This window comes from Poromitra crassiceps (assembly GCF_964638095.1).
Source record: "Poromitra crassiceps genome assembly, chromosome: 12".
NCBI classification, from domain to species: domain Eukaryota; kingdom Metazoa; phylum Chordata; class Actinopteri; order Beryciformes; family Melamphaidae; genus Poromitra; species Poromitra crassiceps.
The window spans coordinates 15,704,899-15,776,987 of record NC_139632.1 but is presented as its reverse complement, the minus strand read 5'-3'; the positions used below and the strand labels follow the sequence as shown (position 1 = coordinate 15,776,987).

Genomic DNA, 72,089 nt, shown 5'->3' with positions numbered 1-72,089 from the left:
GTAACGTCTCTCCCGACAGGCCATGTTGGTGCTGGTGTGACGTATGTAGTTTCTTGACATGCTTTCTTTTTTTTTTAATTATTTTATTTACGATTTTCAATTTTACAGCAGTGAATGCAACCAAAAGACATACAATGTGAAAACAGATTGACACGACACAACCTCAAGTGTCACCCAGACAAACAAAAAACAAAAACAAAACGACAGGACATTAACACTTTAAGTGCCACGGCCCTTGGGCAAAAGGTTGCCTGCTGTGCCACATAGGCCGCAATGCATTTTAAAACAGTCATATAATTTCTTTAATAATTACTATGTAAACACTGAACACGCACAAATAACGATGAGACTCTCTTCTATCACCTGCAAAAAAAAGTTTATTGATCCCATTTTCCGTTCTTTAGTTATGAGCCGGAGAAGATAGCTTGATTGAACGAAAAACAGAGCTTTTTTTCTACGAGCTGAGATAATGAGCCTTTTGTGAAATTAAACATTTCAAGCACATCACTGACTCTGAAGCTAATTTTCTGATGTAGTCACACCTCAAAAATAATTTCCTTCAATAAAACAGTGAAGGCAAGGGAATTTTGTTTGGAAGAATAATATTTTTAGCTGAAACCAGCAGCGCTGGCGCCTGCATGCGCTGCTGGTTGCAGCTTCTTGCTGATCTTTTGCTGCTGGTGGGCATCGGATATTCTGGCTTGCGTTTGCCAACCCTGTCCTGCTGTCTGGGTCTGTGTTGTGTACTTGGCTCTGCGTGCCCACCTCCCCCCCTCCTCCTCCCCCCCCCCCCCGTTGTGGGAGGAGTGTCTCTCTGCTCTGCTGTTTTCTCTGCCTGTGCTCAGCACTGAAAAAGTCCGCTAGATCCTGCTTTTTTACAGCCGCGTGTACCAGCTCCCATGCTTCAAGTTGAGAATAATAACAAATCCACGGCTGATCATGCAAATGGGTGTTGCAGCGGACACGGAGGCTGTTGCAGCGGACACCGAGGTGCTCAATTGTGATAGCAGATTGGCTGCTGCAGGGGCACAGCTAAACGTTGCTTCAATGAAGCAGCTGCATACGGACGGATGCGATGCGATTTCCTGCTTTTCCCCAACGACATGGGGACTTCTTCTGTGTGTTTCACTCCACGTTCTCTCATCTGGAGAGCGCTGTCGCCACCTAAGGGTTCTGTAAAATAGGTTAGACACATTCAATACCTCTGATATTGTAAGAGGCGATGTAAGAGGCATAGATCGACACCCCCCCGTCAAAAAAAAAAATTCGAGTTATTGACGCCATTTGGCGTCGCTGGCACTCTACGGTAAATTTCTAATGACGCCATATGGCGTCGCTGGCACTGAATGTGTTAAAGCAGGACACATAGCTGGCTGGCTGCCAGTCTGTCAAGGTTATCCCAGTAGCGACATATTTAAACATACTCCATTAAATAAATAAATCCAATAACACAATATCACACCCACTCCACCATGTATTTAAACAGGAGACAGTCTATGAAAATTAAATGACTATATAAAAATAAAAAATAAACTTAAATATTACAGTATGTCAAAAAAGGCCCCCAAGTTTCTTGGAATCTGCTGTGTGTATTTGGTTTATAGAGGCGTAGCTTTTCCATTTGTATAATGTGCAACATCTCATTGAGCCATCGTTTAAAGCAGGGTGGAGTGGTAGACTTCCAGGTCAAGAGAATAAGTTGACATGCTTTCTTGACATGCTAAGTTCTCTTTTAAATTGAGGAGAAATCACGTCGAGGCCTAATTCATGGCACTCACTAACAAACGGGATCAAAAAAAATTTGTCTTTCGCCGTTCACCACTACTCTCTTTTTTGTTCCAAAGGTGGTGCGTAGCTGAAGCAGGAAGTAGGCGGTCACTTTGCCTCTCTACTGACGACATTCTGTGAAGTTTCGAGTAAAGTGAAAGTCTCAATTGGGTCATCATCAGAGGCAATGAACCCACAATAACCTCACAGGTCTGAGGGTTACTCTCACTCCAAAGGTACAACATGGCAGTGCCATGTAGAACGTCAATGGGTGAATAGGGCCACACGATACTATATGCATCACAGTACATGGGTCACGATACGATGGTATCACGATATACATTGTGATACGATACAGATTACAATGCTCTACACATTTTTTTTTTTTTTTTTTTAATAGAGTTGAAAATACAACTTGCTGTGTATACCACCCAGGTAGTGTAAATGTAGTAATAATATCTGCATCACATTATATTAATAACTCAGTGAACAAATTGAGTCAAACTATTTCAATCAAGACTTTCGTTCCAATTTATTAGAACCGTATTTGCAAATTTGCAATTTCACACTGTGTTACTGAACACACTGAAATAATAAAAAATAAGGTGAAAAAAAAAGCAATACATATATTGATATATTGCCCTATCGATATTATTGCACACAGCCCTATGGAGGAAGTTGCAGTCACTAGTCCAGCGTTGAGGGTTTGAATCTGACTCATGACCGCTCTTGCACTTTATCCCCAGCTTATCTCTCTCTTCATCATAAAATATGTTTAGAACACACAGAATTCACAGTTATGGAAAAATAAATTATGTAATAAATCAAATGAGTGTTATGCAGTGTCAAAAGTGGATCATTTGAACTACTAAAATGGGCTAATAAATCATTATCAAATAGAAATAACAGCTGAAACACAGCCTAAAAAAACAACAGAGAAACTCATTTTAGTAAACCACTACTGACTATGTACCTCACACAGGTCAGAGGTGCTGGCTTTAAAAGAAGAGATCGACCCGTTAAAACAAGAGCAACAGACACTTGAGCTTGTGTTTTGGTGGGCGGGTGGGGAGGTAGTTGTGGGGTAGGGGGCATGGCCTTTTTAACCAGCTTCTGAATCTCTAAATGAATTTTGAATGAACCCCCCCCCCCCCTCGCCTCCTGACCGCTGCATGGCAAATGAGCTGCCTTCTTTCAGCAATAACAGTATTTTAAAATGTATTTTGCATGGAAACAAACACAAGGAGCAAAACAATTGTATTGGCTAATGACACATAAGTCCAGTAAACTTGCTTGCAGACCATTGCGTGTAAGAGGAGGAGGAGGGCTCTGCTGACATTAAGAAGAAAAACCCTTGAAAGCCTGTCAAAAGAAAGAAAAAAAAAAACACCAACAGAGCCTCGTAACAGAGGATCAACCAGTCAGACCAGTTCAGCAGTGAACCACTCATCTAGAGCAGGTGAGCCACCCTGTGTGTGTTCAAGGACAGTTGGGTTCCCAACCTTTTTTGGCTTGTGACCCGATTTTGACGTCACAAAAATCTAGGGACCCGAGACATTCAAATTCCGGGTACGCCATCGATAATATCATCAGTGACACATCGTCAGTGATGTCACATGTATGCTTCCTTCTTCCCTCAGAATTCTGACTTTAATCAGAGAATTCTGACTTTAATCTCAAAATTCCGACTTTATTTTCAGAATTCTGACTTTATTCTCAGAATCCTGATTTAAAGTTATAATCTCAAACATTTTCATCTGAAAAAATTATAATAATTAAAGTCACTATCTATCTGATAGCGACCCCATTGACAGTGTTACCTTATCCTGATCTGATCTACCTTATCTGATCTACTCTATAGAGCTCAACAGTCACATGACATTTCTTGCCCCAGAAGGGGAAATGAATGGGAAACTCACTTCTATTCTCAGAACAGTGGTACCTGTATATGATTCGGGGGGGAAGTTAAGATTCACTCTGTGAAGTTATAAGCATACAGAATAGAATAGAACAGAATAGAATAGAATAGGAGTGGTACGATGCATTAAAGTAGGCCAGCAGCTTTCCTAAATGCTTTCAGAGTGGGGCCATTCAAACTGCCAGCGACTCAGCATACAGCCAACAGTCAGAATCAAGCACCAGAAACACTGATCTCATCTCTTCAAAATGTGATCCGGGCCTGGAGAGGTCTCCTATAGCTTCAGGACAAGCACGCACGCACGCACACACACACACACACACACACACACACACACACACACCTCGCATTTTGTCCATTGTAATCTGATCAGTTTCCAGGATAAAACAACCAAATTATGTCTTGTCAAAAGTAAAGAAAATCCCTCCATTTCAATAGGCGTGTCTAAAAATAGCATTCCTTACCCCATTTATAATCCATTCACTGGAGGTAGGCTGAGGCTATTCATGGTGAGAGAAACTGCAGGGGACATCATTTCAGAGAGTTATTGCTTCCTCTGCAAAACATGTTTCATGTCAGCCATCTTGTGCGCTGCAAAAGCTGCCCGGTGTTTTCAAAAGATCTTTACAGGACCTTGTCCCATCACCAAACTAAATCCAACCAAACCAGGAGGATGCTCTATTACTCAGGAGGATGCTCTATTACTCAGGAGGATGCTCTATTACTCAGGAGGATGCTCTATTACTCAGGAGGATGCTCTATTACTCAGGAGGATGCTCTATTACTCAGGAGGATGCTCTATTACTCATAGCATGTAATGGCATGGACAAATGCAAGGGGACAAAAGGAATAGTCATCATGTATTCTGTAACTTTTGTGGGTAAAATGCCAGTTTTTTTTAAAGGGCAGTAATGGTGCTCGGGGGCCTGGTGTGGCCGCTTGGTAGCCAGGATGATGGACTGACTGACCGATGGACTGACTGACTGACTGATGGACTGACTGACTGATGGACTGACTAACTGGTCCCTAGTTGAAATCCCATCTCCACTTCCTCCACAGCGCAGGCCAGCAGCGCAGACCAAACCCGCCTCCCTGTCTGCCCCTGCAACCACAGCTCTGTACTGGCGTAACCCAGCGGCGGAGTGGCAGTGTGTCTGCCAAAAGGGGACCAGAAACTCTGCTGATGGAGGGGGAAAAATCCCTCAATACGTCAACCAAGCTTCTCCTCCTTCTCCTCCTCTGACATGAGTCCTCTCTGGAACCAACGTGTGTGACAGACTGACACACATCAAGGGACCAGCGCTGCACTCATCCAGCTGCCTTTCAAAGCGCAGCAGCTCTTCTCTGTGTGTGGAGGCTCTCTGCACAGAGTCAGTGGGTTTGAAGGACAATATGATTAAAGACATGACGCATGTGACAGATGATGAATGGATACTCCTCCCGGACCCAAAGTCATCACAGCTGCCCGTTCTGCAGACGTGGAGTTAATATTCAAGCTTGTTCCCTATTCTGATGACACCATCTTCTCGTTTCTGTTCTCACTTACACAGACCAGTGAGTTTTCAGCGCCATTTTTTTTTTTACTTCTAATCAACCACATTCCTCGTGGAGGCTTTGCTGGCTGAAGCTCTATTTATAGGCACATTACTGAGGAATAAAACAGAAAAATATGTCAGAGGGATTTATTACCAGATTAGGACTGAGAACTATTACTTCCCCCACACCGAGGAAAGTGCTGCTGAACACTGGATATTTCTGTTTTTTTGCCCACATGGTTTTGGGATGTTTGCACCGGAATATGTGCTTCCCAGTCCGCTAGTATCTACTGTAGTCTACAGAGGCAGGTACCAGTTCACTTCCTCTCCACTCTTCATCTCTAGTCCGTCCATACTCCTAATAACTCACATCCAGATCACATTTCAGACAGGAGGCACTTCTCAAACATCCCATGACCAGGGAGGTCTCACACACACACAGACACACACACACACACACACACACACACACACACACACACACACACACGAAAACAATTATGGACAGTGCAGCAGGGGTCAAAACTATAGGGCAGTCAAACAGTCCACAGTGTTGAAAACAATCACTGCTATGGAGTATCCTGGTATTACATTCATGACCACACTCACAATGAATGCACTATTGTATATGAGAGAGTGTGAGTGTGGGAGGTGATGTGCAGGCTGAAAATGACTTGACAATAATAACCCTGCTTTAGGTCTGACCCAGAGGTAAATTCTTCCATATGTGAAAGTGCAGGGATGGAATACAAAAACAAACAAAAGGAAGTCAACTTTGTTCTGAGCCACATATCATAGAAATAATACTGTACACCCTGACTCGCCTTACGTTGTCAAACCACCAGAAAGCTAACAGATGCTTGCTTGTTTGCATGTGTTTGTGCATGCATCAGTCTGTCTCCAAGTGCCGCCCGTTAGCATTCCAAAGTTATTGATTCGTATTCTCTTAACAGCTGACAGAAGAGACAGCCGGTCAAACAGCGTAAAAGTCGCCTTTGCTGACATCATGGCAGGCAAACGAAAATACAAATTAGATGATTTTAGTTGGTTCACTGACTAAAATTATGTATTTTGAATGGGAACGTTCAAGCAGGGGAAGAGTGTCTATGCTGGTTGTGTGTTTTTTTGCTGATTAGTAGTGCCTCAAGACAGTCACTCAGTCTAGCCAATCAGACGACTAACCAAGGGAGACACTGTGTCTGTGTCTGTTTAGAGTCCATATGACAGTCAGCAAGTCGAGCAAACACTCTGCTAGTTAGACCTGACTAATGATGCAATATTATCTACACGGATATATCCATATTGTCATATCGTGATGTAGTGTTAAAAAAAATGTATGCTGGTAAAAATGAGTTAAAATTGCACTTTTTCAATCAGAATTTGAAAGCAAAACAGCGCAGTTTGGATTTTTTTAAGGGTCTTCGTCACTTATGGTACAATATTTGCTATCCAGTAGCCTTCAATGTTTACTGTAAATATTGTCACTGTAATTATTATGTACTTCTAAGAACAAAGTTGTATTGGCAGATATAGCACGTTTTTTTTTTTTTTTGCAATTGAACCGACTATCGAAACTGATAACGGACACAAAACTTCCGTATTGGTCAGATATGGTCAGTCTGTCTCTCTTCCTATCGCCAGTCTGCAGAAGAGGAACAAAGTCACCGGACCAAAGTGTTGACACCAGTTAGTCAACAACCATTCCACATGACATCCACATCCGTGAACTCTGCTCCAAATAGACACCCAGAAAACGACGATGTTACACAATAGACACAGGTTAGCAGCATAGATAGATAGATGTAGAATGACATCGGTGTCCTTTCTAACACTAAAGGTTTACTCAGCAGTTCTTTCTAACACTAAAGGTTTACTCAGCAGTTCTAAGAAAGCAAAGCAAACAAACAGCCTTATCTCAGCTCTGGTGTCACTGAAGCATACGAAGGGTTAACAAAGGGCCCTGAATCTCAAACTTCCCATCCTCTTTTTCGTTTCTTCTTTCTGCTCCGACCGTCGTCGTCATAACAAAGTGCACACAGATCACTGCACGACACGTCCCCCTTAGCTCCGCCTACACATAACAAAGTGCACACAGATCACTGCACTTGGCTCCGCCTACACATACACTCAAACAGCAATGCCGTTACAGACTGAAAAGACATTAGGTCAATCTTCTGCAGAATTTGATACTTTCATGGGATATTACACTCGTATAACCACTGTGCCAGATGTGATTATGCTCCTTTAACTTATCTCAAAGGGAATTCTGTGTCTGTTACATCCTCTGTGTGTGTGTGTGCGTGTGCATGAGTCACTTCTGGGGGAAGCATCATTGCTGTCAATATTGGATGTGACTAATCAGTACAGTCATGCATTTCACACCTCATTAAAGTCCAGCTGAAATGGCATTTCCAGAGTATCTCACTTCCTTATTATTGTGACATTTTTGAGTAAAACGCGATAAGACAGGCGGGACATAACGATGGGAGGAATTTGCTTGGTTACGAGGTTTCAATAACAGTCTATGTTATAAACACAAATTTTATGTAAATCCAGGTTACAGCGCCGTGGTGGGCGCCAGGCTCACGGACAGGTTACTAAAGGTTCTCGCTGTTTTACCAACGATCTAGATTTTAAGAGTACAACACAACCTCCAGATGATGAATTGTTACCGGCCACAGTGGCTGGTGGAGTAGACACAAAAATCACAGGTAAAATCAACCAGGATTTGTCGTCGGGTGGTCATTTCCCATCCTTACCTCCAGGACCGGTCCAGCCCCCAGGATGGTCCTCTCCACCCCACTGGCGTAGCCCTTCTGGCTGAGTGCGGTCAGACAGTGGATCAGGAAGTTGGTGCTCTGGGTCTTCCCTGAGCCGCTCTCCCCAGAGATGACGATGCACTGGTTGACCCTCTTCCTGAGCATGGCGTAGTAAGCTACATCGGCAATGGCAAAGATATGAGGCTCCAGTTTGCCCAGCTGGTGGTTCTCGTACATCTTGACGTATTTAGGGTTGTAGATGGGCAGGAACTTGAAGGGGTTGATGGCGATGAGGATGCTGCCGGCATAGGTGTAGATCTTCTTCTTGTAGAAGCGTGTGCGCAGGTTGTCTAAGATGCTGTCCTCGTTGAGGGCGGGGACGGGGAGGTTGCAGAGGTCTGCGAAGTCGTCCTGCTGAGGAGGAAGGAAACCCCTGGCGGTGAGCCTCTGGGCCTGCTGCTCCTTAGACAGGGCTGGCAGGTGAACGTATTGGATGGAGCCATCGTGGTTCCCCTCCTGGAGCAGGGAAAAACAGCATACAAAGATCCTTATCCGGTTCCAACACTTCAAATCAATTTCAACAACTTTTCAATGACTGTCAAGGCCTTGTTTGGTGAAAATCAGGGCTGAAAATCGGCATGTTTTGGGGTAAGACACGACAATGGTCAAAATTAGATAATTAATTTCAAAACTACTGTACTGCTGTATCAACACAAATCGCATATCAAGGATTTCCAAGGCCTGTGGAAACATCATTACATCATTTGAAGTAGATTTTCAAAAAGCTAAAGCTGTACTGTGAACAGTCACAGTACAGCTGTGCTGTGAACAGTCACAGTACAGCTGTGCTGTGAACAGTCACAGTACAGCTGTGCTGTGAACAGTCACAGTACGGAGCCAACAGTCGACTCTACCTGTAGTAGGAAGTAAAATCCGAGGCTCTGCTGGTGCTGCTCCTGGGCTTTGCGGGGCCACAGCAGCACCCTCTGCACCGGCAGGTCCCCGGCCTCCAGGACCCACTCCTCCCCGCCACACTCCTTCACCTCTGCCAGCACGTACAGGCGGCTGGAGTCCAGCTCCAGAGCCCTGGCTGCCTCCTGGATCACGGAGGCTGCTGTCGCATCCTTCTGCACTCTGATGGGTGAATACAACTTATTCAATTCTAAATACAATCAATTCAATATTTCACTAGTCCCTCCCCTCCTAGAGGATGAGAGAAAACATGCCGATAGAGAGAGTTCAAAAAGAACTCTTCGTAAGCATAAAGTCTATAAATAATAAATAAAGTATATGGTCATTTTTACATTGTTCAAGGAATATATCGTGGCACACCAACCTGAGGCTGCAGCAGGCAGACGTTTCGGTAGTCAGCCGTGAGTAGATCTGGAGCACGTAGGAGCGGCCATCTTGGAGGTTAACTGCAGCCCCTCCCCCTCCTTCTCCGCCTGCGTTCGTTGCCATGGTGGCAGCGCCATCTCTGACACTCATTCTGAGCCAGGGGGAGTGGCCTCAGCATGCCGTACCCACCGCCTCGCTCTCACCGCCTAGCACCTGGAAATGACACGTATCGATTGGTTAAGTGACAATTATGATCACATTCACGAATTGCAAAAAAAAAAGGAATAAAAGTGCTCGCACCCTGCACCCTGCACCCTGCACCCTGCAGGGCTCCAGTTTGAGTGATTTATTGCACCAGAGTGACGTTTCGAGCGTGACGCTCTTCATCGGACTGATGATACGCAGATAGTGAAAGATACACAAGGAATAAGGAAATGTTCCAATACGGAGCACTACAGCTCGCTAAAAGCCTAAACAATGCGTCACTCGTGCGCTGAGCCTGCGTTTCAAAATGCAAACAAAATAGTTTGTTTTCAAACAAAGTCTAACAAACCACAGAGAAAGCTCATCATCTTTGTTTGGCCCCAGGACTTTCCCATTCTGAAGACATGTGGAATCTGCTAGAGATTAGCCTCGAAAGAGGCCCGGGGAAGCAAAATGTAACCAGCTTCATAAGACACAGGCCCGGATAAATAAGCAACAGATTTGTAATCAGTGGTTTATCAGAAAAATATGTTAAAACCACACGTTAAATTGAGCAATTTACTAGCAAAAAAGAAACCCGTTCCTTACCCCCAATGAAATGTCCTAGATATACGTATCAAGCTGCAAAATTATACCAACAACAGCACCTCATGTCATAAACCAGCTAGCCCATTAAAGCTAATCGCTACACTGAATAGATTCATGTACCATGCTAGGTTATAATCACATGACGGTTAACAGTCAACAGCTGTAAAAGGCCATGATTAGATTCTGCAGAGGGACTCCGGTTGATCTCAATCAGTCAATCTTTTCCTGGAAAGTTTCACGCATCAACAGACGTCTGGCCACAGGCCTACTTTCATTACAGAACAGAGCAGTTGATTATAGAAAACACAATAAGCTCGTGTTGATCTGTGATCTCACTGATCTGTAATCAAATGGCTGCAACGGCTACATGAAGATGTGAGTGGAGGAGATGACTGTGGGACTCGGTGGTGTCGTCAGTCAGGTGACCATTAGTCAGTTCTAGAGGAGGTCACTTTAATACTGGTGATGTAAAAGATGCTCTTCCCTGTGGCACTGGTGACCAATAAGGCAGACGTGGACATCACCATGGAAGCAACATCAACATAGCCTCTACAACATAACAACAAGGGGACAGTCACAAGGCGTATCAGAGACGGAGAATACCCAGTCTGTAGTTGGGTCTGGTCTTACACACATTTCTAAAGTCAAGAGATACGCAACACTAAAATGGATTGTTTATTTTTCCTTCACAAACCACTTGTCACAGCAAGTGGAAAGGTTTCAAGATTTGAAACTCCAGCTACCCTAAAACAGCATTATCAGCATTCCTGGTTGGAATAAATTGATATTTCTATGCCAACAAGAATGCCAAAAAAACATTTAGAAGCCTTGTTCTCGCAATGCGAGGAGGTCCCTGGTGAAGAAAACGGACTAAAATTCAAAATGTCAAACTCGTATACTCAATATATTGAAAAGGGTAGGCATGCACAATGTTACATATACAATGTAACACATTTCTGAATAGAGTCCACCTCATACAATGCGTAACGTATTAAAGCAAAAATCCTTTCACAGCTTTTATAAGTTGATTCCAATTCTGTAATATGTGCCTGTAGGGAAAGCCCAGGGCTAATTAGAGTGAATGAAACCCGTTTCTCTGGTTGTCCTCACATCTAAAAATACACTTGACTTAAGTCATGGCTGTAGGTGAAACTAGATTACAGTGCACCCGAATTTAATTAAACAAATTAACGAGCCCTATTTACATTTCCCTGGAAAGCAAGGCTATTTAATTAGGTATTGGGCCTTGGTATAGAAATCTTAGGCATGTCAGACATGCATCAATATGTGCATTCGCTCTTGGTGTTGGTCATCATAATAATGACTCATATTTAATAACGCTTGCATGCGTGGTTCGTTGTCACGTCATCTGCAAATAGCTCTGCCACTGAAACTCCACTGTGACATGCAGCTGTAGCTGCAGCACCGGAATTATGAGCCCTTCCGCTCAATGACAACACTTAGACAAAGACCGCAATGTCGTAATGAGAATGCACACACTCACTCTCATACACAAACACTCAGACGCTGACACATACAGTGAGTGATGTATGACTTACAACTCTCAGCCCAACAAGATGAAGAGCACCAGCCCCAAGCTCCACCACCACCACCACGCATCTCATCTCTCCATCCAAGGATAACTCAATATTCTCTCCCTGGCAAGGTCCCAACGCCCAAATCCCACTTCACAGAGCCCGAAAAAGACCATTAACTGAAGACAAAGGAGAGTCTTGTTCAGGCCTCACTAAGGAGGATATCGCCGATTTCCTGACCGATGGTGAAGCTAACTGCCTCAAACATCAAGCAGGCTCTTTTATGAGCGCAACCACAAAATAAGCAAGGAGAAACCTCCTGGTGAATCACATGATTGACATCTGCATCATAAAAAAAACTCATTGAAGTAAACAAGGAGCGAGGAGGAGGTACCAGACAGACAGTACCATCATGGCTTCAAGGCAGGGAAGGGCCATCATGCCATGGATGACAGAGCACCTGTTCATTCCAACCAGTGATTTCAGTGATTTGAGTTCCTCCTCTCTGGTTGACGACGGTGACTCAGTGAAATCACGAAATGAAATCAGTGAGATCAAGGTGTAGTCATTGGCTGAAAGGAAAACCTGCCTACTCGCTGCCTGTCCTCCATGGCACATGTGACTGCCCCTCCCTGCTTCAAAGCAGGGACAATCGCTACTGTATCAGCATTACCAAGCTTTTATTGCACATGGCCCAGTTTGAATCAAAGAGACGAGCTTATGACGGCCATTATCTATCTAGCAACAGAAGTTCAGTCAGAGTTCAACGCCCACTCTTCACGGCAAAAGGCGACTTCCGGTGGCGTCACATATAGTCATGCTATGGGCTCCCAAATTCTTCTCCCAACGAAATAAACCTATATGAAGCAAACACAGTACTAACTCTTCCCTTGGACATGAGAAAAACTGTAAGTTGCTTAAAGAAAGAGAACAGTTGGAGCAGTCTTGTTATTTTATAGGATAGTGGAAGAAGTTCCACGGGGCAGATATCACATTATGTGAGAGAGTGGCGGCTTTACTGTGCAGCAGTTAGCATCATTAGTCGTTAGCCTAATACTGCACTGTAAGTAGCCCTCAAGCCCTGTCTTACACCACTCTCAGTCTTCATAAAGAGCATGGTGCAGGTTAGACACCACTTTGCATTCATATGTAGGACTTTTATGTAGCAATTAGGATTCTCTTTTGTTTTTGTTTTTGATATTTTCATAAGAATCTTGAGTCCTAACTGTAAATTATTTTTATTTGTTTTACCCGCACCACGCTCTTTAAGCTCCTCGCTGGCTGCAAGTTAATTTCACCAGATGTAAACAGACCTCTCTCTCCCGGTCTCCGTTTCCCCCCCCATTCACTAGTGAGCTGACAGCGGCAGACAGTGAGTGCAGTGTGTGTCTGCCTCTATCAGCTAACAGTGGTCACTGTGCCAGACTGGCAGGATGGCAGCTTAGACCGCCACAGGGTGACAGAGAGCCTGCTTGACATTACGAAGCCAATACCATCTTTTCTGGCTCTGTTTAAGCCAATGAAAAATGCAACTCTTTTGAAAAAGACCCAGAGGTATTTTCAGGACTGATTCAGAGTAGCAGCAGCACCCACATGGACCAGAGCCAAGAGGAATAAGATCCAGGTAACGTCTGTAACCAATATTAATGCAGAACAATGATGAAGCACACAGACAGCGGGTGGGTAAAGTTCAGCTTCTTCTGATGGATCACGTTAGCTTGACTTTGCATCAGTAATGCTGGAAGCTCTCTCCGTGGGGAAACAGGAACCTGGTCTAAATCACTGCATGGCAGCCAGGCAGACTGCACTGCTTCAGTAACCTGATCCCGGAGGTCGGGTCCTGTAAGCAATGGGGCCTAGTACAGTTTATCATGGTTGTCATTCAAGCAGAGATGGTTTATTTTCTCCAACTGAAAAATAAGAAATGTTATAGTTTTGGGCATCCGGGTAGTGCAGCAGCGGCTACACTCCCCGCTTACAGCACCAACACAAGTTTTGCAGGTTCGAGCCCCCCGTGTTACCTCCGGTTTGGTCGGGCGTTCATATAGGCACTAATTGGCTGTGTCTGCGGGTGGGAAGCCGGATTAGGGGTATGTGTCCTGGTCGTTGCACTAGTGGTACTGGCTCCTCTGGTCAGTCGGGGCGCCTGTTCGGTGGGGAGGGGAACAGGGGGGAATAGCATGATCCTCCCATGCGCTATGTCTTGCCGGTGAAACTCCTTGCTGTCAGGTGAAAAGAAGCGGCTGGCAACTCTGCACATGTATCCGAGGGAGCATGTGCTAGTCAACAACTCTCTCAGATCGGCAGAGGAGGTGGAGCAATGACTGGGACAGCAGGGGAATTGGCCAAGCACAATTGGGGAGAAAACAGTGGGGAAATCCAAAAAGACTTGATAAAAAGAAAGAAAGAAATGTTAGTTTTGAAATATACCAAAAATAAGCCTGCCAAGTAGAAATGCTTGGCTCTCATAGAAGTTATTGTTATATTCTCTATGTATTAAGAGACAACTTCTCCGTATCTCCTACATATAAAAAAGTGTTATGTTAACAATGGGAAAAATATTTTTTGTCTCTTCAACTGCTGTTGTATTTTGATTGATTGATTGATTGATTTTATTAATGTGTCATGCATTCTGAACTGTTTTGTTATGAGAGCCTTTGCAGCCAAAAGAATAATCAGACATATGATCGTATCCTACAGTTTGTATGTGCTTTATTACAAACCATTATAAGGCATAGCATAGGCATCTCCCCACAGCTCAAAGATGGCAATTCAAACCAACCACAATTTTAAATGACTAGTTATCCAAATCCATCCGTCCATCCATTTTGTATTTTTGTTAGCTTGTCATGATCTTACATGATGATGACCCTGCAAGTGCCTGTATGGGTTTGAGTGCCATCTATATCACCTTTTTGGATTCATACGCAGCATTCAGCTTTCTCCCCTCTTCAACAGTTTTTCAACCTGTGATCATTTTTGTTTCCCCACATTCATGAAAAACATTGATATTCATTATTATTATTAGCATTTATTAAGCAAGCGGAAAAGGACAGACTATGAATGAACCTGCATGAACCTACTAGCAAATACACAAAAGTAACAACAGAGGCAAGCCAGGCTAGGCTAACTCTGGAATCATTTAGGTCACATTTCAGAATAAAAGAGAGCGACTTAAGAGTCGTTAGCTTGTGCCTTTGCCAGGCTAGCTGACCACAGCCCCAAAAACATGCAGGCCTGTAAAATGCCAAGGCATAGAAAAAAACAACTGCAGTAGACCACAAGACACCATCATCATTATCCTCAATGATGAGCTCCGTCTGGTTTAAATCTGTCACTTTTAACCCCTGAGCTGCTGATGGCCTCGAAACCAGCTTCAACAGAACAAACAGAAAGCTATGGAATAATCTGTGTGAGAGGAAAGAAGTGGTGAGAGAGAGACAATTCAACATTAAAGAGAGACAGGAGAGAGAGAGAGAGAGAGAGAGAGAGAGAGAGAGAGAGAGGAAGGGGGGTCCCAGGAGACCATCAAAAGGAGACCAAAGCCTAACAGATAGTGTGGCCTCCTCCCTGCGGAGGAGATCTTCCACGAGCATGCCCAGCATTCCACAGATAAGACCCGGGGTTGTCTGCTCTGCCGAGGCTTAGCCTGGCACTTGAGCTGCTTACTGGGAGGTTGAGATACTAGAGAACAGCTGAGGGGGGGCTCTTTAGCTGCTTATGGCATTACTAACTAACTCCTTAAACCAGTTGTTTTTCAATGAGGTACCAATCATACCCTTCGGGCCCCCTAACCCCACCTACCTAACCCCCTGGCCCTGATGATCTCGATGATCTTCGTGAGCAACCTCACGAAGTGTGAGCACACAACTCGATCAAAAACTCAACCTAGTAGGTACAAGGCAAAACTTGCCTTGCCTTCATCAGCGTGAAGGCGACTTGCCTAAACGCGTATACGTTGTTTGTACTTTTGACGCAGAACTATCACATTTATGAAAATAACATTGAGAGTGCCGTACAGTTTCCTGTATTGAATCGTGAACCACATATCACATGTAGATCCGTATAGTGAGATAAGCATCTCGTCCCATCCTAGTAGAACACCGATAAGAAAATACAGTGCATTGTCTTTTTCTCATGAAGTCTCCAGATGGAGCTCTTCTTAAAGTTAATTCTCTCTGAGAAGACCACACATGTCCACGTCTCTGGGCTGCTGCACCGATTTCCAGTCCTCTGCCTCAGGGGAACTGTAGAGACAGTTACTGTGTGGGCCAATACTGCACTGAACCATGCTGTTAACACTGAGCGTTATGGCCCATTTAATGAGGCATAATTCTGAACAGCACAATATTGCAAGAGCAATGGTGTGTGTGTGTGTGCATACAGAAACGTGTCTTCTCCCCCACACATGTGCGTGCACACAGAGAAAGAAGGGGTATGACTAAATACCCCATCATCACCAAACTGGACTTGTGTGTTGGAAAGAGAGACTCTCTGGGAAAAAATTAGTTGCATAAACGATGCACTATTTTAACCACGGCAAGAAGTAACTTCATGATAACTGAAGCTGAAGTTGGCAGTGAAGGGAGGGAGGTGTGGCCATGTTGTTGGCTGCTGGTTTGACACACACTGGCAGAGTTGAACCAAGCCAACCAGGTCTTACTCAGTCTCTCCTCACTCCTCCTCACCCACTTCAAATAAATAGCAAGAAGCTCCACCCTGAGGAATAGGAGGATGAGGAACGAGTGCAAGTCTGGTGTGCCATGCTGCTGACAGAAGAAAGAAATGTGTGTTCATTGTTTACGGCCTCAGTTAGGAGCCGTGTGAGAAAGCCTTGAGTGTTTGGCTCTTAGTCAGTGCTATGGACAGTTAATTGGACAGGCATGTACAAACACATCAATATAACCGTGTGAGCAGTCTGTGCTGAGACACCGCTGGGTGACTGGCTGGCTGATCTGACCGGAAGTGTGTGGCCAATGACACACAGAGGTCAACAAACTCCCAACTACAATCCTCTCCACCTCACTATAAAGTTAACGATGTTTCTCGCTCACTGACTCCCTCTCTCTCCTCCTTTGTACTCTCACTCACACACAGACACGCAGAGGTCAACCCACAGAAAGTGGGTTATGATGTCAGCAGCATGTCTGGACCAATGATATACTGTCTGACTCCCAGCATTCCACTTCAGCAACACAAGAGGATGCCTGGTGATGATGATGATGATGATGATGAGCCCAGGTATCAAGGTTACCAGCAGCTCCTATCATCGCTATAGCTTTGACATTACAACGGAGGGAGGAAGAGTGACATGAGTCCTGTACAATGAGGAACCCAAATATCATCCAAATGAAGAACATGCGAAAAGTAATTCAGTTTGTGGGCAATTATTTAATAATCTTGTATTTTGTTTCTATTTTATCATAAAGTTTGCATAAATGTCCCCCCCCCCCCCCCCCCCCACACACAAAAAAAAAGGTTTTCAAGTCCAATAGAATACCTTTTATGTGTCAGAAAAATAACCGTGTATGTATACCATGTCATCAGAGAGGTTACTGCATCTGACTCACTGAAGATGAGCAAGTTAGATCTTATCGGACGTGTGATGCTGAGTCTGACTCTTTCTACCAGCAAGGCACACTTCAGGGAATCACAGTTTTGAACCCACACACACTAGACAAATTACTGTAAATTACCCCCCCCCCCCCCACACACACACACACACACACACAAGACACACACACAACACAGTAAGGAAAAACTATGAGCTGCTGGACTGGAGGAAAATGCATTAACTTGAAGGGAAAAGTTGGATTGCTGATCTGTTTGTAAAGGAGAGTGGGCAGTCCATTAACCTCCACTTCTTTTTCTTTCTTCAGACAGCCAGGAGACAGAGGGAGAGACACAGGAGCCAGAGGGAGAGACACAGAGGACAGAGGGAGAGACACCGGAGACAGAGGGAGAGACAGGGGAGACAGAGGGAGAGACACAGAGGACAGAGGGAGAGACACAGAGGACAGAGGGAGAGACACGGGAGACAGAGGGAGAGACACAGAGGACAGAGGGAGAGACACAGAGGACAGAGGGAGAGACACCGGAGACAGAGGGAGAGACAGGGGAGACAGAGGGAGAGACACGGAAGACAGAGGGAGAGACACTGGAGGAGACAGACACAGAGGCGGCACATTTAACCCAATCAACTATCTCTGGGCATGGCTGATTATAACGGCATCCAGGTGAATTTTCATCATGTTAAATTTTGTTTTGCACTGATTTCTCATTCAAATGTGAGCTCCTCTCCCCTCCACTGCTGAGGTATCCATCACTACTACACCTCCTGCCTGACCTCATGCAGGCGAGAGGGCAGCGCTGCCTGGCCCCAAGCCAAGGCAAGCTGAACTGTCCTCCGGGCACAATGAGGTACCGCTGTGTGTGGACGATGTGTGCTCTTTGGCATGCACAAATGTGCATGGTGTGTGTGTGTGTGTGTGTGCGTGTGCGAGAGAGAGAGAGAGAGAGACAGACAGAGAGAGAGAGAGAGAGAGAGAGACCCTATTACTGCTGAGTGGTGGTAAATCAGCCTGAGGGGGTTGAGGCTCTTTAAGGAGTGCAGATGCACCCAAAAGGCCTGTGAATGGATCAGAGCCCTCCCACCAGAGAGCCATGTGGCCCATAGAGCCACTGCCTTTTGTTGAGCAGGGACCAGTACCTCAATCAGGGAATGAACTCATCCAGCAGACACCAACTGGGCTAGTGAGAAAGCCAGAGATAGAGAGAGAGAGAGACAGGACCGTGGAGGGAAAGTGGAGGAAAAAAGAAAAGAAAATGGCCACCCTAAAAGCGTGTCATGCTCCCCCCCTCCTCTTTAAGTCAGCTCCCAGGCTGACCAGCCATGAACAATAAACGCAGATCTATAGAGCATCTGCTTGCCTGTGTCTAAAGAGGATAAAGCCAAGGAGAGAGCAGCCGCAGGGAGCCACTATTTAACTTGTTGATATTGCCCCATTCAATCATTATGTAGCTCAAGAGCACATGGTCGAAATCCCCCTTCCCAGCCACAAGTAGGCTGATGGAAGAGCAACTCCAAGAGCAGAAGAAGACATTATTAGACCACAAAGCTTCTCTATGCAAGTGAGGAACAATGGCATTTAACACACAGAGAGCAAGCGGCCTGCATGTCTGTCACAACAGATTAGCATAGCCCATCATAATAACGAGAATCAATCACGATCAGGTCACGTGAGCACACTGCATTGATCCGTCTGAGTCACGTATCGACAAACGGACGCTGGCCAGCTGCTGCTGTTCATTTGACATCCCTCAGAGGTAGGCATGACCTCCTCATGTTGATGCACTGATCTTTCCAGGTCAGACATGGAGAGGGAGGGGAGGGGGGTATAGAAAGAGCACTTGTGGCTGCGCTGGCAGCACATACATTAGAGTATATATAGCCTAATTTAAAACAACTGGTTTGAATAATGGCCCGGTTATGATGCTCCTAAGCCAAGCTCTCTCTACCACTGCTTTAGGGGGAATTCAACACCAATTTTAGCCGCAGCTCAATAAACTCCTTCTTTATGTACTTCTTCTCACAGCGGGACAGTAATCCTTGCGGAGCTCGGTACAGCCTTGCTCCACCCCCCAGTGTCTGTCTCGCCCAGGGCTCCAGCTTCAGGACCGCTCATCGTCCCGGGACTGATACAAATAAGATGAGGGGAGGATGTCAGTTAATTGCGATGAAAATGAAAGTGACGGCCCGTTTTGTGTAGCACACAGTTCTTATTAAACCTCCTTGATAACATAAATAAACACACACACACACACATACAAACACACACACACACACACGTATGAGCGACAGGACAGGATGCGCCGGGCCGGCCCTTACTTTCATTGCAGCACAGGCTTTGTTGGACCCCCTGACTCGCACGTGCGTTGGGACTCCTTGGTCCATGTTTCAAGACGGGTCGGGTCAGTTGCCGACATCACCGCCAGTGACCCCTGACGCCTGTTGTACATGGTGAGCTGATCACCACCACCTGGGTGACGTAACGTGGGTGGTTGGAGCGCACTGAGGACAGACTCCCCCCACAGGGAGAGAAGGCACAGTGCATCCATGGCCGCAGAAAGCGGCGAGGTCCAAGCAAGGGAGGCGGCGTAAAGGTCACGACTGGCACACCGCGGCGCCACAGGGGAAATGCAGCGGGCTGGGGGCGGGGCCAGCCAGCAGCGGGGAGAGGTCCCACGAGGGGGTCCTCCCACACCGTACATGTTTTATCAGGATCTAATTAATCATATGTATTGTACTGAAGTTACCACAGTTGAAAGTTTTCTGCCCCTTGAAAGCCGTTTTTTATTTCATCCATTTTCTGATTTACCTTGATGATGTACAATGATTTATTTATGTTAAAGGCCACTCTGAATGATTTTAACTAATGATAATGTAGAAAAACAAAGATTTCAAATTCCAGGAGGATGGTGAAAAAAGCCCTGCAGTCTGTCTCTCACCACCCTTCTCCCTGGGCCAGACCGCTGTCTTCTACCACCATGTCCCACCCCACTCCACCCCACCTTCTCCTCCTGACTCATACCACTGTCTTTCACACAGCCCCCCCACCGCTACTCTGGAAGGCCATGCTGCTGCTCCTCCCCCTTCGACCCCCCACTGTTCGCCCCCCCCCCCGCCTCCCATTTGGCACTACTGCTTTAACTCAGTCCAGATGCCAGTTTAGTGGAGGAGTAGAAGAGAAGAGCAAAACGTCTTGAGGGAACTCTGTTTAGCATTAAAAGCCCACCACGTCCTGGTACCTTTGATTCACTTTTCCGTCACCCAGTCGATCGCTTGACTCCATCAGACTTGAGGGCAACAAACCCCGCTGAGGAGAGGAGAGTTGACAGGCTAACAACACTGACTGAACCACTCAATCTGACCACTGCCTTTGTGTTTTCATCAAACCACTCCAAAGCAGCTGCAACAGACCAACGCGAGGCTTAGCATGCAAATCCACTTGCAAAGTCCTGCCCAATATCCCGTGCCTGTGTTCCTGTTCCCATGGTTCATGCTAGGATAGTTGACGCATAGTTACCATAGCTACCATGACGGGGGAGAGAAATGTATGTCTTCAATCAGGGCGATGAACTGAAACTCTAGATTCAAAGCAGTGGTGTGTCCACATGAAACACACCAGAACCCGGCCGGGCTGGAGCACGTCCTTTTCCCTTAATGGGATCCAGAAGGCTCGGCTCCGTCTGATTGGCTCGTTTTGGGATTCCACGCTGGTTGGTGGTGACAGGCGATTCCGGAGTTTTTCCGGACCCGTCGTTTTAGTCAAGGATCACTCGCTGGATGCAGTCATGTTGGACTCATAGACCCGATTTTGTTTAGACCAGCGGTGGACAAATGCGGACCTTCATACTGTAGCGCTATAGGACATTTAGGCACATGGATGCGAGGCACTTGTGCTTCTCGACTGGCTCCAACTCCAAGGAAAACGTTTGCTCCAGCTTAGCATCAAAGCTACTCTGATAATATACCAATGATCAGACAGCTTGTTTATCTGAATCAGGTGGTGTGCACTGTGGTGTAAGGCAGACAGCGGCTGTGCAGGTCGGTCTCAAGTTAAGGAAGCACTTCCTTCCTATTGAGCGTGGGCGAGCACAAGCACACACACACACACACACACACACACCGTACACACACACACACAGGTCGTCTGAAGATGTGGGGCAGCTGCAGGCAGGAATCAGGAAGTGGAGAAGAGGAAGTGAGGGGGAAAGGCAGACAGAGGGGATATTGTACACGCTCACTCATGTGGGCCACTCGGCTCGAAAAACACTCCCCAGACACATGACTCCATTGTGGCACCAGAATAGTCACTGTACTCTGCACTGCAGCAAGTTCAGACGTAGTATTCCTTAAGCTCCGCCCCCTACTCTCACACATGTCACACCCACACACATACATATACACAACACATACATATACACACAACACAACACAAACACAGACGTTTTGTTGCCTACAGAAAAGGTTTGAGACAGGCCAACCTCTTGAGCCCCAGAGACACCTAAGAAAGAAAGAAACACAAAAACCACAAAACTATACATACACATACACATATACACATACACTCAAAACATATATCCCCCCTGCCCGCAGCCCCCCCCCCCCCAACAAACCCAGAAAGATATCCGCTTCAGCATGTACAAAACTCAACCATCACAGAAGCCATTTTGAACAGATCTTATTGACACAGGCAGCATCAACAAGCGAACAGACCCCACCACAAAGCAAAGAAGAGACAAACACAACCCAGCTATCATGGAGATGTCCATGGTCCCCACGCATGGCTTCAATAAATACAGTCCACATCGTAATATGTTCTACTTTAGCACCATGCATACGGGCCACTGACATCTCCAGGACAGCCAGGTCCACCGCTGAAGATGATGCCCCTCGCTCAAAAGGCAGAGTATGAGGAGCCTTCCATCTTTGAGCTACCAGCAACAGCCAACGCCTCTGCCTCAAGGATACATTCAACCCAGTAACTACATCATTCAACAACAAAACAACAGGAGAACAAGGAACAGTGACTCTCAGCACTACGGACATCTTCCTGACAACTTCTCTCCAAAATAAAGAAACAGGCCGAGCACTCCCACACCATGTGTATAAAGGTTCCAGGGGTTGCCAGGGGGAATAATGCACATTTAGGGCTTTGAGATAAGTTTCATCTAAAATTATTTACACATAATAATCCACACACCATATCCCAATTGATTATATTTGATGAAATGGAAAGATCCCTACTCCAGCTGCAATGACCTGCAAAGGAAGTTGCATTTGAACACACCACAAACACGACTAGCAGCACGTACGTTCTGTGCCTGCGTGAGACCTGGTTCATGAAACAAAGCAGTGTTTTGCCTACCACCACTTCACTCACATCAACATGTTGGTAACATAGCTACATGTAGTTCTAATAGAGAAGATGTCTGATCCAAAGTTGCAGATGGCACTGACGTCGTCAGCACGTCTGCTCTTTTGCTGGTGGAAGAAGAAAGGAAGAGGCGGAGGTGGAAAATAAGGAGAACCCGCACTCGATGGGTGATATCATGCAGGATTTCCCAAAGGCACGTTGTTGTGAAAATATCCGTGTTTTGGAATTCTCCGATGAGATGAAGTTGGAAAATGAGCAGAGCATTTTGTGTGTGTGCACTCTCTTCTCCTGCGCTGTTTGGCTACCCCTGGCCAGCCAATCAGAATGATTTCTCTACCCCTGACCAGCCAATCAGAATGATTTCTCTACGCCTGACCAGCCAATCAGAATGATTTCTCTCACCAACGACCTGACGCCAATTCAACATGTTGAATCGGCCAGAAAAGCCGCCGACAAGCCGCCATCAAAGCGGACTAGAGCCAATAGTGCGGCACACACCGCAAATACTAGAGTAGAGTGACAGACGCTGAAACATGGCCGACTGACACCTTGGTGTGTCTGGGGCTTTGATCTCACCACATCAGACTGATCCTTTTGGCAACATATAGCAGGGACAAATTTAACTGTCTGAGATTCAACCTGGCTAATACAGAGTAAACCTTCCTTCACTGTGCAACAAGTCTACCATGTTTTAGAATGTGTGCCAAAGGGTCAAACAGGAATGAAAACCTATAACAGGTCAGTGTCAATGCTATGCTCTGCCCATTGGTACAGGGAGATCCCTCATGTTATTTTCCCCCCTGATTTTTCCGCCATTTCCTACAATTGTACTTGCTGCCCTGGTCGCTGCTCCACCCCTCTGCCGATCTGGGGAGAGCCGTAGACTAGCACCATGCTTCCTCTGACACATGCGCAGTTGCAAGCTGCTTCTTTTTCACCTGACAGCGGGGAGCTTCACCGGCAGGACGTAGCACATGGGAGGATCACGCTATTCCCACCAGTTCCCTTCCGCCCCGAACAGGCGCCCCGACCAACCAGAGGAGGCGCTAGTGCAGCGACCAGGACACATACCCTTAATCCGGCTTCCCAGCTGCAGACACAGCCAACCGTGCCTGTATGGACGCCTGACCAAGCCGAAGGTAACACGGGGGAGCGAACCTGCGGCCCTTGTGTTGGTAGGCAGGGATGATCCCTCATGTTAGTAACATAATTACTAGTCTTACATTTTCTACATGCACACCATAAATAGCAGCAGGATGCTTCGCTATAAGGAGCTTGTCTGTTTGGAAGAATTGGGGGAGAAATAGCACACTCTCAAACCTACTAACATACTAAAACCCAAAGAACAAAACTGATGCAGAGTATGCTGTGACATGATTCATAAAAAATAATTGTTAATTGCATTTGCAGCCCTATTAACTATTAATTTTTATTATCGATTGATCTGTAGATTACTATCCCAATTACCAATTGCTTTCTCAGTCTGACCAGCCGCCAAATAAACCCCATGTATTAATTTTATGATGATATGAAATAGGGGGGTAAGCATGCAAATCATTTGGTGTTTTTACTTGATAAATGAGTTAAACAATTAGCCTAATCAATTATCAAAATGTTTTTTCTGTCGAGTCGACCAGCCATCAATTGATCGACTATTAATTTCAGTACAATGTTTTTTTTTTTACAGTGCTATAAAAGATAGGGAGACAAATAATACCACCAAGCTATTTTTACAAAAGCACAGGGCACTACAATTTTCTTCTCTTCTGTATGAATCACAGAAAGTCTCTTGCTACCACTCTCTCTCCCACCTAGACCAGCCAGACACATCTGAATCATTCCCCTCACATGAAATGTAACTTACATATGAGTCCTTCAGCAGTGACCAGAGTCAGACTGGAGGGTAAAAATAGAGCAAAAGCAAACAGAACAGAGCCCAGCCCAGCCAATCAGAACACACCACCAAGGTCTACGGTTTCTGCTCCCTCTCTCTCTCCTTCTACCCTCAGCTTGTCTCTCTCTTTCAATCTGTACCCCCCCTTTATATATTTCCCTCTATGCCTCTCGTCGAGGTATTCTCTCTCTCTCTCTCTCTCTCTCTCTCTCTCTCTCTCTCTCTCTCGTCACTCTCCATAGCCCTTCAGGCATCCCTTGGTGGGACTCGGCTGCAGTCTGCAGACCTGGACACAAACAGAGATCAAGCCAGACAGCCGACACAAAGTCCACTCGTCATACTGCAGCAGTGCAGTTTGCTCCTGTGTGGCTTGTCCTTCACTGCTACATGCAGGCTGAGAAATGTATGTCAAAGGCCGACTGTGACATGAAAATAACAATATAGTATATACCAGAGAAATAGAGTTCACATACAATATGCAGTGTTTGCATTGCCATAGAAAACTGGGACTTATCCAGGTGCAAGGGGGGGGGGGGGCTGGCTTCTACCTAGATTTCTCAGAATATGAGCCGAGCTAGTTTTAAAAAATGTTTACGAGGAATAGTGTTGGAATAGGCTATTGTGTGCAGATGCAGATACTGTATCTGCTGCTACAACACTGTCATCTCTTTCCCAGTTTCTGTTATACAGTGGCTAGCCTCTAGCCTGGCATGTTTCTGTTATACAGTGGCTAGCCTCTAGCCTGGCATGTTTCTGTTATACAGTGGCTAGCCTCTAGCCTGGCATGTTTCTGTTATACAGTGGCTAGCCTCTAGTCTGGCATGTTTCTGTTATACAGTGGCTAGCCTCTAGCCTGGCATGTTTCTGTTATACAGTGGCTAGCCTCTAGCCTGGCATGTTTCTGTTATACAGTGGCTAGCCTCTAGCCTGGCATGTTATACAGTGGCTAGCCTCTAGCCTGGCATGTTATACAGTGGCTAGCCTCTAGCCTGGCATGTTATACAGTGGCTAGCCTCTAGCCTGGCATGTTTCTGTTATACAGTGGCTAGCCTCTAGCCTGGCATGTTTCTGTTATACAGTGGCTAGCCTCTAGCCTGGCATGTTATACAGTGGCTAGCCTCTAGCCTGGCATGTTATACAGTGGCTAGCCTCTAGCCTGGCATGTTTCTGTTATACAGTGGCTAGCCTCTAGCCTGGCATGTTTCTGTTATACAGTGGCTAGCCTCTAGCCTGGCATGTTTCTGTTATACACTGGCTAGCCTCTAGCCTGGCCTGTTTCTGTTATACAGTGGCTAGCCTCTAGCCTGGCCTGTTTCTGTTATACAGTGGCTAGCCTCTAGCCTGGCATGTTTCTGTTATACAGTGGCTAGCCTCTAGCCTGGCCTGTTTCTGTTATACAGTGGCTAGCCTCTAGCCTGGCATGTTTCTGTTATACAGTGGCTAGCCTCTAGCCTGGCATGTTTCTGTTATACAGTGGCTAGCCTCTAGCCTGGCATGTTTCTGTTATACAGTGGCTAGCCTCTAGCCTGGCATGTTTCTGTTATACAGTGGCTAGCCTCTAGCCTGGCATGTTATACAGTGGCTAGCCTCTAGCCTGGCATGTTTCTGTTATACAGTGGCTAGCCTCTAGCCTGGCCTGTTTCTGTTATACAGTGGCTAGCCTCTAGCCTGGCATGTTTCTGTTATACAGTGGCTAGCCTCTAGCCTGGCATGTTATACAGTGGCTAGCCTCTAGCCTGGCATGTTTCTGTTATACAGTGGCTAGCCTCTAGCCTGGCATGTTTCTGTTATACAGTGGCTAGCCTCTAGCCTGGCATGTTATACAGTGGCTAGCCTCTAGCCTGGCATGTTATACAGTGGCTAGCCTCTAGCCTCTAGCCTGGCATGTTATACAGTGGCTAGCCTCTAGCCTGGCATGTTATACAGTGGCTAGCCTCTAGCCTGGCATGTTATACAGTGGCTAGCCTCTAGCCTCTAGCCTGGCATGTTATACAGTGGCTAGCCTCTAGCCTGGCATGAAGAACGAGAACAGTTTGTCAGCCCTGCTGTGCCCGCCTTCTTTCAAAGCTTTCCCAAGTGCCAGTGGGCAACACAGGGAGGGAGGGAGAAATTAGCCATTCATCCCAGACACAAACAAGAAGACCAATCTCCTTTGTCCCAATATACTTCTGTCTGTCAAGCTGGACGACTGGATTGGGTCACTGAAGACTGGGCGAACCCCAGCAAGCCTCTTAGGGAAGGTACTAGAGCTAATGGATATATCCAATCCTTTCAGAGTTAGCCCCCTAAACAACACACAAGTGCCTGGAACAGTGAGGGACATACTGAGTGTGCAAAATATTAATAGGAACACCTGCACCCCAACATCATTGCAGAATGAAGTCTCACATTTCTTCAGGACTTAAAATGTATTATTGAATCTCTCTCCTCTCCTGCATCTTCCCATCACATGTGTGAGACAGATGCAGAGTATCCAATAGGTGAAAGCAATAAGGAATAGATACACCCATAGCAATCTAGTAAGAGAGTGGCGTCAGCGGAGGTCCAAAATGTGTGACTCAGTAGTCAATGAATAGCCAGGAAGGAGGCTCGCGCTACTTTTGAATGCTACACATCACAAACTGTCCATTTTGCTGCAACTCGACAGTGCTGCTTAATCCAGAACCTTACTTCCGGGGAACTCTTGAGAGTAAAAGAACTGGTCCATTGGAGTGAGCAGAGATGTTGCGACTCTTCTATATATAAGGCTCTGGATACACCTGGTCATGGAAAGCACAGGTGTGTTCCTATAATTTGTCAATGTAAATGTATGTCCATAAAGGCTATAAAAACCTTATTACTGCAGACAGTCAGCTGGAAGAAGAAGCATACTGCAGTATCTAGGCTAACATTCATCTCTGTCACACAGGCAGGGGTTTGGTCAGGACAAAAAAGAAATACATTTCATAAGAACATAAAAGGAAACTATTTGTACAGCTCTGTGTGTTCACCTCACTAAAACGACCATAAAAGCCATTCAGAAATACAGTCACAAATGGCGGTTCTGCACCTCCACGGCTCTGGCTAGTGAAAGATAAGACAGGGGGGGGGAGGGGCGAGGTGAGTCAGGCCTTACAGAGCTGCTTTGTTGTGAAGAATGGCGTTTCACGTTACAAAACATGGCAATCAGGCCAAATGATATAGATAGATAGAGAGTACGTGTAGCCTCTAAAGAAAAATAAATACTCTCCCATGGATGTTCTTTCCATTTGAATGACAAACTTCTACAGTCACCAATATCCGTGGAAAGGAAATGACGGGGGATTGTCAATATGATTCCAAACAATTAGCGTGAATAATATATATCAACCTTGGCATTCTAAGTGTCTGGGCCTCATTAGCAGTGCCTAAGCAGAAGGACTTGACAGGCTTGGCCCACAGAGACGGGCGATGATGCACACTAATAGCAAACAGAGCCAGGCGAGCCTCGGGGTGTGCCCTCTCTCTCTCTGCCCATCATCCAGAGCCAAGGGACAGGATCGCTGACCGCAGAGAGGATGGAGGGGGAGGTTACAGCACTCACAACAGCAATCAACCCGTCAATCTGTGTCCACTCTCTCACACACACACACACACACACACACACACACACACGCACGGACGCACGCACGCACGCACACGCACACGTCCTCTTCCTGATGGTCACCACTCAAGGACCCAAGCTATGGCGAGGGGGGTACAAAGGAAGTGAGAGAGAGAGAGAGAGAGATAGAGAGAGAGAGAGAGAGAAGCCAGTTCCATTACAATGTGTTGGACTTGCCATAATTAGAGCTTAAAGGGACAGCTCCCCCTAAATTCCGAAATACATGTTTTGCCTCTCACAGTAGTGCTATCTATCCATCTAGATCGTTTTTTGTTACAATCACAATTAGAATCAGAATGACAAGATTACATGAGGAATTTGTCTTAGTGTAAGCACGCAGCATAGCAGTCATATCAATATTCAGCATAAAAGGAAATAGGAAAAATATCTAAAAAGACAAAGGCGTTGTGAGCGGTTTCATGTACGAACAATTTTCTTTCGAACGAACTACACCCACTAGCTGCTAGCTAGTTCCGACATGAAACTGCAGCTAGAGCAGCAGCTAGCTAACAGCGAGTGGGAGTAGTTCGGTTGAAAGAAAATAGTTCCTAGATGAAACTGCTCACAACAAGGTCTGTGGATTATCCTGAGTAATAGACCGAATCACAATGTTGTTTACAACACCGTCCGGGTAGACAACGCCTGCATCACGTACATACAATTTAATGGAGCGCAGCAAACTGTTGGGTAGATTTGGTTTATCAACACAGTACATAAAATAAGCACAACCTGTCAGATCGGTCGGACCACCGTGTTTAAATGGGGTATATATCTTTAACATTACAATTACGGCTGAAAATGACAACATAAATAAACAATAAAAAAGTGAAGTTTGTGATATATCTCCACAATTTAGATCAATTCAATCGGCCGGTGTTTGTCTACCCGGAAGTACCTGTTGTTAACGCAACGCCACGGTGATTCAGTCTATGGGGTCATGATTCCCTGGAAATTACATTAAATTACATTCAGTATCACAATATTTAAGCCGTCTGAAAGTGGTTTAAATTGGCCTTCCATGACACTGAGCGACCGCTTTGCACTTCACTGTGGAAAATCCGTGTGTTGCACATCGTGGTTCAATCTCTGCTGAGCCTAGAACTGAGCCTATCATCTGAATCTAAACACCTAGATTTGGTGGAATCATAATCACCACAATCAGGCTTTGATCATAATCATCCTGACCTGATGTGTTTGGTTGGTCTCTGGAATGATGGCTGAATGAAGACACAACAAACAAATGCACTGTATGTAGGCCATGTCTAAACGGCCAGTCTGCCTATTCCTCACTTATACCCTATCATTACAGCTGGGCCTATTTATAAAGCCCATAAATTCAGCTTGCCACATTGAAAGAGCCCAGTTTGCCAGGGGGCTTTGTGGACTTGATTTTCAAACTCCCCCTTTCTGCCTCTCCTCTCGGTCGGCTCGCACAACTCAAAACATACTCCTTGCGCTCTCTCGCTTGCTCTCTCTCTCTCTCTCACTCCTTTCTTTTGCTCGCTCTCTCCATCTTCAGTCTGTACATCTCTACCAACAACACACGTCATTGTAAATCCACACTGTAAAGGCTGGTTACCAGCTCTCTGCAGAATGCAAAGCTATTTTGCTCCACGTCTCGCCGCAGAGGCACACCCCGGAGCATTCCTGTCCTGGCTGTCACACCACTGGACTTACACACTGGATTGTGGCACGCTACATGCATGCATGGCAAGCTGTAGCTCAGGAGGTAGAGCGGTGGTCCTCCACTAATCGCTTTGGATAAAAGAGGTCGGTGGTTCAATTCCTCTTCCTCCAGTCTGCATGTCGAAGTGTCCTTGGGCAATATACCGAACGCCAAATTGCTCCTGATGGTGTACCAGCACCCTGCGTGGTAGCTTGCCGCCATCGGTGTATGAATGGGTGAATATACCTACTGATTGTAAAGCGCTTTGGATAAAGGCGCTATATAAATGCAGGCCATTTACCATTTACACACACACACACACACACACACACACACACACACACACACACACACACACACACACACACACACACACACACACACACACTTTGGTAGACCTGGAACTGTGTTCCACTCCTTCTCATTGTTGGCATTGTTTCCATTTCCAGTCATCCCTTGCTCTGTGCTCATGCACCGACACACCATGCTTTGCTGAGAATACAGCAGGTGACGGGGAGTAGGGTTGGGTATCGTTTGGATTTTAACGATTCGTATTCGGGTTCTGCTTATCGATTCCGGTTCTTAATAATTCTACATACAATTTGTTTAGGAATCAATAAGCAGATTTGGAATCTGAATTTTTCGCCCAACCCCAATGGAGATCATCCTCAACTCAGCTATTCAAATCAGCTGTCAAGGTCAATGATGAGGAGATAAGGAGATGGTTGAGTGTTGGATTGGGAAATGATAATAATAACAGCGTCTGAGCCAGAGGTTAACAATAGGAAGCATGATGACACTCACCTAGCCCATCCCAGTGTTCCTGAAGCAGACAGTAAGAGAGGGAGAAGAGGTAAAGAAACACAGGCCTCTACACGTCTCTGACTTTCTTGCCAAGCGCTCAGCAAGGAACCCTTCGCCAGTCGCCATACCTCAGCATGTAACAGTAAATTGCATTTGTCTCTTTGTTACGCCTTATTTCTCAACAGCTGCGCCTGCTACAGGATAGTATAGTTTTGAACCCTGCTGTGTACTTGGTAAAAAAAAATACACAATCACCTCATACCCGATCATCCACGAATACAACAACTCTCCAATTGTAGACAGACTAGATAGCTAGTATACTCTATGTGCTGAGGCTGTGTTTTCCAGGACCATGGGACCGCAGGTGTCTGCGTCAGTCCACAGGTAGCCTATATAGTCCTATAGCAGGCCAGTACAGCAGCTGCACAGAGATATGACGCATGCTGCTAGGGCCATCTGCAACCTGCTCAGCTGTCCTTATTCTGTCACACTCAACGGCCTAAATTACTCTCAGATAACTTACTAAAACAAAATACAGCAAACTAACATAGAAGCCTAGAAACAGCCTATAATAAGGAGCTCGCTCATGCTTAAAACATGGACGGTTAGCCTACATTGCACTCGACAACTCAATCTTCACACCCAACACCAACGACGACTACTCGTCATATTTAGGGATGGGTACCGAACTCGGTACTTTTACAGGCACCGACCGAAAGAGGGCGGTACTACTGTGTACCAGTTCACATAAAAACAAACGGTACCAAATTTCGGTACTTGAATGCATCTGAGTAAGATGAGAGTGGGTAAAAGTAGAAATTCCGACGGAACCTTAAGGCAACACGCGAGAGCGCGTTACGTCAGTACGTCACACACCTGAAAGCAAACATCAACAAACAGGACCAGCTGAAAGTGGTCCAAAAATGTGGCTACACTTTACCAAGATAGACTCAGACAACACTGGTTGCAACATTTGTGATGTGAATTGCAAAGCTGGCCAGAGAAACACCTCAAACTTGAGGAAGCATGGTCAAACACAAGATATATTTAGCTAAATGCTGAAGACTGTAACATGTTAGATAGGCTAAGGGTGAATGAAGCAGACACCGCACCACAGCTAACGTTAGCAGAACCTCCTCAGCTGTAACATTAGCTGAAGTCTTGGAGGACGATGATGACGGAACTTGAGAGAGGCATCGACTTCTACAACATCAGGTAACGTTATTTAATTAGCTAGCGTTAGCTGGATAAGTTGTTTCACTGCCGTTGTGGTTGTTAGATAACGGGGATTTTCACTGTCTTCACAACGACTGCAAAACAGAGATTGTGACGCTAACGTTACTCTTGCTGCAGTAATTGTCAAGGGTTCAACAGAACGTATTTCCTCAGCCTCTATAGTAGCTATCAACATGAAATAAAAAGCATTTGAGAGCTTAAACCCGTGGCTTTTTATTTGGAAGGGTTACATTAGATTTTTTGGGGTTCAAGATAAAAATGAACATTAGGGCAAATATAATACGAAAAGCCAAAGGGTTAAGCTCTCAAATGCTTTTTATTTTATGTTTCTATGTGCTACAGAGCCTGAGATATGAAGGCTTTAGTGAATATCGACCGCTCTCTCTGAGAAGTTTGGACTTTTTTTTTTTACAACTGTAATTTTTTTTGTCATTTTTGTCAAATGTGAACGGTACCCATCCCTAGTCATGACAAAAGTTCAATGGACAAACCAAAGAGGATCCTGGAGCACACGATTCACTGGAAAATTGCTTTATTCAATGACTAACGTTTCAACGCCTACTGCGTCTTCATCAGAGTCAAAGAGGTTTGACTCTGATGAAGACGCAGTAGGCGTTGAAACGTTAGTCATTGAATAAAGCAATTTTCCAGTGAATCGTGTGCTCCAGGATCCTCTTTGGTTTGTCCATTGAACTTTTGTCATAATACTGTCCTGTCCTGAGAGCACCGACCTCCTTTTGCGGAGGGGCTGACGCGCAAGAGACTCCTTTTGTATCCATCCCTAGTCATATTAGGCAGAAAAGAAAGACTAGGTCTTTAAAAAATTACCCAGTTTTTCCTGTGCAAAACAAAACAGCTAAAATAATTGTAACGTGTATTCATCAGAGCCAGAAAAAAGTCCTGCGTGTCAAAGTTGACTTTCATGACACTGTGTAGCTAACCTGACGCTGGTTACTGTGTAGCCAGTCACCACTTTGACCTAATTTTACACACTAGATGTGAATCATCAAACAGTTGTTGTCAGAAGAAACCAAACAGTTGTCAGAATCCAGACAGAGTTTCCAAGTTATTTGAGAAACTCCCACCACATGCGAGCCTGTGAGAACATATGAGAAGATACAGGCATGCCAGAGACGCTGACAGACAAGCTTCAACCTCCCCTAATTGCTGCTGGTATCTGCAAAGCAAAAAACAGCCCCCACACCTCTTCAGTCATCATCTAAAAATACAGCACTCAGATAGGTTTAGCTTAAGCTAACCACAAGACACTTAATACCAAGACATTTCACACAGGATATGAATGTAAAAATAAGTACATAATACAATGTAATTTGTAATCACTTTAGACGTTATTCTTTGTCAACCATGCAGTCGCCATTAAAGCACATTTGAAATGAGGGTTTGCTAAGCTAGCCAGCTGCTCTGGTTGTGATGTCAAGGGAGAGAGGAGCTTGCTTTATCAATCATCATATTAGGGAACAAATGAAGTTCCTCTTATATGCTTTGGGTTGATTATTTATCAAATAACTATAGACATGTATACTACAGTGAGTGAGCTGGTCATTGCCTTTAACCAACAAACTACACCTATAAAATCACCTTCTTAAGCCCAGCCCGGTTGGGAATTGAAAGGCATTGAGCTGAAGGAGAGTGTATTCTCAGGCCGACCTCGAAGCTCCTGTCCCTTGAGATCTCTCTGAGAGATACTGGCAGTGGCACAGCTATGATTGAGGCAATTATCTTTTCATCCGCAGTTTCACGCAATAGCATCCGCCAGGGATGTGTCGGCCAATTACAACTCAAGGCTGAGCAGCTAAAAATGGAGCAACCCCCCTCTCAAATCCCCCCACCCCCCCTATCAACTAGGGGTGGGAATCGCTGAGTAGCTCACGATACGATATCGTCACGATACTTGGCCCTCGATAACGATATATCACGATACTGCGATACTGCGATACTGCGATATATTGGAAGACGATACATCACGATACCTGTGTAACAAGTGAAAAAAATACCTCTGAAGGCAAAAAATCATGTATTATGCATTTATTAGCAGAATTGACATGAACTCTCTGAGTTCACTCACTCACTCATACCATTTTCGATACCACGGAGGAAAAGTTACACATTAAGTCTTTTTATTATTACTATTAAAACAAGAAAACCTATATAACCTACCTACCTACCTATATAATTTCTAAAAGTAGATATTAATGATCAAACATTTCCATTCATGTAGCCTACAGTAGTTATGTTTTTGTTTCAACTACAAACATAAATAAAGTCAACTTGAAACTATGTTTCAACTACCACACACAGCATAATATTTTAGCCTGTTTATTAAAAAAAAAAAAAAAAAAAAAAAAAAAATTAATAAACATATCGATACTTGGCGCCAGTGTATCGATAACGTATCGCGGGTGGAAATATCGCGATAACGTGGGTATCGATATTTTGTCCCACCCCTACTATCAACCACTGTCAGCTCTGTCTGCCAGTCTGCAGAGAGGGGCTGCAGAGTACAAACCATCAGCCAAAGACAATATGGCCCTTTTCTTTCTCAAATTCACAAACTTTCAAGGATTTCAAGCCAGGACCTGTGGGAACCCTGCAAGAAGCAGCAGCATATTATTCAATACAATCACAACCACCATCTTTCATACTCAATAACAGTAAGCTAATAAGACAAAGCAAAGTCTCCGTTTATTAAAGCTGCTTCCTGCCTCACAATTTCAATTACTGCAGGAGTTATATAAGGGTCAGCTACTTTTACAGTGTCTGCAAAGAGACAACCTCGGATATCCTAGATTCAAAGCAATTAAGAACGAGGCACTAATCATCAACTTCCACATTAGTCTGGCACCGAAATTGAAGTCCTTCCTCTACTAAGCCTGGTTCACAACAACTGAACATGTGGCTGACAGAGGCATAGAGCGGCCTGTCTGACAGAAGGAAGTGTAAATACTTAGGCTACATTATTTCATCAAGAGGAAATGACTTGCCACATTTGGCCCTGCTCTGATGCCACTGGAATAGCGCAGAGAGAGAGTATCGAAAATCAAAGAAGTGGAAAGAGTAAAACAGAGAGGGAGAGGAGCTTTGAAGTGAAACACACATCAGATGCCTAATTTTACTGTTGCTATTGGCTGTCTTACTATATGATTAGCTTTTTCCACCACCCAGACGTTAGTCATGTAGCTTGAGCATGCCCCGGCAGTCCCACTCTCTCCGTGTATGTGGAAGATGTTGGTAAGGTTTGGCCGGTGCGCTGCTGTATGGAAGAGGCAGCTGGAGGAGGTCTACTGTAGATTCTGTCCGTTTGCATAAGCCAAAGCCTACTACACCAACTGCCTACGTAACTAACCGCTGGAGTTATTGTTGTGTTCAAATGCTCCTTAAATTAAGGGAGTGAGTAAAATGGGAGAGAAGGGCTGTTTCCAATTTCAAGTGTAAACCAAAACCACCTCAAATTGAGCTAATAAAGTCGCAGCAGGTAGATCTATTCCTCGTTTCAACCTATCACTCACTCACACTAGGGTGCAGCAACTACCAATTCTACCCAAACAGGAGTGAACATAATAACAGTATGAGAGTGTGAGATGCTGTAGTAGTGGCTCCACACCAACTCGTCTGACTGCTTTTCCCTGGCAGGGACTGAATGAGCTGCATTAAAAACCGGTGTGTTGTTCACTCCAACTAAACAGACAGACAGTCAGACAGTCCACTGACATGTCTGTCTGTCACAGCGTGCAGGCCCTTACATTTCTCCACTCACACAGTGGATGCAAGCCTGTAAAGTTACCAACCAAACAGTTTTTAGTTAGAAAAGACAAGTACACAGACAAGTAAAGAAAGCCACAGTTCTGCGTATGCTTTGATACCTTACTTCCACTATAATTAAGTAGTCAATTAACTAGCGTTAACTACTACGACTTCCTATACCGTTGCTGTCAAGCAAGACTGTATATAAGGTTAATGCAAAGAGAATTTCTCATTTGACAACAACACATTCTGACAAATTAGTGAAGCTGCTGTCAATCTTATAACGTTATACCAAAAGGCAACACACACACACACACACACACACACACAACAAGGACGTGTTTTTTTCGTTACCTTGCTCGGTTGTCTTTCTCATTGTTGTACGTGAGGCTCGTGAGCTTAATCCTGTTAGCGTCACTGCATTCCCCGCGTTACAGCTGAGGGGGGAAATCAAGTCGCAACGTTTCGGTGTCTTGCTTGTAGTATCGTTGCCCTTTGATTTAAAACAGAAAAAAGACGCAGGCAGTCCCTATTGGTAACAAACGACGGAGCCTCTCGGACAAAGCTCAGCACTGAATGAGCCTGAACCCGGGCTGTAAAAAAACACTAAAAAAATCAGTACCTAACGTTACCTACTTGTCATCTCTATCTGTAAATAAAAAAACATTGCTCGGCGAGGTGAAAGAGCTTCAAAAGTGCATAATTTCCAAGCAAACTGGATGGCTTTAGACCAGCTAACCAGCTAGCCTGTCGCTACTTCCTTTCTCTGTGCCTAAATAATAGCAGCAGCAGCAGCAGCAGCAGCAGCCCAGCAGCCTGTGAGCGGTGGGGAAAAAAAGTTGAGGAAAAAAGCCGAAGCCTGATTCAATACAATGAAGGCGCCCTGTTGCTGCGGGGCGTTTGTTGAAACACAGCGCCCTCTGTTGGAGAACAGCGGTGGTACAATGCAGATATGGCAACTTGATTGACTGGAGTTGGGCCTCTTTTCTTTTGTCACCACTTCCTGGCTTACCTCGTTTCCACATTCTATTTCTCATCCCGCCCAATACTACTGTGTGTGTGTGTGTGTGTGTGTGTGTGTGTGTGTGTGTGTGTGTGTGTGTGTGTGTGTGTGTGTGTGTGTGTGTGTGTGTGTGTGTGTGTGTGTGTGTGTGTGTGTGTGTGTGTGTGTGTGTGTGTGTGTGTGTGTGTTGTGTGTGTGTGTGTTTTGGGTGTGTGTTTTGGGTGTGGACCACCTTCTGAGCCTGAGCATATACTTCCCCATCAAACAAAACAAGAGCAGCAGAGATCTGTACTCAGCTTGGATTATGGTATTCACACGCTCAGCATCACCACCTCTATACAGTAAGTGTCCTGCTTTGCTGTCGGTCAGCTAATTATGTGTAACAGATTTAATCAATTTCTCATGAGAATAATTTGGAATCGTTAAAACATATTTCACAATTATCTGGGGGGGGGGGGGGGGGGGTGGCTGATGAGTCAGGGTCATCAGGGTCCCTGATGAAGACCTAGCAGTGACCCTGAGTTGACCTAGCAGTGACTGAGTTAGTTTTATTCCATGGTGGTCTGCATCAAGACCAGGAGACTGACATCAAGCTCTTGGATTATGTTTGTCTATTACCTGCCCCACTAATGAGCATCTGTGGATGAGCCATCCGATCCATGTAGCGCTTCCCTCTTCTGCTGTATAATAAAAATAGCACGTTTGTGTCAGTAGTTGCAGTCAGGGCAAGTTGTGCAGCAGTAATGTGCAAATGGCAATACAACTGAATTATTGCACTGTCAGGTATTGTCTGTGTATGGGGGGAGTGTGTGCGTGTTGTGAGTGTGGGTTATTTATTTGTTTATGGGTCTTGTGGCCTGAGGGAAGAAGCTATTCCTCAGTCTGTCGGTTCGTGCTTTGGGTGTCCTGTATCTCCTCCCTGATGGTAACAGGGAAAACAGACTGTTGTGAGGGTGGGCTGAGTCCTTGATGGCCTTCATGGCTTTCCTGAGGCACCTCTGATTGTATAGTTCCTGCAGGTTGGGCATCTTGTGATGTGCTCGTTCGAGCGCACCACGCTCTCCAGCGCCTTGCCTTGACTTGCAGTTTGCCGAACCAGGCGGTGAAGCTGCCTGTTAGCAGGCTTTCTATGGCGCCTCTGTAGAAGTCCCTGAGGATTTGCGGCCTTAACTCCAAACTTCTTTAGCCATCTGAACCCGTAGGGGCGCTGTTGGGCTTTTTTTGATGACTGTGGAGGTGTGGTTGGCCAATGTCAGGTCATGGTGGATGGTGAATCCCAGGTATCTGTAGTGGCCCACCCTCTCCACCGCTGTCCGATGGATGGTGACTTGGGGGGTGCCGCCTCCCCTCCTGTTGTCCATGATGATCTCCTTGATTTTGGAGACGTTCAGGGAGAGGTGATTGACGTGGCAACACCGTTCCAGGCCACTTAACTCACCTCTTTCCTGTAGGCCGTCTCGGCGTCGTTGGAGATCAGCCCCACCACCACCGTGTCGTCCGCGAACTTCACAATGGTGTTTGAGGCCTGAGTTGCTGCATAGTCACCCACTGTATAGTGGGTGTAGAGGAAATACCAATGTGGCGCTCCTATGCTGAGGGTCAGCGAGGAAAAGGTGTGGTTGTCCACTCTCACCACCTGGCAGTGATCCATCAGGAAGTCCAGGATTCAGTCACACAGTCCTGTGTTCACGCCCAGATCCTGGAGCTTGCTGACCAGCCTGGAGGACACTATGGTGTTGAATGCTGAGCTGTAGTCCACAAACAGCATTCTCACATGTGCCTCTCTCTTCCAGGTGGGAGAGGGCGGTGTGCAGGACATGGGTGATGGCATCTGCAGTGCTCCTGTTTGGGCTGTATGTGAATTGTAAGGGGTCCAGGATGGGGGTAACATGGAGTGGGTGAGGGATAAGACCAGGCTTTCTTTTCTTTTACAATTTTCACAGCAATTATTGGTATACCTGGGGGTCAAATTGATCCCAAATATATTACATGTTCCTATCCTTCATAAATACTGTTTCTATCTAAATAATAATCACAAAAACTACTTAAAAGTTCAAATATATAAATTATATAATTATGTAGTAAACATCCCCCACCAGTCCCCCACCAGTGGGTTCTTTGAAGAGAAGGGCCCTCATTGGCTCCAGGGCCCTGGGCATGTGCCCACTTTGCCCATGCGGGAATCCGCCTATGAGTGATGGTGCATAATTGCCTCCCCAGAAAGATTCAATACTGTTTATGGCCACCAGGTGTTGACTGCTCACTGCCAAGCAGGTCGGCGCTTCATGGGGCTGGCTGCATTCACATTGGCCAACTTTTCCGTTTTGTACAGTTTTTGTTTTGGCCTCTTACATTTTCGTCTGTCTATTAATTTTTTGATTTTTTATTATTAAGCCTTAAAATGTGGTGTATTTTATGTCCACTTCTCATGATCGATGCATTTTGCTACACACTTAGTGGGTGATGTGTGATTTCTGTTGTGCACCAATGGAGTTCTATTTGATTTGCAAAGCAGTTGCCTATTTCACCTCGGACTGCAGTGGGGTGACTCATAGTATAGTTTGAGTTTTTATTAGGCATCGCTTTCTTCCAAGAGTCCCCAAAAAATGTTTTATTATAGCAGAGTAATAACAGAATAAAATAGAATAAAATAAAAATAAATAAATAAAGAGTTTATCTCAATGTAGATTCACATGTCTGTATTTCAATGGCCATTGCAGTGAAGCACATCAACTTGCTTTCTTCTTGTTTTTTCTTGTTTTTTTAAGACGCAGACAAGTTACAGGAGGATTTTTTTTTAGACAACAGAGATTGGATTCTGCAGAAGAAACTGCGGCTCAATATCAGGAAGATTTCCCTGATATGTTATACCTTCAGTGTATGTCCAATCTCTAACATGAAAAACAAACTACTATTATTATTAGTTGTTATTATTATATAGTATTAAGTGTTATTGATAGTGAGAGTAATCTGATGCACTATGGAAATAGTTTTTGGGGGTTGGGCCACAATGTTGTGTAAAGCCACCAAAAGCCAAAAGTTGTCTGTTCATGGGTGGAAACAAGATAAACAGCTGTGGTGAGCTCTTTGTGGGTAGTGATGTTTGAAGTTTTTATATTCAGTGGAAGGGCGTTTTCAACTGTTAAGGGTGTTGTTGACACCTCAGGTTGCTGCAGCTGGATTTCCCGGCAGCATCACTTGACTTAGGTTACCATTATGCATATCTGCATTTTTATAGCTTTATGGTAGACTTACTGAACAGGAGAAGTTGTGCGAAATTAGCCTTGGCTTGTTTGGTTTCACGGGGGGACGCCAATAGCATGTGTAGTGAGAAGTTTCGTTTAACCCTTAAATGAGTCCATTTACTGGAGAGTAAGTTGTAACAAGGTTTATTTAACAGACACAAAAGTTTAAGAACATATGCAGGCCACAGCAGCTGTTATCCCTGTTTCGCCTCTGACCTGTGGTTCATCCCAGACACTGTGCCTGCAGTGCACAGTGCCCCCTAACTCTTGGAGTAGTAATAACAGGCATTTAGGCTTACTTTCGACACATGCTTCATTACCATAATACATACATATTATGTAAGTCTACTGCATCACAATTATATTCCCTTTGCATTATCTCTGCATCAATATTAACATTGCAATCTTCCACAGGCTCTGCAGGAGATCTTTTCTTGCTCTTTAATGGTGATGTTACGCTAACCGGAGAGTTGCTATGATTCATCTTGAGTCATAACATAGAAGTAGAGCTGGGATGGACCTAAATGAAAGATAATTGAGAAGGGAGCTCCTTGAATTTTTCAAAAATAGTATTTAATCCCAAAGTAATATATTCGTGTACACAGCAGTGTTACAAACAGAATATATCTTTTTGAAGATATATTCTGTTTGTAACACTGCTGTGTACAGTGATCTTCTCCATGTTTTTAATGGGGGGGGGGTTATATACGGAGGAACCCCCCTGGGGGAGCACGGGGAGAACATGCAAACTCCACACAGACAGAAAGGCCCTTACGACGAGATACCCCACCTGGGCAGTAGGGACTGAAGATATGGGGGGAACACAACCACAGCACCCGCAGTGTCCCAGGCGAGAATCGAACTCAGGACCTTCTGACTGCGAGGCGACAGCTCTACCACTGAGCCACCGTGGAGTGTCGATGTATGTTGTTTTTTCTGTATATGTATGTTTTTTCCCTTTCTTTTGTTTTCCCGTATCTGAGTTTGTTTGTTTTTGTTTGTTAATGTTCTGAAAGTTACAAAGTTACAAAATAAAATATTGGGGGGAGGGGAGGTCTCTGCTCTCCTCTCTCACCCCCCCTGTTCTCTCCCTTCTCTCGCCCCCTTCTCTCCCCCTCTCTCTCTCCCTTCTCCCCCATTACCCCCCTCTCCCCCTCCCCTCTCTCCCCCCAATTCTCTCCCCCTCCCCTTTCTCCCCCCAATTCTCTCTGCCTCCCCTCTCCCCCCCCCCCTCCTCCCTATTCCCCCCCCTCTCTCTCTCTCAAATATAAGATTGTTCAACCTGTTTATTGATAGTGATGATTAGCAAGCTAGACATAATCCTTGTAAAGCCCTCTGAGACCTGCTTGTGAATTAGGGCTATACAAATAAACGTGTTTTGACTCAACTTGACCTTGAAACTGAGTAAGAAAAACAATATTGACATAATTATAGTGAGAGTTTCTTAAAGGTTTCATTCAATGTTTTTTCAGACCACAGCAGCATGCTTTTGAAGTATTTGATAAATGATAATTATAGCGCAGGGATACAAATAGAAACTAATTTAGTTTGCTGAGAGTTAGAAATCTATAATCATACAGTAGGTTTTTGGAAACTCTCCACTCTGCCCTTGAGAAGCAATGAGTCTGGTCATATGTTCTGGGTTTGCTCATATTTGAGAAGTGGTTTCATGACAACCCCCCCCCCCCCCCCCCCCCCCTCCACGGTACAGTAAGTGGTCAAATGTGGCATCACAACAGTGCTTGAGAGATGCTTAGTATGTTATGGGCTCATGGTTGAGTTTTGAAAGTGGTTTGAGCTTCATTGCTACTGCCTGCTGCTGCATAGCCTGTGGTTATAGGCTCCACAGGTGGGTAGTTAGCGGTTTACTCATGTAATGGTAAGTGGGCAGAGCATGAATAGTGATACTGTGAGAGGTGTGACCTGGGTGTGACCCAGTGATCTTCGCTCAAGTCTTAAGTCGGGCACAAGTATTGAGGCACAAGTATTTTTAGTAGTATAAAAACATGGTAAGTGCAACATGAGTTTGATTTCTATAATCACTTAAATTCAATTAAATCGTCCCTTTCAAATTCAAATTCAGTTGTCTGGTGAAACAAATCTCATCACTTTTCAATCCAAGTTGACACAAACACAAGCTCTTTTGTCAAGACTTTAGAAACCGTTTCAAGTCATCAAAGTACAAGTCAAAGTCAAGTCCCAAGTCACCAGAACCGAAGTCAAGTCTCAAGTCTTCTCTTCATGCATCAAGTCAAGTCTCAAGTCTTCTCTTCATGCATCAAGTCAAGTCTCAAGTCTTCTCTTCATGCATCAAGTCAAGTCTCAAGTCTTCTCTTCATGCATCAAGTCAAGTCTCAAGTCTTCTCTTCATGCATCAAGTCAAGTCTCAAGTCTTCTCTCTTCATGCATCAAGTCAAGTCTCAAGTCTTCTCTTCATGCATCAAGTTAATCTCAAGTCTTCTCTCTTCATGCATCAAGTCAAGTCTCAAGTCTTCTCTTCATGCATCAAGTTAAGTCTTGACCAATTTAAATTGTTACTGGAATTCCTACCTCTGCTGTGGTGGCGCCTTATCTACTGATAGGCTTTACCGAGCTACCACAGCTGCCGAGGTCTGAAACTCTGCTGTGCAGTGTGCAGGGAGGGAGTGGCCCCTCTCCATCAGATTGAGAGTTCCTGTTTTTCTCTTGTTATTTCTGTGAACTATTGAGAAAAAATAAATTCCAATTAAATTATTTTGTAATGATGCCTCTCTGTGTTCCTGTGGTGTGTGAAAGTGAGTCTTGCTACACACAATTTTTTTTACTCTATCGTAGTGTACATCTATTAGTGTGGCATACATGTGTTGAAACCATACAGTCCTTCCCGTTAATCAGCTAAGGACATTGCACTAGCAGTGAAAGTTGCATGTCTGGGAAATGATGATGATAATGACATAATAATCTTGATGTACCACAACTGATGGCATATAAAATCATAAATGTAGATTTTGTGTATGTAGGCCTATCTTTCTGAAAGAAGCAGTAGAAGCAGTAGCACTTGGCAAACAACATATTTTGCCAAGTTTCTGTCACATTCTAAATTTCACAATTAAACTGTTGGTGATGGAACAAATGTGACCGCAATCTCTGTTGCATGTGTGTTTGTATTTGTGTATGTGTATGTGTAAATGTGTGTGTGTGTGTGTGTGTGTGCATGCGTGCATGTGTGTGTGTGTGTGTGTGTGTGTGTGTGTGTGTGTGTGTGTGTGTGTGTGTGTGTGTGTGTGTGTGTGTGTGTGTGTGTGTGTGTGTGTGTGTGTGTGTGTGTGCACGCTCACGTTTCTTTGGGTGTGGGCACTTCCCCATCAAACAAAAACAAGAGCAGCAGAAATCTGTACTCAGCTTAGTTATGGTATTCACATGCTCAGCATCACCACCTCTATAAAGTAAGTACTGTGTGTCCTGCTTTGCTGTTAAATAAGGCCAGCTAATTATGTGTAACAGATTTAATCAATTTGTCATGAGAATATTGGAATTGTTAAAACAGATTTCACAATTTCAACGTTTGTGGCATTACGCAGAACTTTATTGAAGATTAATACAAAAATTCTGCTACTGCTCACATGAAAAGATTTACAATAGTAACAATGAAAATGCTCAAAGTTATATCGAAATATGTGCAGATTTCTTATTTTTATCTTTTTGCTATTTATTATTTACTATTTACTGTTATACAGTTGGCTCTGCTGATTAGATTTAAGATCATATTGTTCATCATGCATTTATGAAATCATACAGTATGTGTATTTCCTCCACGTGCCGATTGGATTTAAAGAGCGTCTGCAGCTGTTTACTTCTTCCTCTGTTAACCACAGTTTAGTGGCGCAGGAGGGAGATGTTTCATCATTTTAAATGGACTGAAGCATGCTGATCGAGGGAGCAAACAACACTGTCATAGCGAGCGCCAGGGGATTTTAGGTTCTGTGATCTGTGATTTGTGTGATTTGTAAATATTAGATACTTTATTGATGTTGCTTTTCTTTCATCACTTCTCAGGTATGTGTTAGCAGAGCTCCAGTGGTAAGAGTGTGGTAGCCTGTTTGAGAACAGGAGTTCCCCACTAGTTCCAGTGCAGCTCGAAGCTTTTACCAGCCGGACCCAACCAGCTTGAGATCATCCCAACCCACAGCCCGTCCGGTCTCCACCAACCCAGCCTTCACCATGAACATCTTGTCCTCCTGCCCCGACTTGTATCGTTCCCCGCCCGGATACTCCGGTTACCACGGCGACACCAGCATCTCAAACGCCACCGCCCCATGCAGCAGCATCAACTCTGTGATCTGGCAGCATTACAACCACACCAGCCGTCTGCAGAACAGAAATGTTTCATGCAACAAGAACAACATCACTATCTCCACGGGCATCTTCCTGTTCTTCAGTCTTTTCATCATCCTGGAGAACCTCCTGGTGCTCATAGCTGTTGTCTCCCGCATCTACCACAGCCGGCGCTGGGTGTACGTCTGCATCGCCAACATCACGCTCAGTGACCTTCTCACCGGCACTGCCTACGTGGTCAACATCTGCATGTCCGGCAGCCAGACGTTTCGCCTCAGCCCCGAGCTCTGGCTCTTCAGGGAAGGCATCGTCTTCGTGTCCCTGGCCGCGTCCATATTCAGCCTTCTGCTGATCGCCATGGAGCGCTACATCACCATGATAACGCCACTTTCCCAGAAGTCAACAAGGAAGTCGTACTGCCGCATCTACACCTTGGTGGTGCTCTGCTGGGTTTTGGCGCTGGTGATCGGCTTCCTCCCCTTGCTAGGGTGGAACTGCTTGTGCAGCCTGGAGGACTGCTCCAGCCTCCTCCCTCTCTACTCTAAGACCTACATCTTCTTCTGCCTCCTCATCTTCTTCATCATCCTCCTGGCCATTGGAGTGCTCTATGGTCTCATCTTCAGGCACGTGCACCAGTCACAGATGACCTTCCAGAAAAATCGCAAGAGCTCCATGGATCTCCTCAAAACTGTCATCATCATTGTAGGGGTCTTCATGCTGTGCTGGGGGCCTCTGTTCCTACTCTTACTGGTTGACTTCTTCTGCACCTCCAGCCAATGTGCCCCTCTGTTCAAACTGGCTGACTATGCCATTTGCCTCGCGGTCCTCAACTCTGGCCTGAACCCCATCATCTACGCCAAGGGCAGCAGGCCGCTGAGGAAGGCTATCGCCGGCCTGCTGTGCTGCTGCTGCCTGAAGGCTGGTTTCTGCTGCCCGGACACCTTCCTGTCCAAAGAGACCAGCAGCTCAACGGAGACACGCAGGGACAGCCTGAGGAACAGTTTCAGTAAGGTCAGGAAGCTGAGCGTGGCCTCACCACCGTCGACTCCACGCAAGAATCAGAAAAACAGACAGAGCTCCACTACCACCTGCCTGTCAGTTTCAAGTGGTTAACCACAAAGCGCTCCCCACCCAAACAAACAGGACCTGTGCACACAGATACACATCTACTCGTTTCCTCTGAGTTTTGCTTTGAATGTATAAGGCGTTGTCATACAACTGTTGATTGCACACAGTCATAAAATACAGAGAAAAATACTTTTTCTTAGAGGTTGCAGTGTAGAAGAAATTTCCCTTATTTCCCTTAGGTTGCAATATAGAAGATATATATAGATATTTCCCTTATTTTTTTTGCCTTACGAGCCATTTATTTTCTTTACGCATTTCAGAATGTTATTGTATAGTTTCTGTATACTGACTTACACTGTAGTTTTTATATCTATATGAAAGGGAGCTGGGGCTCTGTCTGTTTGTTTGTTTGTTTCTCTGTCTGTCCAAGTGACGATGTCATCAGTGATGTCATAAATTGTGACATCATCAGTGATGTCAGAGGCATTGTGACATCATCAGTGATGCACACATACACACACACACAAAAGACACACACACACACACACACACACACACACACATGATGATGATGTCATCAGTGACATCACTGATGATGTCATCAGTAATGTCATCAGTGATGATGCGCAGCTGGCGAGCCTAGGATTCGAGCGCGCACTGCGCGCGAGATGCCTAGTCCTGTAAATGCATGTTTTAGGTTTTTAAACTACTGCTATTTACAGGAGTTAATGTAATTTATATATACAGTACAATGCAAATGTCTGTTTCAATTGTTGTAAAAAAAAAAAAGATTTCTATGATGTTTTTTACAGAATGAAATATAAATAAAGTTTATTTTACTGAATGAACAAATGTTTTATTTACCATAATAACTATACTATACCACCACTTTCCTCTGGAGGGAGACATATTATCAAAAGGCTTCTGATTCAAAGTGCTTTTATCCTCCCAGTCTGAAAAGGAAATATTGTACTGAACTCTGCATGATGAATAGCTTTCTAATTTTAATAGACGCTGCAGTGAACATTAGACTTACCATATCCCACCACAGTAAACTGACATCTTCTCATCCCTCCTTAAAACAATATTTTTGTTCATTCAGCGGTTTAGTACAGGATTTGCAAAACAGTGGTGTGAGTAACTGTGCCTGAGGGAAAATGTTTATTTTCTTTACTTTTGAAGGCTCTTCTCCTCTGACAGACCTTCATTTTCGCCATGTTGCATAACACTCCTCAAGGAGGCCTTTTCTAGGCCGCTCTCCCTCCCTGCTTTCTGACCTCCCTGCTTTCTGACAGATTGAGTGATTGAAGTTCAGTACAGAGAGGGCGAGGGCTAGCTGGGACTGCAGCCCCATACACAGACCCAGTTTATTGATAAATTCATTATGACTGTCTGGCAGGATAGATAGATAAGGTTCAGCATGGTAGTATCCATCCCTAAGTCCTATATGGTACTGTATTGTCCTTAAACCTCTGCATCCTGGAAAGACTTGTTTTATCTCAACTCAAGCATATCAGAGGGACTTTCACAGAAGAAACCCAATGGTCTAAAACTTTCAATAAACAGACAGTAGGCCTATGCAAATTTGGTTTCTCTGGCATAGTTTCACAGTTTAATTCCTTATAGAGACACTGTAAAAGGAAGTTTGAAGATTCGATTGATTTTATTTTTAGATAGATAAACATCTAATTTGAAAGAATAGTTTCCACCTTAAAAAATATGTTATTTCCCTTTCTGGGTTCTAGAAACAGCAATCTAGCCGATATCATCTACTAACTAACTTATTAACCACGATGAGATAAAGTATCATAAGGATCCAGATTGTCAACTGGCATCAAGGCCTCTTACATACTCAAAAGAACAATACACTTGTGTTACAGTCAGCCCCTCTCAGCTCATGTGTGATTCATATATTCATATTTATGGCTGTCTATCAAAGGAGTGGATGTTGGCTCTTATGGCTCATTTCCACCACATTTTACTGCCCTGCACAGCTCGTCACCAGTCGGCTCTACTCGTTTCGGCCCGATGGATGTTCTGCTTCAACCGCCGATCATCTGTCCCCGCCCACCCCCGCCCACAGCTGGTCGTCATAGCGACCGCATATCTGTCCTCCGCCTATACACCGAAGTAGGCTATAACATAATGTTACAATTAAATCCATCCACAGAACTTTTAAACTGTTTATGAAATACTGGTGCCTCTAAATGACCTACAGTGTACATGGGCGAATGTGCATCGGCCAGGAGAATGGATATCACTTTGTTGTTAGTCAAACTCACATGCATGCGCTGCGCGGGGACGGGAGAGGCGCAACAGCGCGCTGCACTCAACTACAAGGGCTTCCTGACCAGCAGACTTTTTTCTCTCTCAAAACAATTGAAACCACCGCCACGATTTTATTTCACCAGAGGCGAAGGCACCAACACAAAAGACTGGTGGAAATAACATAACAGAAGAGAAGGTAAGCCCACTAAACTGGTATGCAGCATTGCATTGACAGTCAGTAGATAGACAGAGTAAACCCGATTCTGCCTGACCAATCAATCAGTCGTCAACAATGTTTTCACGTCACCGTATGGTCCTGGGTTCACAGCCCTAGAACCCCGACGAGGCAGGGACGAAAAATAGCACGACTCAACCCCAACTCAACCCGGGCTGGGATGGTTTTTACCGGTGGAATGAGACAATTTATCGAGTCGAGCGGAGCGGGACCGCGCTACTACCTGCGGTGGAAATGGGCCATTAGTGAGGGGGAGGGCGGGGGCGATGTCCATATTAGGCTCCCGTAGGCGCACTCCAGCAGCCTCTCATTGCCCTTTCACAAGATGGCGGCACCCAGCCGCAACAGTGTGCTTGTTAGTGGATAGCGTATCGTAGTGTATCTGTTTGTGGAGTCATTTTCATTTACTTCATTTTATTTATGTAGGGACAGATATTCTTATCACATGTTAGGGGGTCATTGGTACTAGTCAACCCCTAGACATGAGCCTTGTTATTGTTAATGATCAAACTAGCGACCCTAACTGTGACACTTTAAAAGTTCTCGTTTTTGTTTTTAGACTAGCACATGCCTCCTCCCATACATGTGCAGTCGCCAGCCGCTTCTTTTCACCTGACAACGAGGGGTTTGACCGGCAAGACGTAGCATGTGGGAGGATCACGCCCGATCAGTGCAGCAACCAGGACACATATCCGGCTTCCCACCCGCAGACGTGGCCAATTGTGCCTGTATGGATGCCTGACCAAGCTGGAAGTAACACGGGGCCTCGAACCTGAGACCCTCCTGTTGGTAGGCAAGGAATCTACCGCTGCACTACTCAGACGCCCCTAAGAGTTCTTGTTTGTCATGTATCATTGTCTTTTTTCCTACCTCAGGCAGTGATGATTAATTAAATAATTTTAAAAAATCTGACATGAAACTCACACAATCATGACAGCCATGAAAATAAGAACATAAGAGTGGAAATTATGAAAATGACTGATGCATGATATTAGACTGGTTGATGGAGGATCGGTTATTACAAATTACAGGAGCTGGATTGGCACCTAACTGATAGAGGTCTGTGTGTGTGTTCTCTCTCTCTCTCTCTCTCTCTCTCTCTCTCTCTCTCTCTCTCTCTCTCTCTCTCTCTCTCTTTGTGTGAGTCATGATCACAAACCCATGTTAATGACCCAAAAAAAAAGATTAACCCAAGGAAGAATTAAAAGAAAAAAATCCCTGTTCCTAAGAAATAATTTGCAATATTTCCCCCAAAATGCTTTCAATGATGAAGGCATTCCTACAGTACATTCAACCTTGTGTATGCAAGCATTAGACGATTAAATGTGTTCAGTGTTCAGAAATACGCAGGAATTTGAAATTTGTACCAGATTCCTGTACATTTATTGTAACTAGGGTTCAAAGTGAATCTGATCTTCATGTGATTCATATTCAGACTTCTTCACTTGTTTGTTTTATGCCTCCTATGCCTATGGATGAGGAGGCAGGGAGAGGGAGCTACCAGTGACTGTTGAGATGCAGCCCTGCTCTGGCAGCCAGCCGCTCAGGCGGCATAGGGCAGGCAGGCATTCCTGCTGCTGACGTGTGAGAGCTGCACGGGCTCGTCAGCGTCGGCTAAAAGGAGGAAATGAGGCGTTGAGGTGAGAGGGGAAGAACGTCGCTTTTATCCCTCTTACCTGAAATGGCCGCCCACGCAGTGGCTGAGATTGTTGTGTCAGATGAGCTGCTAAAGTACACACACACACACACACACACACACACACACACACACACACACACACACACACACACACACACACACACACACTTGATAGTATCATACAGTGTGACAATGAAGCAACTTGATTTAGCATTCACACAAATGCAAATATCCATAAATATACAGCTAAATATACATAAACTCTAGGCTCGCCCGCTACGCGGCCTTGCCGCACATTTGCCAACTTGCATCACTGATGACATCACTGTCACTGATGATGTCACAATGCCTATGACATCACTGATGATGTCACAATGTCCATGACATCATCAGTGATGTCATCAGATGATTTTGGTCAATAATGATGTCACTGATGATGTCATTGACATTGTGACATAATCAGTGATGTCATCAGTGACATCATTAATGACCAAAATCATCTTATTACATCACTGATGATGTCATCAGTCGGGCAAAAATGTAAAAATACAGACAGCAGACAGATATAAACCACTCAAAAATATTTCATAGTTACTATTGTAAATTCTCATGAAGATCTGCATAATTGTGAAATCAGTTTTAACAATTCCAATATTCTCCTGAGAAATTGATTAAATCTGTTACACATAATTAGCTGACCGACAGCAAAGCAGGACACTTACTGTATAGAGGTGGTGATGCTGAGCGTGTGAATACCATAATTCAAGCTGAGTACAGATCTCTGCTGCTCTTGTTTTGTTTGATGGGGAAGTATATGCTCAGGCTCAGAAGGTGGTCCACACCCAAAACACACACACACACACACACACACACACACACACACACACACACACACACACCATCATACAGTATGACAATGAGTATGATCATACTGATGCAGAAAAACAGTGTGTGTGTGTGTGTGTGTGTCTCTCTCTCTCTCTCTCTCTCTCTCTCTCTCACACACACACACACACACACACACACACACACACACACACACACACACACACACACACACACACACACACACACACTTCATACAGTATGACAATGAAGCAACTTGATTTTGATCATAAAGATGCAGAAAAACAGTGTCTCTCTCTCTCTCACACACACACACACACACACACACACACACACACACACACACACACACACACACGCACGCATGCGCACACACACACACACACACACACACACACACACACACACACATAACCGCACACACCTACTAAAAACCAGTCTCTCACACACCTACTAAAAACCAGTCTCTGCAGTCATTTGTGAGGTTTCTCCAGAGTAATCGCACCCCTGTGAGAAGTTCTGAGGCCAGCTCCCCTCAAAACCTTTTCCTGTTTTTTTCCTTTCTTTCTTTTTTTGGTGGTTATGGAAGCAAATAAGTCATTGCTAGTGTGTGTATGTGTATGTGTATGTGTATGTGTGTGTGTGTGTGTGTGTGTGTGTGTGTGTGTGTGTGTGTGTGTGTGTGTGTGTGTGTGTGTGTGTGTGTGTGTGTGTGTGTGTGTGTGTGTGCCCCCGTGCAAAGTATTTTATTAATGCTATACTTTTACTCTTACTTGAGTTGAGTAATTGAAATTATAGATATTCTACTTGAGTACTTTTAAATGTAGTGAGTAAATGAGTAAATTCAGATTTTTGTTTTGCACACCGAACTATGAAGACCGTAGCACTAACAGGTCCAGAATCAATTCTGCATTTAGGGCACCCAAACATGGTGGCTCGTTAGTGGCCAGTTAAATTAAATTGTGTTCCAGACTGGCCAATTGAATTAGACAGATCAAATTGTAATGATCCCCATCGTCACATTAGTTCAGAAATCTGTTTCATTTGACACTGCTGATAACCATAGCAAATGTACAGTATCTGATTGTGGTATTTCTGCTGCTAGCAGATAGCTCGTCTGGCAAAGGAGAGAATCGCCAAACTGAGCATTCTTGGCTGCATCTGAACGAGCTGTTCAGTATGAAAGATTAGACAGACAAAGATTCGTGTGACAATAAAGACGGGCTTCCGTCTGAAATCGTGTTTTTTTCGTGTGTTTTTTAATCGTATGCGTGTTTGTGTGTGTGACATTTCCCTTCCCCACTCATGAATTCCTGCATCTTTACAGTTAAGAGTAGGGGATCAGCCTCCCTCATCTCTGGTCCTGGCACGGCTCCAGGTCCGGTGCCTGATGAAAAAGCAGCAGAAAATTCCAGGCTTTATTAGCCCGGGGCTCAGAGACGTTTGTTGTATCATATTTGACATGTCACATTTTGACATGTCATATTTGACATGTCAGGGGGCTGATCACCAATCTTTCCTTCTTTCAGTGTCTCCCTCTCACTGCAACAAGAAGGCCTTTTCTCCACTCCAAACGAGGTGCGATGGCTTAATGATGGTTGCGTGCAGACGCGGCCATGCCCGCCCCTCAGTAATTACCTGGCTGGCTTTGCCTCCAGGTGTTCTGCAGACAGCTAATGATGTACTGTCTGAGCAGAGGCGAAGGCACAAGGCAGCGGGCGAGGTGACGTGTCGGGCCTCGCTTTCGTCAGGGGGAACCTGACGAAACCGTGGGACAGAGGCTAAAGAGGGAAGCAATGACAGAGTCTGATCTCTGGAACTGTCAAACACTGAAACGGAAAAGGCATTCAGTCAGTAAGACACTCAACTAGTCAAACAGTCAGTCAGTCAGTCAGTCAGGTGTCGACTAGGATTATATATAAAAACTAGGCATCTCGTGCGCTATGCACGCTCGCTGCCTAGGCTCGGCCGATGCGCGGCCTCGCCCATAGCTTGGCTGCTGCGTGGCCTCGCCTGCCCTATTGGCGCGTGCAGGTGTGGGTGTGTGTGTTATTGCATCAGTGATGTCACAATGCCTCCTTGTGTGTGTGTGTGTGTGTGTGTGTGTGTGTGTGCCCCATTATGATATCACTGATGACATCATGTTTGTGTGTGTGTGTGTGTATGTGTGTGTGTGTGTGTGTGTGTGTGTGTGTGTGCGCCCCCCTATGACATCACTGATCAGTCTTGTCACAATGCCTCCTTGTGTGTGTGTAACATCACTGATCAGTCTTGTCACAATGCCTCCTTGTGTGTGTGTGTGTGTGTGTGTGTGTGTGTGTGTGTGCGTGCACCCGTGCAGCCTTATGACATCACTTTTGACATCATCACTGATGACATCATCACTGATGACATGACATCATTAGCTAATTAGCCTAATTAAAAAATCTGTCTCCATCAGATAGATAGATAGATAGATAGATAGATAGATAGATAGATAGATAGATAGATAGATAGATAGATAGATAGGTCAAATTAAAAATTGAAATTTGACCCTATTTGGCCCTCCACTGCCGACCTGCTTCTCACATATCACATATTGTTTAAAAATATTATTGGAGTCGTAGGTTTTTTTTTCCTTTTCTTTTTTAGAATCTTTCAAATGAAGTTGCCATTTTACATATTGGATGATACATTTCACTTCAAACTTTAATAAATAAAATTTGTACCATTAGTTATTGACATGATTTATGCTTACTACCCATACATCCCAGCAACCTGGAGATCATACAGAATTTGAACTTCACTTTTACTCTTTACTGCTGTAATTGTAATTTGATAATTCCGACAGCACCTGAATGCAGCATAACAGCTAAAATGCTGCTGCTGTTGCATGTTGCACTATTAGTTCTACTGCGGGGGAAGGGGGGGGGGGCAATTAATCAATTTCTGGTATAAATCTGTCCTGAGGGACTATTTAGCACTTAATTCTTCGGCCCCATTTTTGTTCTGTTGCTTTTCCATGATCATTTGTTAAGTCGACTCAGACACAATTTATGCACAACACGATCAGTCTGCCATTGTCAGCTCAGCTCAGTACATGAAAGGAAGAATGTACCAAAGTTAAGTTGGCGGCGGGAGAAAGATGGTCTCATGAGATCTAATAACCTAGGGTCCTCATTCACATGCATGCCTCTATGGAGCCGATCAGTCTACAGCAGAACTACTAAACAGCTTGAGACTTTTTGTTTGAATCTTTTCCTATCCATGTTGCTGCACTCACTGCTGACCCACAGGTTGACCCACAGGCTGCCCTGCCCCATTGGGAAAACTCAGGCTAACCCTCTTGATGACCAGTCCGACCCTGCATTCATTCATCAGTCAGTCAGTCAGTCAGTCAGTCAGTCAATCAGTCAGTCAGTCAGTCAGTCAGTCACTCACTCACTCACTCACTCTTTCCTCCTCTCCAGCCTCTTATTGCATGAACCCAGTGGCAGCAGGCTTGCTGTTAACCTGAGGTACACAATGCCATCATGGGAAAGAGGAGGGGCAACATGTAACCGGTGGTGTGGGGAGAGGGGAGGGGGTGTGGAGGGGGTCTGCCTATAGAGAGTGCCAATTAGATGTCAAAGAATGATTAGGTAGCCATGATGGAGGGGTATATAATATATATTATATGGGAATTTTAGCCAGGGCACCGGGGTTACACGTACCCCTCTATTGCGAAGAGTGCCGATGGGGTCTTTAATTACAACAGAGAGTCAGGACCTCGGACATCCGAAGGACATTGCTCACTCACAGGACAGAGTCCCTTTCTCTGCCCTGCGGCATTGGGGATGGGGATTATTCGTGAGACCAGAGGGAAGAGCACCTCCTACTGGTCCTGCAACACCACTTCCAGCACCAGATGCATGGTCTGCCATCCAAGGACTAACCAGAGTCAGCCCTGCAGCTTCCCCCAGCAAGCCAGTGATGTAATGCAGGAGACACATGAACATTATATTCTCAGAATAATGTAGTAGCTCCAGGTGATGAGAATCAGGTGTGTGGAACAGGAAGCAAACACCATCTGTTAAACATCTACAGACAAACATCTACAGACAAGGCCAAACAGTTGAACGTCAACTAATAAGCTGTTGAAATGTTACAAATACTCTGTAGACTCTATAGGCAGACTATCCAAATAAAGTGTTACCGAATGCACAATAGCTACTTTGTGTGTGAGTGTTAATGTGTGCGTCAAGCTACGTGTTAACATGTGCGTCCGTGCATGCGTGTGTGTGTGTGTGTGTGTGTGTGTTCCCACACTGAGGTAATGGAGAGAGTGACAGCCAGGTATCTGTGAGGTCAGCGGTTATCTGGTCTTTCTCAGCCACACAGAGGATGATTTCATAAACTGGCAGCATCAGGAAATTCTCTCTCTCTCTCTTTCTTTATTTGACCCGATGGACGCGCTCCCTAAAGAAAGCCTTCCTATAAAAAAGAAAGAAAAAAAAAGACGATGTGTGTGTTTGGCTACCTTACAACGTCCCACTCCACATTCAGACAGCAATAATGGCTGTGTAAATACTCGGTGTTGTGGATACAATTATACCCAATCAGTCAAAGCGGTCGCCATTTTCCTCTGGGCAGCTGACATCATGCTCTTGCCAACACAGAACAAAAGAGGGGAAGGGCGTTCTCTCGCATGCGTGTCCACACGAACAAGTCAAACATTTGCATACAAGTCCATTTCTGTTCCCCCGTGTGTGTCTGTGTTTCTCCCTCCTGCACCTGGCCGTGTGTGTCTGTGTGTCTCTCTCCTGCACCTGGCCGTGGAATCTCGCCTTGAGGATTTGGAGACCCTGGTTCTCTTGTTTTGCGGTGCCATTGGATTTGATTTTATAATTTGGCCTTCAAGCATATTGGGATTTATGAATCGATATCAGTTCCTTCAAATTAATTTGATATCGATATTTTTTTTTTTTTTTTTTTTTTACCCAGCCCTATTCACAGTTAGGGCCACGCATCTCCACCTCAGCAGTGCATAAACGCATACAAACTTTGTCTATTATCGCCCCACCTCCCACGCACTGACTCTGACCTGATGACACACAGTAGGAAGACGACAGCTGAAGAGGAAAGGGAGGATGACAGAATGGAGAAAGACGAGACTCTCCTCAGCTGTTTCTTCCTCAGGCCATTCGCCTTCATTCTGTCATTTTCTTTTTTTTTTGTATGTTGTTGATAGAAAGAAAGCTGGGGGAGGGACACAGGAGAGAGAGAGAGAGAGAGAAGGTTCTGGAGAGATCTGTAGGCCAGCGCTGGGTACAGTAGGCTACATGTGGGGAGATGGGGGTCTTAACAGCTACACCATCTCTGGGGCACAGCTGTTTCCTCTTTCTTAAAAAAGAAAATCAGATTCCAGATAGTGGGGCAGCGGAAACAAAGAAGAACAGGCCATGGGGGTTATGAGAAAGAAAATGGGGATGGCAGACACATTGTGCACAGCAAGCCTTTGCGATTAACCTTTTCATAAGAAAAAGAGAAAGAAAATAACACGTTCAAACAAGGTGGAAACATTGCCACAAGCACACAAAGGAGCTTTTTCAATCTTGAGGACAATTATTAAAGACAACAGCGGTTTTCTCCCGGGTTTGGATCTCGGCCATCGGCAGTGACTTTGCTCTCAACCTTGGGAATGTATGTGGGCATGTTTTCTTCTACTCTCCTTAATCCCTGCTCTCACTCTTCTTCTCCTGCTTTGGCTGAGACACCGTGACCACTTCACTAATTGTGTTGTGAAAGATGTTCCAAGGGTGATGATGTGGCTTCAGTTTTCACAAAGTTTCCAATGTGAGGAGGACTGAGGAGGACACAGGTTTTCTTTGGGAGAGGTCTGTTGTTTCAAGTTTTCATTTATAAAAAGAAAATGCATTTTCTTTGTTTATTTATTATTATTATGATTGGAGATAATTTATGGATCGGATCCAGGGGTGTAGTGGAGGGTAAACGCGAGTAAACGCAGTTTACCCACCTTTTGAAATGAGGCAGATAGTTTACTCACCTATTTTCGGATCACCTATATAAATCAATGAGGGAAAACAAGGTGGGTAAACTACTCACCTTGGATAGCTTACCCACCTCCGTATTTACCACTACACCCCTGATCGGATCCCCCCCTAAGTGAAAAATGTCTTTCGCTTGCCCACCTCCACAGGAAGGTCAGAGGTGAGAGGTCAGGGTCAAATACTCAAGGATTGCTCAAGGACACTTCAGCAGGGTTGATACTTGCTGTGAGAAGGGCTTAACCTCTAACCTGATGCTGCCAAAGGGATGGGTTTGCTTCACAATCTGTCTCACTGTTGTGATCCTGTGAACGCAATACCGCCCCGTCTGGCGGAGTCAGGTTACTTGACCTCGGCCTTTCCGGCTGAACGACAATAATCGCTACGCCACTCTGAGCTTAATTCCAACTTAAATTCATTTGAATAGCTCATCTAAATATTTGTTCTTTTTGGCCTAGTTGCCTTCCTGGCTGTAACCTTTTTACAATTGCGTCACTTCTTAAGGGCTCATGTCCCTCAATATGAGCGAAAACCTAACCATGCTGCTTTGGATAGTCTTTTGATTATTAAACCACTTACTAAAGGCGCAGTGTCTCGTTTCTATGGCAGTCTACAAAATATAAACAGTCCATCATCAAAACATTCATGGAAGACTGGCAGAGAGAATTGGACACTGAAATGACAGATGAGATGTGGGAAGCCTGTATTGACAATATTCACAGTAGTTCTATAAATGTTAAGCATGCTTTGATACAATTCCAGGTGGTATACAGATTGCACTTTTCTCCCTCTAGGTTGCATAAGATTTCCAAGGACTCTTCACCCCTCTGTGTGAAATGCTTTAACGATGAGTGAACTCTATCTCACCTATTCATACAATGTCATAAGTTGCAAACCTTTTGGGGTAAATTATTTAATTTTCTCTCTAAAGCTTTTGATAAGGAGTTTCCTCCTGATCCTCTAACTGCTCTGTTTTTGGGTAGTTGAGCCGGGTAGGGTGAGGGATAGGTATGAGGCGCAGGCCATCTCTCTATCGACTCTGCTAGCCAGAAAACTGCTGCTACAGTCCTGGAAATCGGAGAAGTGTCCAACATTTGATTTGTGGCTTAAGGAATTAGGAAATGTGTTACACCTAGAGAAAATCCCATTCACTATCTCAAACCAAGAAGGGGTATTTCAGAAAATCTGGCAACCTATTGTCAGCCTTCTTGGAAAGTGTAATGATTGAGGTTTTGTCGAGCTAACTGTCTTTTGTCATTGTCAATTTATATCTGATAATTTGTATGTAATCTAATCTTCCTCATGCGTCACCACCATTTTCTCCACTTTTTTCTTGGGGGGGCGAGGGCGTTGTTGCTTTTGTGTTTGTTCTGTACTGTATTTCTGTGATGTCTTTATTTAAAAATATATATAAACAGATGTTTACAAAATTTCATTTGAATAAATATGATAAAAGCAAATTATTAAAGTCCCCATGAAATGAACACCTATGACAGCCCAGTTGCCAGATTAAAATGTCTGCATTGTATGGCATTTTATATTTCTGTGGATTCTACAAACGTACAATGGCGACATTTTATTCTGCCGATCGGGTTGCCTATTACTTTTACTTCCTGGTATGTTTCATGGTGACGTCATGCTGCTCTAGGCGTAAATATAAATTTCTAACCAATAAAACCATCAGATGTTTGAACAATCCCCCCCCGACATCCTGTTTCAACAGGAAATGCATCAAATCCAGGAAGTAAAGATGCCATTTCATGGTATCTTCAAGATTATATCCGCATTCTGCAGCATGTATTAGTCTAATGTTTTGCATGATGATATCTCCAAAATTCATGCATCCCACTGTCTTCCAGATCAATATTTCATAAAAAAAACATTAAAAATTGTTCATAGGCCCCATAATGTGTGCATACCTTTTAAGAATGAGGTCCCAGACAGCACAATAGAAAGTGCGTCTTGTTTGTGATATATCCAGGCCCGTATCTAACTATGAGGAAAGGGAGGTCCGGACCTCCCCTAATATTTCAGAGAAAAAAATAAAAAGCAGGTGGTGACATGAAAGAGAATATACTGAATAATGACATCACAACAGTATAATCCTAATGTTGATTTAGAATGATATATTCCTCTAAATATGGCTAAAAAAGGTTAAAAAAAAATTTTATTTAAAATGATATATTACTCTAAATATGGCTAAAAAAGGGGGGGAAAAACCCTCAAACTTTTTTCGGACGCCGCCGAATCCGCCTCCCCTTGCTGGACCTCCCCTATTTCGAAACGCTGGATACGGGCCTGGATATATCATTCTTAAATGTATAATGCAGTCTATAACAAAATAATAATCCCTGTAAATGTGTTATACCACAAAACATATTTTTCTGCTCGCCATTCCCTGGGTCGTTTAAAACCTCCTACTGTACATATGAAATCAATTAAGCATATCACAAGTCACTCCAACTATAATTTCGACATGACTTCACACAAAGGTTTGGCCTGAACTTTGCATTTCAAAGCATTGTGTCACTCGTCTCCCTCCCTCGTCTGTGAGATTGCTGCCGAGTGGGTTTGGGTTTCGGGTCGTGACTCCAGGTTCTTGGGTCCCGAGCGGCAGCAGTAGCCTCGAGTCGACTGGTTTTTCCTCATATAACTCCCCATTTACATGCTGTGAGGCAGGAGGAGCGGAAGGCACTGAGGCTTTGTAGAACAGATGTTCCCGTTCAGCCCGAAACCAAATTACCCAGCGATGGGCCAGAACCACACGGACCCTGACTGAATGGGGCAACAAAAGCAGAATCAGGCTCAATAAAGCGGCCACATCATGAAATCTGCTCAGCCTTTGAGGCCCCGGAGATGAAAGGGACATTGACTCTATGGATACTCAAATGAGAGATGTGGTCAAAGCTGGAGGCTTTGGTCTGGCTAACCCGTTTATGGCCGTGTAATTGCGTATGTGTGTGTGTGTGTGTGTGTGTGTGCGTGTGTGTTTTTTGATGAGAATTTGGGAATATGTATTGTCATGTTTATGATTTCAGTGTAAGCAGCAGCAGGCAGCCCAGCCAACTGGGTATAGCAAGTGTAACTGAACCGGTGGCTCTCTGCAGTTTGCTGGAAGTCGAGGTCCTCCGCTACAGCGCCGACAATAACCTGTTAGCAAACCGCTAACAGCCCGCTGCTAAACAGGTGGCCAAACTCATCCTTTCATCCTGTTAAGCATCACAGAGATATTCAATGTCTCATTTTAATTTCTCTCTGTTTCTATCCTTTGTTAATCTAAGCCTTTTTATTACCTTTTATTCTTTGTTCTCCCTCCTCCTCTGTATGTCGCAGCTGCGATGACCCAATTTCTCCCTGGGGATCAATGATGTTATCTTTTATTATTGTATTAAAAACAAAAACAATACTAGAATTCTTTCTCGGGTACATTTCAACTTTATTCAACTGTCAGGCTGGTTAAATGCATTACATGAAACATTGTAACGTCAAAAGAAATCATCATTCAAAATGGTTCAAAGTAGTTAGCAAACTTACTGGCATTTTGAATAATGCACTTCATGCGCCAGTGTATTCTATATTCAGTTAGATTAACCGCTTACACAAATCATCTCCTAACTTTTCATTGGTACCACCTGGCTGGAACAATGCCCCGAAGACAAGATCCCACCGCTGACATGATGAAATAGTGATTTTTCCAGCCTGTCTTTAATCTCTTCCAAGGCTAGAATGGGACCTCTATCCACAGAGGTTCGAGCTCTAACAGAAATGCAGTTTTACGGCGCCAACCACAATCAATGGGCTTGCTGGATAAGAGCAGATCCATCGTGCTGGCTAATGAGCTTCCATTTTCCTACGCGAAGCCTATAAAGTCTTCAAGATGAAGCACTCTCTCCTTTGGTGGTTGTGAGTTATCTCCAAAGTGGAGAGTGGGGATGAGGTAGCATTGCACACATTCCCAATCACTGATGATAATGGAGGCTGGTGACATCAATTGCACAGACATAGCAGACATTTCACTGGGATTACCTCACGGTGAACCGGAGTCTCAGTCTGGCTTTTGACAGCTCGGGAGAGAAAAGAGAGAGCGTCAGAGAGAGACACACACACAGACAGACAGAGGGAGAGAGAGACCTGTTTGCAGCCTTGTCAAGGGATGAACGCCGCGCTGAAATAAATTTTACATGAAGGCCGAGCAGCACAACAACAAAAATGACTGCATCAGTATGTAACGATATTCACACAGCGGCTCAGTACGCCAGGGCCTACCTATCAAGCAGAAAATGGTAAATGGGCTTATGAAACATTCATACTTTTGGCTAAGAAAGGGACAGTCAACTAACTCCGGCTGCACTGCCTTGGATACACTTCAGGGCTCGGCGCAGTCGCCTGACAGGTCGGAATGCTCGGCTTTGATTTCAGCAGGGCCAATGACTGGAGCCAAAAGCCCCGAGGGACTATTTGGGGGGGGGGGGGGGGCGTGGAACAACAGGGCACAGCAATTTGAAACACTGGAACATGGGCTGGGCTGTCTCGCTGCACGCTGATTGGAGGACGATGAGGTAATGCGGATCACAGATTCGGGCTAGCTAGTGGGCTCCACTCCTGTTCCTGCTGAACTGAGCCAGTTTTCAGGTAAAACACTGATACCAGTTCAGTAGGCACGGGAGGGCACAGCCCCAACAGCGCCTCCTGTGACGGCGGTGCAGTCTGCGCACACACAGTAGATATTTTTAAAACCCTAGGACAGAGCATTTAAAAATGTAAACATTTACACACATGAGACAATGTCAGTGTGACATAATAAAGTGTAAATGCGATGAAAACAGAATGAACAAACAATCTCTGAGTGTGATAAGGTTTCATTTTCACCATTTAAGTCCAGGCTGTTGTTTGGTGCCCAAAAGTACTGGCACACAGGTGCTGAGCTAAGTCAATTGGACATGAACTGGGCATGCCCCGACCGGTCTGACATTTAGCACCACATTCCTCAAATCCAATAGACCCTCTGGCACATTTGAGTCCAGATCAAACCTGGGTCAAATTGTATCTGAAATCCGTTCAAATATTTCGGGTATGCATGGTGATTCTTGCCAAGCATAGGTCGCATAGGTTAACATTTCATAAACCCAAATGTAAAAGGCTGCCCAGTTGTTGCACCAGGCAAAACCAATCCAAACACAATGTTTTCAGGTGCTGTGTGGTCTGATCGACTGCATGCTTAGAACCTGCAGAGTGTGGTCCATGGACCCACACAGGTCCTGCATGGGACCGTAATTCTTAGTCATTAACTCTCCCACGCTTTTCCTGATTCTCTCCAGTCTTCCTCTCCTCTCTTCCCACCTCCCTAGTCTCCGTCTCCCCCTCTCCCCTCCCCCTCAGCCTAATCTCTCGTCACTCCTCTGCCTCCCTCCTCCTCCCCCCTCCCTTCTTCATATCCAAGATCATCAAGTTCTTTCCATTCACCGGAACAAATCCCCTCCGTCGAATCAACTATTTCACCTCAGGCACTGAACTTAGCCACTGTGAACAACACATAGCAGGGATCAATGCTCACCAATTAGCTAAGCTCTGTGCCTTTAGCAAGTGGCTGGCTGGCTGTGGAGGGAACAGAGACTCACGCAGACCTTTACGTGACTACTCGCTGGTAACGTTGGTGGTTCTGAAGCCTGCGATGCCAAAGTTCACGTCGTCTTTGATGGGGCTCGTTCCATATTGTATTTCAGAGTGTGCTGCCAATGAGGTGATCCTCCTTGCCTACATTTCAAACAGCGAAACAGTCTCCTTGGTTATAAAGCCCTAGGTACTGGACATTCCAAGTGCCGAAACGTGATACGTCTCCAAGAATTTGATACATTATTTAAAATTGGACGATTATCAAATGCATTTAGATTCACTTCCTGGCTGACTTGAAAGGGGAGAAGAGTGTAGACAGTTTCAATTTCAAGCAGCTGCACATTCAATTGCAGTTTGAGAGGCATCAAAACACTCAGAGGAGACACGTGTTTTACTGTGGTTTTTCCTTGTAAGAAACCAATTCCACAAGGTTGAAGTCTTGTGAGAGATATCTGAAAAACAACATCCATCTGAACTTCAGCTCTCCCTGGTCAGATTTCCCCACTATTTATTCCTCTGAACTCCATGGCAACAGGCAGTATCTGATATCAATTGAAAACAGCCAAGAAGACTACACAAAAGCATCCCACAAAGGGAACATACCGATGCGGCTGGGTCACCTGTTGAGCTGTGAAGGAGTGGAAATCCCTGGCAATGTGATTTTTGTTTCTCTTTGTGCATCAAATCACGGTGCCAGGAACCCGCCCCACCACAGCCAGGATGGAAGCTGGATCCGTTCTGCCCTCCACTGCCCTTCCCTGCCCTCTCCACCACCATCTCCACCAGCGTCTCCACCAGCGTCTCCACCCTCCTCCTGCGTGCCAGATGCCTCCCGCCACAGCTGTGGAGCACCTGTGACCTGACAGAAACACAGAGAGAGAGAGAGAGAGAGAGAGAGAGAGAGAGAGAGAGAGAGAGAAGGGCAGGGGGGCATTACTCCTCACAGATTGTAACACTATAACAATATCATATGGTCATATGATAGATGTATGTCTCTGAGGAAATTAAACCCATACATTGATGTCTCAAGCAGGCCTGAATGCTCAAGCAAGACATCAGGACTTGAATTGATTTGATCATCTAATCCGGCGTTGCATGAGTGGTTTGAAGTGCATCGTATACCTTAGATTCTAAGGTATACGATGCACTTCAAACCACTCATGCAATGCCGGAATGTAAGACAATACAACTGATCTCTCTAATAAGAAAAACAGTTATTAAGTTTGTGTGGATATGAGGAATGATATGCGGACTTTCTCTGCTGCCCGGATCGGCAGGATGCAGGCAGCAGATGTGGGGGCCTGGTTGGAATAATGCAGACGCAGCTACCTGCTCGGCCCTGTTTGTTTTAAGCGGCTCAGAGACAAAAACAAAACACTGGTTCTGTTTGGAATGGCCGCGGCCGTGCAAACTGTCTGGCGCTGCTGGACATCAATACTCACAACACAAAATGCCAGCTAGGAGAACTGGATATCAGGCACGAAGCCCAACAGGCACAGTGCCCATAAATCACATCCGTCTCCATCGTTTGCAAATAATCAGAATCGAATATGATAAATGAACGCGGTTCTGTTCTGTGTCCCATTAAACAAGGGCTTTTCCAACTTGCATAGAACAAGTTACTGTTAGACTCGGACTGTTTCATTTCTTTTCCCATTGTAGATCATTGCAAAACCCTTGGAAGTCGCTGGGCGGGTCCGCGAGGAGAGACATAAGAAAACAAACTCCAACCCTTTTTTACAACTTCCCTCTCGCTAAATTAGAACGTCACTGTGTATGATTATCTTTTGTTGTTGTTGTTTACGCTGTTTTGCGAGGAAAATTCCAGGGCCACCCTGGTGGGAAGAGGGGATAATGACAGGATTGTTGAGCGGTGAGGAGGAGGAGGTTAGGGCCGAGTCTCAACAGTCTCTCCTTGATCGCTTTGCATACATTCCCGATGCCGCCTCTCCCTTAATCTATCAAAATCAATGGAGAACCACACGTGAACTTCCCTCCATTAGTGTTCAAAGAGCAACAGACTTTACAGTTAGTTTCACTCATAATCAAGGGCTGCAGCAGTTAAACCAGAAAGGAAAAGGACTATCATTCAGTGCATTATCCTCCATTTCGCCATTGTGATAATTGCACATAATTGTCACGAGGACTATGTTTTGAAGTCACAGGCCTACATTTACAGGTCTATAAAGGCTTTACAGTGTCCACTGACAGAATCCTGATGGCATCGATACGTTGTTTTTTATACAGAAACTGGATGTCTTCCATGGCTCTGAGTAATAGCTAGCCTTAGCGCTGCGCGGTGTTTATGTGCGGAGCCACAGCACATGGCGTACAACCTAACAATGTGGCGCAGAGTCTTTCCCAGACAGAGAAATATGTCTGTCCTGTCTGTCAGCCAGAGTTAACACTTTGCTGGCCCCTCCCTATGCAGGAATCATGAATAAATATGTTTGTCTAGGTCTGAGATGTGGAACTTAAAGTTGCGCTTCACTGAACGGTTGTAGGGGAGTGGTATGTATGAGGGATTGCGTGCGTGCGTGTGTCTGTCTCTGTGTGTCTCTGTGGGTGCGTGTGCTCATTGTTCGTTTGCATGCATGAACTTGTGTGTCTGAGCATTTGGGGTGTGTGTGTGTGAGTCTGTGTGTGTGTGTGAAAGAGCGAATGTACAAGTGTGTGACAGATTGAATCAAAAGGAGTGGTCTTGCCCTCTGACATTTTGAGTCATTGTTTGTTTGGTAGGTGTGTAGCCATGATGTATACGAAACGTTTCATTTGTGATATAATTTTCCACGGACTCACATCAATGCCAGCAGGTTCAACCGAATGGCGCGGTGGTAATTTGACATTTTCTTGGCATGTGGGCTGAACCATGGGGGATGGCATACAAGCTTAGGATGTGGTAATTCAGTGTCTAGAAGAAATAAACATGAACCCACATCCCAGCAATTATGGCTAATCCATAAAAACAAGGTTAGTGTATTATACCAGAAATGTACATCAATAACACATTGTGTAGAATGAACGAAGAATAATAATGTTTTTTCTCAAATGATTATTTTTTTAGTATGGTTGGCTCTAGGGAATCACAATCCCTTATCACTGTCTTGATCCCAGTCATAAAATACAATGTCTAAAGCGGCACCACTTTAAGGTAAAAAAGCATCCGTCTTCTCAGCCTAGACCAGGACCAGGTGTCACCTGTTGAGCAACGCTGAACCATAAATCAGTGACAAACTTTATACAAATGTGTTGTGCAAATACACACAGTGGTAGTGACGTGGTCAGCTTGACATGATTTCCATATATCCATAGTAACTACAACACAACTCTCTTGTCTTGTTTGTTCATGGTTTGTGAAAGCATAGGTCAGGTCTCACCCGCGCTGGAACTATTATTAAGTAGGGGGTGCTGTAAGGAATGGAATCTCGATGCTGCCCGCAAGAGCAGCGTTGAAGAAAATTTGACGTTTTTTGGACTTTTATCCATATTTAGAAAAATATTTAATTTTAAATTAACATTAGGATTGTTGTGATGTCATTATTCAGTATCTTCTCCTTTTCTCACTCACTTTCATGTAAGAACCTGCTCTCCCTTTAGTCGTTTTACACTACAACAGACAGCAACACAGGCATAAACACTGAACTTAATAATATTATTTTCCATAATAATAATAATATTATTATGGAAAACCAGATTATGATGAAAATCAAACACTTTTGAAGAGAGAGCGTATGAAATAAGATTAGAGCTGGGAAGGACAAACTGTTTTTTAATGCATTTTGTTGGTGGTATAAACACAGCCAAATCGAAATCCACAACAATCCACAACAATTTCGAAAATCCCATCTCTTGCCACCAGGGGGTGCTGCAGCACCCTCAGCACCCACCTTCCCGCTCCCTTGGGTCTCTATAGTTTGTGTGAGCCCAAATGAACATAATTCACAACCCTGATGGAACTCATTATTGTGCACGAAGCTGAAGGTGTGAACCAGTCCCCACATTTAGAAAGTGCAAGGTTTGCACTCTGCGCCCAGCAAAATGACCTCATTCACAGCCTGGAGGAACTGCTTGTTGGGCAGAAGGCCGAAGGTGAGAACAAGGAAAGTCAGAGGGAAATAATATTTGGATCCAATGGCAGGCAGTATCCAAAACAAGGGCAGATCCTGTCCAGGCCCACGTGCGTTAGGTGGCAACTGCGGGGAGCAGGCGGGCTTACTTGGATTGTGGCTAGATGGGGTACTACAGCCACGGATGTAGTGATGCAAAGTCGTGGCCTCGTCTTGCTCACGTCGCACGTGGGAAAAAGGAGAGGAGCCAATGTACAACACCATAAATGTAATTGGAATATTTACATAATATACAGTAAATGGGTACCGGTGTTGGACAGTAAAGTAAAGTAATGTGTTACTGTAGTTGTATTACTTTCCCCAGTAACTAGTAATGTAAGGGATTACAATTGCTAAAACGGTACTTATATTACAGTACAGTTATTAATCTCAAGGCGGAGGGTCCTGCGCAGCTCGCAGCTCGCAGCTCGCATGCGTTAGAAATGAACGCACAATATTTCTAGTGCGAGTAACTTCCAAGTTACTGTATTACTTTCTCCGGTGCTGGAGATATCAGGCTATGGTCTGGCTATGTGAGACTACTGCGTTGCCAGAACGCAATTGTTTTTTGTCCAATAGGTTCGCAAATAAATAAAAAAGTATGCAGTTTGGCTGATTGTTGACTCCTCCTGTAAGGTTAAGTGGATTAAGTTCTCAAAGGATTTGGCTAAACAGGTTGTACGTGACCTTTTCGAAAGTAAAATAGTAATGTAACTAATTACTTTTCATACCAAGTAATAAGTAAAGTAATTGTACTTTAAAAAATTAGTAATAAGTAACTTATTACGTTTTCTGAGTAACCTGCCCAACTGTGATGTGTACAAAAAAACAGATTCTTCAGAATCCCAAACAGAAGGTGATAACCACATCCCATTTGCTGAATATCTCATGAGATCCTGCTCGTCACAATCCTGTTTACGCAAGAGATGTTGTCATATGGGTGGTGGTGGTGGTGGTGGTGGTGGTAATGACTGCAGGTGCAAGTTTCACATCTGAACTCAGCCACGCTGCGCTGACGTCACTCTGCATCTCACACATTAGTGCCACTGTGATTTGTTGGCCTGCTCCCACAAAACACAGGCAAAGTAGTAGAGAGAGAGAGAGAGAGAGAGAGAGAGAGAGAGAGAGAAAGAGAGAGACGTGTGTGTGTGTGTGTGTGTGTGTGTGTGAGAGAGAGAGAGAGAGAAAGAGAGAGAGAGAGAGAGAGAGAGAGAGAGAGAGATAGAGCAATATCCAATCTAATTGGAGGCTACAGTTTCGTCTGTATAAAAGCCTCCTTGGATGCCATATTATGGTGCTGCTCCACTCTGTTTGGTGTGCAAAGCAAACGTCTCAGACTGCAAAAAGCTCTTCTGAAGTGTATTTTTGCCTGAAACAAGAAGCAAGGGAGGAGTGGGTTCGGTTAGCTGAACCACTCGAAACAGACTGGAAACTGCCCCGCAGTGTCCCGGGCAGTTGCAGGCAGACGATGATATCTCAACTTACTGTGATGTTACACTTTGACCAAGACAACATCACTCGCCTCCAAGTTGTGTTGTTGTTACTACCCAGAGATTCTATATATCCCGCTTCAGCTGGGGCCCAGCTGAGATCAGAGAGATTTAACACAGACCCAAATGACGGGTCACACCTCTCTACATGCAGGTACCCCCAGAGCCCCCCGGGGCATTAAAAAGTCATTAGCCGCATTGGTTAGATCTGGGCTTCATTATTTAGCCCATTAGATCACTCAATCTAGATAAAGCAGCCCTCACATCTGACTGATGAAGGGACCGCGTGCTTCACGCAGGAGCTCTTTCACATGTCCCCATTAACAGTAATCCACTTTGCCGAGTGTTAATGCAATTTGGCGGGGATGTAATTTCATGCAAAATCAATCATTACGAACCATTTCAGAAATGAAACGGGATTAGACATCCGAGTGTAATCAGATTCGGTTGATTTGGGAATTTTAGATTAAAAGTACTTGGGGCTATAAATGATTTGAATGTTGGGTATACCTGTGTGGAGGCGTGGCCTCACCTCCTGTAGGAACAAATACATCAAATCAAAAAAGATCTGGCCCTCTGCTCTGACAGGAACCTGATCGATTCTGAGGCATGAGAGGAAACGGCACCGCGCCATCAAAGCCTGGAATGGGCTATCTCTGAATCTGATAGTGGTCGCTATCCCAGCTATTAGCTAATAGCTGCTACGCTGATAACATTCAGACCAGAGGAGGAGAAACAAAGGAAGAGAATCACTCAGAAAGAGCCCGAGAAAAGGGTGAGAGATATAGAGGGAAAAGGAGAGAGAGAGCAAAGCAGAAAAAAAATACAAAAATAGGGTAAGAGAGGGAGTTGGTATATGTATAGTGTGTGTGAGAGATATGCGTGAGATGTGTTCATGTGAAGTAGTGGTGCTGGTGAATCAAAGCCAGACACAACACCAAGACTGCTGGGTTCATCCGAGGACACTGGGATGTATCAGCGATGCCATTGGCTGAACGAAGTCTAATAAAATCCTATACTAGACTCAATCAAACCAGACACTTTTTATTTGTGGCACACCCTGCACACAACATAGCCGCCAGCAGTCGGAGGCGCCACCAACAAACGCCGGCTGAAACGCAAACATTTATTTGAGTCCTTTCCTTATATTTGCTTTCGTCGATCGGCATTATTGCAAAAGTTACGCAAAAGCAGTAAAGGCGATGATAGCATGTGATCTGGCCTGCCCGCTGACTTCAGATGTGTTCAGAGTGATGAAGGTAAGGACCGGCAGAGGAGTGAAGGAGATGAGGAAAAGGCGTGAGGGATTCACAACTTTGACTATTGAGATGCAGCCGTCAGGCATGGCGTGTGAGAAGGCCAGGAGGAGTTGGCGTGTTCGGATCGTGACCTCTGTAACCGGCAGGCTCCCTCCCACTCCAAGCATGCAATCTCTCCACAAACTCGGGCCTGTTTTTCCACCACACATGGCTTCAATTGGAGGGTGCTGCTGCTGCTGCTATAGCTGCTGTTTCTGCAGCTCCACAAAGACGGCCAGGCAGAGCTTGACAAACCTGATTATGAAATCAATGACTGGCAGAAATATGGAGCTGACAGTGTCACTACTCTTGGCTATTTCTATGGTCTGCGTTTCAGTGGAAAAAAGAAGAGGAGGAGGCTTGTTTACATGGCTGTACTTTTTCTGATGTGGATATATTTTCTCAGAGTTATTTGTGCGGTGTGCATGTGTGCGTCCATGCATGTTTGTGTGCATGTGTGTGCGTGTGTGTGTGTGTGTGTTTCCCATGCATGTTTGTGCGGTGTGTGTGTGTGTGTGTTTGTGTGAACAGGCGTGCATTTGAACTCTCACTCCAGCGCCAACAAGGCAAGCTGTTTACTACTTGGTTGGTCGTAAAAAAGTAAATACGCGTCAGTCGGGGCCTATCAAAGGCTCCTTCATTTGCTTCATAGCTAGGACGGCTTGGATGTGTGGCTGTAATTGCCTCGGCTCAGACAGCAATTCTCTGTGGTAGTCGCACGGCCGGGGTGAGAGAGAGCTGAGGCGAACCAACGCTGTCCTGTACACTTAAACCCTCCGCAGCTGATCTGAGGGGAGCCAGGAAACACACAAAGTGCAGGGAGACCAGGAAAACACCAGAGAGGAGGCGGCCATGGGGGTGCACACTGGACACTGATATACTGTGTGTGTACACACACACACACGCACACACACACACACACACACACACACACACACACACACACACACACACACACACACACACACACACACACACACACACACACACACACACACACACACACAGAAAACACACTACAGACTCACACAGGTGCACAGATATGCACATGTGCATGGGAAAACACACATACCACATCACTTGGAAACTCACACACACACAAGGACCTGAACCTAAACACACACACACACACACACACACACACACACACACACACACACACACACACACACACACACACACACACACACACACACACATTCAATCTCAATCGATGACGAAGACATCAAGCAGCCGAACCCAAATAACAAACAGCTGTTCATTGTTCCTGCGCAACAACGCCCATGTAAACATCTGCCACAGATAGTGGCCTATTTTGTATTATTTTGTATAGTTTTAAACTCAAGTAGGCATGCCTTCCTAATATTGCGTATGAAATCATATTGTTCGTTGACACTGCAGTATTTGAGAGGAATACTGGATATACATCCAGAAATACAAAACTTCTCTTCAAAGCATATAACCTGCCCTTGTGTAACATTGCTCTCGCCCATGGGAAACAACCACTGATTTAGCAGTCCCAGATAAAGCCTTGGAGCACGCTCAAATATTTGAACTATTTGTCTAAAAATGTCCTGTGTGCGCTTGACTTTGGGGTTAGTTTATCAAATCAAACTCCTTTTCCAAACAGCGGTGAGATTACGGCGTTCCACCACGACCCCCCACAAGCATGAGTTTGCTGAGACAAGGCGTTGGCGAGCTGCAGTAGCCACAAGGACTGGGAACAGTGCAGGTGCCTGTGAAATCCTACCTGTTTTCCTTTTCACATGCTAATAGATCCAAATCACAAACAGCGTCGCATTCAACTTTCACAAGGTTTTGTTTATGATTTGATTCACTGCACAATACTCTATGTTGCTGTGCTATATTATTTGAAAAGAAAGCAAAGGGAATGAGAAAGTTATTTTATTTTTGCAATTCCCACCCTCATAAACAACAAGGTGAAACCACCCATATTAAATATCGTTTAAAAGCCAACGGTGGCTGTAAAGCTACCAGCTTGTTTGTCATACAAACACACGTATTGTCTTTCAAAGTGCCGTCATCAAAGGCTCACAGCGAGACTGTGAACATTCACACTGTGTCCATGAACTGAAACTGATGCTTTGATCAGATCTGCCCTGTCTGGTCTTTCTGACAAGTACAGCTGCCAAGGAGAGAAGAAACCAGACAGAGATCGGACATGAAAATATGAGAATGAGAGAAACAGACGTAACAGAACGGAGCCATACAAACTGGAGATGGAATGACAGCCAGAGGGGGAAAGCAAATTACTGAATGAGAAAATGTGCGTGAGAGACAGAGAGAGAGGTTTGAGCTGCTCACCATGGCCACAGGTCCTGCGTTGCTGATCGGCAGGTCTGAGTCACTTCAGAGTTCAGATGAGGATATGGACAAGTGGAGCAACCGACCCAAGGAGGGCCCCAACTATCTGTTTGACTGACTGACTGACTAACGCACTGGCTGCTGACTGACTCACTAACTAACGGACTGGCTGCTGACTGACTGACTAGCTGACCGGTGGACTGTGCCAACTGTGCCATTTCACATCCAGGAACCAGCGGTGGCGCAATCCTCCATGCCATGTTCTCCCTCTGAAGTGCTGTATGCCAACGCTGTCTTGCCCTCTCCTCTCCTGTCCTGTCCCCTCCTCTCCTGTCCTCTCCTCTCCTGTCCTCTCCTCTCCTCTCCTGTCCTCTCCTCTCCTGTCCCCTCCTCTCCTGTCCTCTCCTCTCCTGTGCCCTCCTCTCCTCTCCTGTCCTCTCCTCTCCTGTCCCCTCCTGTCACCTCCTGCTCTGTCCAGGTTTGGTTCCCAGCGCTCGACAGCAGAGAGGAGGGAATAAGGATGAAGATCTGCCCCCCTTCGTTCCCACAGCCTGCCAGGAGGAGAGGAGTGGAGGCTGCTCTGTTCCCATAGAGGTCAGATGTGGAGTTAACACACCCAGCCAGCTGGCTGGTAACTGCTGCCTGCCTGCTACCGGAGTTCTCTCTCTCTCTCCTACCCCCTCCCTCCTTCTCTCTCCCTCCCTCTCTCTCTCTCCTCCCCCTCCCTCTCCTCCCCTCCCTCTCTCTCTCTCTTTTTCTCTCTTTTTCTCCTCCCTGTAAACCTGATAAATCACTCTGGAGACACGGCACCGTCCCACTCAGCCACTCACAACCAGGAGTAACAGGGGAGAGAGAGGGAGAGAGATAGAGGGAGAGAGACTTTCAAACTGGTCGTCCCAAGAGATCCACACTGTCCATATGAGAGTCTGGAAGCAGCACTGCCAGTTCTCCTTCTTCCCTCTCTCTCTCTCTCTCTCTCTCCCTCCCTCGCTCACTCTCCTCTTTCATCCCCCTCTCTTGTTTTTTTCCGGGCTCCGTTGAGACA

At 45.0% G+C, this 72,089-nt stretch overlaps 2 protein-coding genes across 8 annotated transcripts in view; one reads left to right on the top strand and one right to left on the bottom strand.

Annotated features, from left to right (window-relative positions):
- LOC310787030 (myosin IXB) overlaps positions 1 to 36,335 on the bottom strand; it is a 74,321-nt gene extending 37,986 nt beyond the window's left edge. For all 7 annotated transcript variants that reach the window (XR_014553241.1, XM_083648355.1, XM_083648357.1 and 4 more), the window contains exons 1-4: positions 35,923 to 36,335; positions 9,316 to 9,530; positions 8,894 to 9,113; positions 7,980 to 8,495 (exon numbers count right to left, since the gene is read on the bottom strand). Coding sequence is in view for 6 of the 7 variants with exons in the window: in XM_083648355.1 (XP_083504481.1) it covers positions 7,980 to 8,495; positions 8,894 to 9,113; positions 9,316 to 9,467 (888 nt within the window). In the remaining variant the exon portion in view is untranslated. The remainder of the gene's footprint in view (positions 1 to 7,979; positions 8,496 to 8,893; positions 9,114 to 9,315; positions 9,531 to 35,922) is intronic.
- Positions 36,336 to 43,945: 7,610 nt separating this feature from the next.
- s1pr4 (sphingosine-1-phosphate receptor 4) lies at positions 43,946 to 45,827 on the top strand. The gene has a single exon (XM_083647603.1). The coding sequence runs from the start codon at positions 44,017 to 44,019 to the stop codon at positions 45,241 to 45,243; it is 1,227 nt and encodes a 408-aa protein (XP_083503729.1). The 5' UTR covers positions 43,946 to 44,016; the 3' UTR covers positions 45,244 to 45,827.
- Positions 45,828 to 72,089: the final 26,262 nt, after the last annotated feature.

Coding starts and splice junctions, on each gene's coding strand:
- s1pr4 (XM_083647603.1), top strand. CDS start 44,017: ATGAACATCTTGTCCTCCTGCCCCGACTTGTATCGTTCCCCGCCCGGA.